The sequence below is a fragment of the Temnothorax longispinosus genome, chromosome 5 (genome assembly GCF_030848805.1).
Source record: "Temnothorax longispinosus isolate EJ_2023e chromosome 5, Tlon_JGU_v1, whole genome shotgun sequence".
NCBI lineage: Eukaryota > Metazoa > Arthropoda > Insecta > Hymenoptera > Formicidae > Temnothorax > Temnothorax longispinosus.
The window spans coordinates 9464951-9537039 of record NC_092362.1 but is presented as its reverse complement, the minus strand read 5'-3'; the positions used below and the strand labels follow the sequence as shown (position 1 = coordinate 9537039).

General features: G+C 35.7%; 6 protein-coding genes and 1 pseudogene across 6 annotated transcripts; 4 read left to right on the top strand and 3 right to left on the bottom strand.

The window, feature by feature from the left end:
* Positions 1-18081: 18081 nt before the first annotated feature.
* Positions 18082-20649, top strand: LOC139812946 (putative nuclease HARBI1; annotated as a pseudogene).
* Positions 20650-23387: 2738 nt separating this feature from the next.
* Positions 23388-26271, bottom strand: LOC139813275 (mitochondrial-processing peptidase subunit alpha-like). Its single transcript, XM_071778665.1, has 5 exons — positions 26033-26271; positions 25504-25847; positions 25222-25354; positions 25004-25138; positions 23388-24291 (listed from the first exon to the last, which is right to left on the bottom strand). Exons 2-5 carry the CDS (start codon positions 25567-25569, stop codon positions 24287-24289), a joined length of 339 nt encoding a protein of 112 aa, XP_071634766.1. The 5' UTR covers positions 25570-25847; positions 26033-26271; the 3' UTR covers positions 23388-24286.
* A 2244-nt stretch (positions 26272-28515) lies between these two features.
* Positions 28516-32394, top strand: LOC139813611 (general vesicular transport factor p115-like). The gene is made up of 5 exons (XM_071779192.1): positions 28516-28762; positions 28828-29084; positions 29171-29369; positions 29453-29604; positions 29690-32394. The coding sequence occupies exons 1-5, from the start codon at positions 28582-28584 to the stop codon at positions 29861-29863; spliced, it is 963 nt and encodes a 320-aa protein (XP_071635293.1). The 5' UTR covers positions 28516-28581; the 3' UTR covers positions 29864-32394.
* Positions 32395-32958: 564 nt separating this feature from the next.
* On the top strand, positions 32959-47647 carry LOC139813604 (uncharacterized). The gene is made up of 14 exons (XM_071779185.1): positions 32959-33737; positions 34893-34985; positions 35073-35264; positions 35352-35768; positions 35856-36113; positions 36201-36458; positions 36546-36707; positions 36795-36956; positions 39309-39371; positions 40202-40315; positions 42287-44278; positions 46178-46270; positions 46797-47063; positions 47380-47647. The coding sequence occupies exons 1-14, from the start codon at positions 33602-33604 to the stop codon at positions 47397-47399; spliced, it is 4227 nt and encodes a 1408-aa protein (XP_071635286.1). The 5' UTR covers positions 32959-33601; the 3' UTR covers positions 47400-47647.
* A 2187-nt stretch (positions 47648-49834) lies between these two features.
* On the bottom strand, positions 49835-55186 carry LOC139813301 (uncharacterized). Its single transcript, XM_071778692.1, has 4 exons — positions 52958-55186; positions 52544-52738; positions 51948-52169; positions 49835-51603 (listed from the first exon to the last, which is right to left on the bottom strand). The coding sequence occupies exons 1-4, from the start codon at positions 52959-52961 to the stop codon at positions 51584-51586; spliced, it is 441 nt and encodes a 146-aa protein (XP_071634793.1). The 5' UTR covers positions 52962-55186; the 3' UTR covers positions 49835-51583.
* A 166-nt stretch (positions 55187-55352) lies between these two features.
* Positions 55353-59028, bottom strand: LOC139813300 (general vesicular transport factor p115-like). The gene is made up of 5 exons (XM_071778691.1): positions 58910-59028; positions 58588-58844; positions 58303-58501; positions 58068-58219; positions 55353-57982 (listed from the first exon to the last, which is right to left on the bottom strand). The coding sequence occupies exons 1-5, from the start codon at positions 59019-59021 to the stop codon at positions 57809-57811; spliced, it is 894 nt and encodes a 297-aa protein (XP_071634792.1). The 5' UTR covers positions 59022-59028; the 3' UTR covers positions 55353-57808.
* Positions 59029-61550: 2522 nt separating this feature from the next.
* Positions 61551-66396, top strand: LOC139812945 (uncharacterized). The gene is made up of 5 exons (XM_071778142.1): positions 61551-61587; positions 61734-62077; positions 62222-62354; positions 62437-62730; positions 62972-66396. Exons 1-4 carry the CDS (start codon positions 61551-61553, stop codon positions 62694-62696), a joined length of 774 nt encoding a protein of 257 aa, XP_071634243.1. The 3' UTR covers positions 62697-62730; positions 62972-66396.
* The last annotated feature ends 5693 nt before the right edge of the window (positions 66397-72089 follow it).

Genomic DNA, 72089 nt, shown 5'->3' with positions numbered 1-72089 from the left:
TAGTCTAACAGCGATTTGTATTGAGAGCGATACCTTCTTTCATTATGAAATTTCAATATGACTTTTATTATAAAGGAAAATAAGAAATCTTTAATATTTTAATTTTAAAATGTGCAAATATATGTTAAATATTATTTAAGTTTCTTCAGACATACTTTACATACAATAGAATAATTCAATAGTACAATTAAAGTCATTATTAGTATGTCTAAAGTATAAAAGATATTGCTCTCTTCGTCTAACAGTTAATATGGTATATCTGACTCTCTCTTTCTCTCTTTCAGATCGTACAATACTCGCATCTCGCTCGGATTCGCGTTCCTTATGCTACGCATATACAATTCTATCTTTTCAGGTTCGTGGGTGACGTTTCGACGCTTGACGTTCGAGATTTATATTAATTTTAGTAAGTATATATATTTTTTGTTAATAATAATATTGATAAAAATGATGTTAGCGGCGGTAATAATGATTCTAATTTCATGTTAATAATATACCGTGCAGGTAGAAATGGTCAGCATTCTCATTAGTACAGTAGGAAATCAATGAAATTAAATTGTTTATATATATATATATATATTAAGATTTTTATTATTTTTATATCTCGCGAATGGTTAGGAATTTGATAGGAGTGTATAGGAAATATATTGTAGGACTTTCACTAAAGTATAATATAGTATTGGAAAATTTTATTGTTGATATATGTATTTGTTAATAACAAATTATTAATTAAATAAATTGGTACTCTTTAATTCGAGTATTGATATTGTTATGTTCTCTTTATTTAAAAGGTTTTGAATTTCTAATATCATCTCGTTTATGAGCATTCGTTATTTTATTGTTATAAATATTTCGTAAATAAACAATTGCAGAAATAAAAGTTATTATCATTTTTCGTAGGTGTACTGATGCAGAGTTTACATGCGCGGTCAAAATTCGTATTTACCCGGACGAGTTTTCATCCACATAATTGCCAATTATATGGACGAATGCAGACGGAGGTATGTATTTTGTTAATTAATTAGGTGTAGCGAGTTGTTAAAAATTATGTTTTTTATACGGGCTTGAAGAGGAAGGTTCAAACTTAATTTACATGCAAACGGGGTATTTTTAGCAGGCGTAGTTTAAGAGATATTAAGGATCGAAGTTTGATCCAGTCGAATTTTCGATATTTAGGGCGTATAATATTAATTATATGGCACAACTCCCATGCTAAACCGTTATACCGGGTGTCTTTCCCTTTGGAATTTTTTGTAGCCTCAACCAGAGGAGTGACGAGGTTTTGACTTATACAAAAGTTATTATGCATAACCTGGGGCACATGTTAACGGCTATTATTAGTGTGGTTAATTATTTATTTATAATTGTTTATAAAAATAAGTTGCAAAATTGAACAATCTTGTAGTAAGTATTTTTTCATTAAGTCGATCGGTTTTTCGAGATGATTTTGATGACGTAGTTAGTAAAATGGTATTGATATAATTTTAATTGTTTATAACAATTGTTTTGAAAAATATTAATAAGATAATAGTTATTTCAATGTAGTGTTTTTCCATAAATATAAGAGAATGTATTTCTATAATTGTTTTATCTCCGTCTATTTGTTTTCATTTTTATTTTAATTTATTAAGAGTCTATAGGGCTATCCTTGTCTTACTCTCTGTGAACTGGTATTAAACTATCCTCGTCTTTTATGGGGCGAATATTCAATTTTTAATCTCGTTTATTAGTTTAATTAATTTAAATAGAAAATCGGCGTTAACGTTACTGGTGTTTTGGAGTATGAGAGATTCCATTTTTGTCATAATAATTAAGTGTCAAAATTTTCGTTCAGAAATGAAATTTTTCGGTCTTAAAATGTATAAAAGACTAAAATATTAATGTAAAAGTGATTTGGTCTTTGTAAGTCTAAAGGGTAGGAAATTCAAAATGGCGGATGTGAAACTTTAATAATTTATAACTCGAGAACGGTAAGAGATAAAAAGATGGGGTTTCTTTTGTTGTATTCAGACAATTAAGGGCATTATTTTAGGTTGTTTAAAATTTCTGTGTTTTATGGATTTCCGTAATTTTTAATTATATCTCGGAATTAAGAAGAGATATGATGTGGGGGTTTTTGTGAGGTTACTTGACATGCTCTGCTGAGTGTCTGCAGTGATTTTATTCATCATCTTTAATAATATTTTTATGATAAATTTTATTGTTAATTAGTTTATTTTGAGAGATCCAACAATGATTTATAACCAAAAGTTGTTTGACTTTTTGTGATAGTTCCAGTAGTCACATTAGCTAGGTTTGTTAATAATATAATTAAATTGTTTATAACAATCATGTTTATGAAATGTTAGTAAGATAATTATTATTTTAGCGTGATAATATTCTTTAGGCACAAAAGGTTATGTTCTTATGAATAATCTACTTTTAATTTATTTATTTATATTTTATTTTAATTTTCTGAGTTTATTCTTATGGAACATGTATTTATTCGTGTGTTAAACTGAATTTATATTGCATAAAGGTTCTCATAAAGCCTGTAATATCGATCAATTGTAGTGATGCTGGGGAATTTTAACAAGCAATTGTCCAAAAGTTTATAGTGTGATTCATGAAAATGGGGCTTAAACTTGAAAAGGTGTCTTTAGGCAGTCATGTTCTCTAGGCTTGTGTCTACTACTTTAAGAACGCGTGCTCGCATCAGCTGAGTGATTGTTATGACAGTTAAGTTAAGGTGTGATTATTTATTCTTATATTGTTTTCAGGTGCTGTGCAATATGGATGAAAATTGAAAAATTTATGCGGTTGGAATATAGCGGTGATTATACCGTCAGACGTGACAAATGTCACTTGAGGCATCAGCATTTCGACCGTCTTCTCAGTCGTATTTAATATGCTTGCTGGACATAGAAAATTTTCTGGGAGCATTAGGCAGTTTCCAATAAATACGCCTGGCATTGTTTCTTCAACCTGTATTATTCCTAATGAATTTTTATCGGTCGCGATTTGTATTATTGTCTTGCTTCGTGGTTTCAACGTCATTTTCTTATATGGATATAATTTTAATGTACTATGACCTATTCGTATCGAGTTCGATTTACAGCTGTATGACGCTTGATGCTTTTTTATGAAATCTATTCCTAGTATCCCGTCACATTCAATCGGGAAATCATCCTTTACTACGTACATCGTGTGATTGATTTTTCTATCTTTTAAATCAATAGTAGCTCTAATTTTCCAATGGTGTGAGCCTTATGCCCTTTTACTCCTGTAAAAGCTATTTTATACTCTTCTATTAATGTTTCGCCTTTTAAATGCTTCACTTTAATTATAGATACGGCCGCACCTGTATCGAACAGCAAATTCATATTTTTGCGCTTCGCTTCTCGCATGGGCAGAGTGATTAGGTCCAGCCCTGCATGCTTTGGCGGGTTATTCGTCATGTGTGACACTTGATACTCTATAGCAGGTCGGCGCTGCTTTGTTTCCTCTTTGTCTTCCTCATCGCTATTCCGTGCAAAATTAATATTCTTTTTTCTCGGACTGTTCGTTTTTGGATGATAATTTTTATTTTGTCCTCGAAAATTATTAGATTTATCGTGATTTGATCTTTCTTTATTTGGTCGACCATTTAATAGCCAACATTCCTCGCGTATGTGTTCTGTTTTCTTACAATATTTGCAAAATTTATTTATCGCATTTACGCGGGGAGTCTTATCCGGTTTCGACAAACAAAAACGGTTCGCATATCTGCTTGTACGACATTCTGTTCCGTGATGTCCGTATTTTCCTCATTTTTGACATTGGATTATCGTTCGGTTATCACGCGATTGCGGCGAGTACACATAAGTACTTTTGGAACGCGGTGGGTTTCCGCTCGGTCCGTTTACCTTCTTTTCCGCGCTCGCTCCGGCAATCGCTTCTTGCAAGGTTGCAAAATGCTGAGCTCGGACGAGTAACTTGATCTCGTCTCTCAATCCTAATTAGAAATTCTGTAATGCCTGCTGTTGAATCGTTTCTAATATAGTTCGCTTGCTTTCTATTGTGTGATTCCTTCCTTCTATCATGGAATTATATAATTCCATAGCTAATTTATCTGCTCTTAATCAAAATGCTCTTGCGCTTTCTCCGGATTTTTGCTTGAGTGTATTGAATTCTAATTGCAAGTGTGTTGTGCTTTTTCGGCTAAGACAACAAACTGTTAACTCTTTCTTTAACTGTGCGAAATCTCGTATCTCTCGCGTTTGGAAATCTATCATTGCTCTTCCTTTTAATTTTGTACTGTGACGTTGCAGTTTCGCTGCAGCGTTGCAGCGCCCTGCCGCCGTCACAAAGCGCGGGTTTCGCAACCTTTTGTCGCGCTCGAGGACGGTTCAATGAATCGATGTGAGATCTCCAGGGGCATATTAAGTTTCCGTACATTATTCTGATTCCTTTATTTTTATTTCTGTATCATTGCGTGGCGCCTCACCGATCCGAGCCCGGAGTTCCTGAGGAGAAGCAGAGGATCGCGGAAAACGGAGTCGCCGGGAGGAACAGAGACGAGAAACCGAATGGCGGATTTCAGCGATGCTTGCGGGCCGCCAAGGGCAGGGAAGCGCGAAAGAACACGCACAAGGCGCGTGACACAGCGGCGGGCGGATCCGTAATGGCAGGGCCCCGGGACGCCGGGGCAAAATCAGCTCACCTGCCCTCCTCACACTACTGACCGGATTCCGGGATAGATGGCCACCATTCCCGGACCGAAAAGGAGGAACACGTAGGCAATCATGTCCCGTCCGCTGCCGGGAAGAATCCCGGAAAATCGCCGCGCGAACGAAGGGCCGTTGAGCGCCCTGTGAAAAGCCGTGATTAACGGCCCTGCGCGAGGATACACCGCGAGCCTGCGAGCTCATCCCCTATTGGTCCGCGCTATAGCGTCGCGGGGCCGCGTACGCCCGGGGCGGGGTACGCTATCGATTCCGCCATCGAGCAAAATTTCGGGAGCATTCTTGGATCGTCCTCGACAGCCGACACACGCAATCTTTAAGTCGTGGTATTTTGCGCTTCGCACTAAGTCTTTTATACGGTGGAGCTTTGTCGAACTCTTGGCCGCTACTCTTTTCGATCCTTGGGACGACGGCGAGGATCCTCGGGAGAGAATCGACCTACGGTGAGGTTGCCTCGCGTAACAATTATCATGTAAAGCCACGACACCGCTCCCAGGGTCGCGCTCTCGCTCGGGAATATTCGCGATAATTAGCGTATTCGCCGACAAGGCGTATTTGGCGATCGACAGCAAAAGCGAGGGGCACCGAAATGGTCTCATGGCCGTGGGATCGCGACCGAAATCTACGAACTCCTGGAGATCGCGGTTGGCGCATCAATGACGACGTTCGATATCGCGAGTACGCCATTTCTCACGCCCTTCGCGTTCACGACCGCGCGTCTCGTTGTGCGTAGCAATTCGCCCGGCCGAGTATTAATCGCGCAATAGTATTAATTGCGTCAGACGATTATTCGCGTCGGTTTAATTGCGTTACTCGCGATTTGCGTCCGGACACTTAGCCTATCTACGTGATATTGGTTGTGCCGAGATATTATTCACGTGATTGCGTCCTGATGTTACCGGCCTTACCGTGTTGTTCGCGCCTGAGTCTGGCGTTCGAACATTTGCGTAGGATAATAACTGCGTGAGAATGTTGTCCGCGCCGACATATTATTTTCGTGAGAATATTGTTCGTGCCGATTGACTTCTGGCGTTGGGATGTTATTCGCGTTATTAATGACGGTAAAATACGGTTCACCCCGACTGATTAGTTACGTTGTGACCGAACTCGTGGTCTAAATATTAAATAATCTTACTTTTAGTTAATTAAACGGTCGCCACTACGTTTAACGCTTGAACATAGAACGGATATGTGCCCACGATGTTATCGAAAGGCAAAGTTTCGTCCTTCCTTCCTGTTTGTCTCCAAGCTTTGAAATGTACGCTCTTCGATGAACAGTGCGACGTGAAAACAATGTCCTTGGCCAATGCCACGCACCTTCACTCGGTCCACGAACAATTTCGCAAGGATAGGATAAGGATCGTTAAATAATTTTCACTTCCCGTTTTGATTTAACAAAAACAAGAATATATATTTTCACATTCACACGAATACGCTAATACACATGGATTATTATAGTCCAACTGTTCACGAGTGTGGCCCGGGTACGATCTCGAACCTTCGCGATATACACTCTTTGTAAATTATCGAAATCACGAATACTGCGGCGAGACTCTGTACAAGCAATCGCAATTAAATACGATAAACTAAGTCTTCTCTGAGTACGCAAAACGCTTCTACGATAAACGAGAATATCCGCTTCTATAATATTTCCCAAATCGGTTCGTCGAGGAAAGACCGTCGCGAAAGACGTCCGCACTCTTAGACGGTTCCCCAGAGAAAGACCTCGATCTCTTCTCGAGACATCCCTACTTAGGGTACGCGCTTGTCTCTGATTGGCTCGCGGCAGGAGCGCCTCTTCGGCAGCCGTAGAGCTCTTCCACTCTATCATACAGCTGTCTCGCTCTATCTCAGGCAACGGAAAAATTCCTTCCGACATAAACAACTCTCGCCTCGACTTCCAGGAAATTTCTTGCGTCGTTGAAAATTACGCAATAGGCGAAATGTTATTTCGAATAATAAAATATTGAAATTGAGCATGACAACTGTATGATCATCCATAATAATCCATTTACATTACAGATAATCTTAAAACTACTCGGTTTCTGTGATTCGCGATCCGTCTCGGTACATCGTGCAATAGCGTGCCTCAATTAAAAAGAAATTATGAGAATTTAAGCGAATGCGTTAAACTAATCAAATCTCTCGTGATACAATCATTTCGAGTTAATCCCTACTCATTACAAGTTTTATAACTCATCGCGCAACAGCAATAATAAATATTCACGTTCGGAACAAATATCTCAATTTTTATGCACAGGCAATTTTTATGCACGCGAATATGCTACTGGATCAATCACAGAATATGTCTCTTCGCATAGACAAACTAATATTTACCGCGCTTTCCCGCGGAAAGAAAATCAATAAAAAAGTATAAAATTCCCTCTTGGGATTTTCGCAGTGATGCATTTGAAAATGACACCAACGCTCGTAAAACAAGGCCAATAACTTTTAACAAGTATTAAATTACCGGTTGAATCCGTTTTTACGCAAAATTCTGCAAAATGACCTATCTCAATAGAATTCTTCAGAAATGAATTATTCGCAATTTTTACCGTGGAATATTAAATTTTACTCTACTTTATTGCATTTTATGCGTTTTAATTCATAAAATTATCGAAATATAAAATTTACCTGTTCGAAGTCGAATATTTAATTAACAGCCCGTTTCGTCTCGAAATAAGCTTATTGGCTTTATTTTGTTATGAGAAACAAGAATATATTGTTGTAATAACGTAAAATTAATAATTCGACAAAATCCTCTGACCTACCTCAAGAATGTGTTTTCTGGAAATAACGCTAAATTCGCGTTTCTTGCTACGTGAAATCTTTAATTAGGAACATTTAAACATAAATGTGTTATAAAAACGGTCAATAGTCGATTAATTAATTATCCTGCAAAAACACATATTTTCGATAAAATACTCACATTTCTCGCTTAATCTAGATATAATACGCTTATATAAGCTTGACTGTCACGTTTATAACGCATAGACATCGATAGTTAATAATAATATGAAAATTCGTAATATCGCAAAAATCATAATAAAAACTACGTGGTATTTGTTATTTTACCACTCTGAACACGGATATCACGATAAAAAGTCGATTTTGCCCGTATTTCAAATATCGCATTTTTGGGCATAAAAACTATGTAAACGCGTTCCATTGGTTCTCCCGAACACGAATCTACGCATTACAAGTCAATCGCATCGTTATTTCAAGTGTTAATTTGAAGTTGTACAAAATAAAAAAATTAAAATATTAATCATATAGGTTTGTCTAATTTGACTCCCCAAACACGAATGTATCGTCAAAAGTCTCATACGAAGCTTAATTAAAAGTTCGACTTGACAATGTTGGAATATTTAAATAAATGAATTTTCGTCTTATAAACCATACGTATTCGTTTCTTGGATCACTAGAAACAATTCTGGACCGTTCGCAATCCGCTCGGGTCACTTTCAGCAAAGTCGATATGAAAATGGAAGATTCGCTAAATAATCAATTTTCCGCTATTCTTAGTGCAGATTCTCGTCAAACGAGTCAAACCAAGTATGTTTAGATGATAAACCACTCAAATATAACGAAATCTCAAAATTCGGCTCAAGATTTAATTAAGCCTCGGATCAATAAATATTGGGTATTTTCACGCTTGTCAGTCATTATTAAACCCATTTCCATCGTAATAACTCACAAAATATCGATATTTCACTATACGACTCGCCATGGTGTATAATCATTCTATTCGCTCGAAAATCATACGAATTACATATTTTCGTGTCAATTAACTCAAAACTAATGAGAAAAACATAATTATATAAAAAACTCACTTTAATTATCAATACCGTAATTATCGGCATTATCGCATAATAAACGATATTTGTACTTAATATTGAGCAATACTAATCACATATCACCCGTTTTTAATGAATTTAACTCAAAATTATAAAATCTTAATGAAATGATAAAAATTAAAAATAATCAGTATTATCGCCACTACGACGATCGTCACCCCCATCGCTACAATTATTATGTCAAATAACATGCTCTTGCACGAACAATAGAAATGGATAGTGTCTTTGAAAAATGTCTTTATTTATGGATCGGGGAAAAGGTAATCAAACCTTTAATCCGGCGTGTTGGTTATCGGTGGCTGCGTGCACTGGATGATCTCGTCCAGCGGCACTTCCTTGTTGTCATCTATATACGTCAGAGACGTGTCCGCCCCCGCCTCGCTCGCTCGGCTGTCCGGACTCGGCGTAGCCTGCCTCGCTGGTGCAACAGGTGTCGATGTCGCCCGCTGCTTCATCTGTCCCTTCGAAATTATTGATTCTGCCGATCTGCTCGGCGTTATCTCTTTGGTGGAATGGCTGGTCTCGTGGCTCGTCATACTGCTCGAAAAGGACGTTTTTGCAGTTGAAGGCAGATTTGCCTTCGGTTGCAACGTCAGGAGGTAAATGTTTACAATTAGGGCCCCACCTCCGATGACCTTGACCTTGACATATGTTGTCAAGGTCATCCTCCTGAGTGACCTTCAGAAGGTTTTAGTCGGGGGTCGCTTCTTATTAAAAAGTTATAAACAAAAAAAGTTTCGAAAATATAGCCGTTATTTTAAGTACTGAGAGGCATAAACGACTAATATTACGTTTTTCTTTAAAGCAGAGAATACTTTATTTCGCGAGAAAGTCGCTGCTTTACCAAAACACAACATTTAAAATAGTAAATTGTTGATAAATTGAAGTCTTTTTGTTAAAGCAGAGAATACTTACATGGGTTAGATGACGCGCTTTAAACAGTTGAATACTTTTAAAGCGCGTCATCTAACCCATGTGGCATCTCGCATATTAACTTTCCACGCATGAAAAGTTCACGCATACACTTTCCACGCAAACCGAGGTTTACCCACACCCCCCCTGCTTTCGGGGGAGGTGCGGTAGCCCCGAAAGCAGGGGGGGGGTGTTTGCGTGAACCTCGGTACGCGTGAAAAGTGTATGCGTGAATTATTTCGGAGCTACCGCACCTCCCCCGAAAGCAGGGGGGGTGTGCGTGAACCTCGGTTCGCGTGAAAAGTGTATGCGTGAACTATTTCGGGACTACCGCACCTCCCCCGAAAGCAGGGGGGGTGTGCGTGAACCTCGGTTCGCGTGAAAAGTGTATGCGTGAACTATTTCGGGACTACCGCACCTCCCCCGAAAGCAGGGGGAGGTGTGCGTAAACCTCGGTTCGCGTGAAAAGTGTATGCGTGAACTATTTCGACATATATATTAGTCATTTATGCCTTCCAATACTCAAAATAGCTGCTATATTTTCCAAACTTTTTTTGTTTATAACTTTTTAATAAGAAGCGACCTCCGACTAAAACCTTTTGAAGGTCACTCAGGAGGGTGACCTTGACAACATATGTCAAGGTCAAGGTCATCGGAGGTGGGGCCCTAATTGTAAACATTTACCCGTCAGGATATTATTCACGTTATATTAAGAAGATTATTCGCGTTAGATTAAGATTATTATTCGCGCTAGATTAAGATTATGATTCGCGTTAGACTAAGATTATTCCTTGCGGTAGATTAAGATTATTTAGCGACAAAATCTCTGCACGGCTTGGGACCTTGCGTTCACGCGCTCCGAGCGTGACGCGCTATCATTTAGCGACATTTCACGCTATTATTTCGCGTTTACTCCGATTATGTTTTTGCCGATGTTCTACACTATTCGTCAGCTCTATTAATTCGAAGCATTCGTGAATTTAGTTTTCTTTTAGTATTATCTTGCGTAATAATGGCGCCTTCCGCGCGTTTATTAAATTAGCGTAATTTTCCGTGTTTTTCTGGCGTCCGCGTAATCATTTTTGTGTTATTCAAAAATTGACGCCCACGTTATCAACCATCTACTTGCTTTATTAATGGAAGCCAAATTGGCCCTTATTACTTTTTCTAAAATAATTACACAATAAATGTTACTCTTTATTTATTAGCTGATTGAATTTATGATTTACGTGTCACCCCGCCGGGTATCGCGCTGCTCTTCATTAATCCCGCCCTGTTATTAGATTGAGCTAGCCATTCCCTCGCGCACCAACTTATTTCGTTTTGCGTCTCTTTTTAGTTCTTCGCGATTTCGCGGACGCGAATTTACGCGTCTGGCGGCCAACAAATAAATTCGCTTCGTGTAGCGTCGGAGGTGCGAGAGAATCGTCGGAGAGGCTTATTATCCTGCTCTCCTCTCCCCTTTTGATCCGGCACACGACCCGGACCGTTCCGGGAGTGAAAAAGTCGTGACAGTACATAACACTGCTTCTAGTAATGTTCCTTTTTCTATTGGATTTAAATTTTTTATTGCGTATGACGCGGCGCTCAAAATTTCCTGTAATTTACTCGAGGTTCCGTCGAACTCGAGTATCATGTCTCGTGCCTCTTTCAGACGTAAATATCTGATCGCGCGTTCCGCTTGATTCCAGATATTGTACGACATTCGTCCGTACGTAACTTTAAACGGGAGGTTACTTTGTTCGCGTCTCGCATGAAATTCGCGGCGTTCAGGATTCGCCGTTTCTAAATGATTTACGCGAAACTACGCGAATTACGCAACTTGTAAGTTGCGGATTCCATGTAATATCTCGTTAAGAATGGAATCTCTATCGTCCGGCTGCAATCCGGCCTGCTCGGGCATTTGGTTACGGTTATTCGCCGGGGTTCCCCTTTGAGATAACACTCTATTAAGACGGTTTATTTCTTCGTCTATTTCGTCGGGGGTTACCGGTAAATCTTTATTGTTCGCGTCGCGATTGTTAATTGATGTTTCCGCCATTTTCATTATATCTTTTTCACAAAATTATATTATCTAACTTAACTCAAGTGACATGTATTTCAAAAAAATGTGAAATCTTTAATTTCTTCTTCACAAAATTATATTACTTAACTTAACTCAAGTGACATGTATCTAACCTAAGTGGTAGCTTTATATCTTTTTTACAAAATTATATTACCTAACTTAACTCAAGTGACATGTATTTTTTCTAAAAAAAGGCATGTTAAGTCGATACTCGCATATCTCGAAGTTTTTTGTTGCCCTTTTTCCGCGATGCCAATTGGTTCTTTCGCTGCGCTTACTTCATTTGCAGCTGTCATCGTATATTTTGACAGTTGTGTGTATCAAGAAGTTAATAGTGTAATAGTAATTGCATAATGTTAAAGCTAAATAGCGCGCGCGAAGCGCGCGTCTGTGGTGTCTAGTATTTAAAAAAAAAGATGTGAAATCTTTATATTCTTCTTTACAAAATTATATTACCTAACTTAACTCAAGTGACATGTATTTCAAAAAAAAAAGTGAAATCTTCAAATTAAATTTTTTTTGTTTTTTTTTTGTTTCCGTGTGGAGAGGAAAAATGCCTCGCGCATTCCTGACCCCGACTGTCAAGATATGTGGGGCTGCACCCACTAAAAAACCTCTTCCCTAAACAAAGCACATAGGACACAAGTCACGTGACATGGAACACCAGAGGTACACTTCACATCACGTAACAGTCCTCACGCAGAGGCGACAATAAGAACGTAAACCAAACGAAGACCAACGAGAGGATTACCGTTACGGGAAACGCGAACCCCAGAGGAGGGGATCTCTAGTCGAGTGAAATTGACACAAGTGTCATCATTTGACCGCCTTGGAGAAACCGCATGATAGTAGATGCGGGCAGCCATATTATTGTGGGATTTCTTCATCGGCTACGAGACCCTTACTCCAGGGAAACGCGCTCCCATAGCAAGGAGGACGAAGGACCAAACTAACAGAAATTCCCCATCGGATGAAGAATTTCACATCACAAATATACACGAATCAATATTGATCCGTCCGCGAAAAACAGTCAACCCACCACCGAATTCACGAATCAAACTCCTAAGAGATTTGATCCGCCCGCGCAAAGGGACCACCAGGTCCCCCAACTCTGGCCGAATAATGCCGCAGTGCCCGGCGATAACAGAGGCGCTCACCCTCATCGATCCAAAGAATCGGTGAAGGGAACGAAAAGAACGCAACGGGACAACCCCGTCCCAGGCCAAGCGACCCTCCAAGGGACGACCAACCGCGCCCCGACACCACAAAAGGCTCGTGGAACCTATTGCCGAGCAATGAGGCCAGAGCCAAAAAGCCTCAGGTAGCGGACCCACGACCAGCCAACCCCAGGAGGACCAATGACCAAAGGGGCGGGCGACCCGGTACAAAATACAAGTGATTCGCAGGAAAGACGTATAGTCTGGGAAGGCATCCCAGAGGCAGCGAGCGCCGGCCGCCCCGAGGCCAATATCCCCCCAGAGATCTGGGAACGTCGCCGAAGGAGACGCACCGGACCCCGAGAGGGAAGCGGCCCAAAGAACGACCGGCGCACGCCCGCCAAAAGACCCCCAGAAGAGCCCGCGAATGACCCACGCCGCATAACACCAAAAGTAATAATAAGATTCACAATATGCAGAACGCCAGTTACAATAAAATCTCGCAAGTAAAATACAGTCAAGGCGGAAGATCGGGATCATCGTCTTCCGCCGCATCATTTTGGTGTTGTCGTTGTCTCTCCCTGAGCCTCTCGTCCTCCTCCTTGCGGCTCATCACCCTCTCCGCGAAGGTCGAAAAGGCCCTCCAACATTCGCGCGAACCACAAATCTCCATAATGACGGTCGCCAGGGACAGGTTCTGACCGAAGGCCACCGTCATCTCGCCGCGCTTTAAACCCCATCGGTCACACTCCGACAGGGTGTGTTCGGAGGTATCAGGTACGTTGTTATCGCAGTAGCGGCAGATCGGGGACTTTTCCTTCCCAATCCTGTGGAGGAAGGCCCCGAAACAACCGTGTCCCGTTAACAGTTGGGTGACTCGAAAGGTCAGGAACCCGAATCGTCTATCAAGCCAAGCCTCCAGGCTAGGTAGGATCGCACCTCTAGTTCTTCTGCCAGACAGTGAATCATTTTCCAGGTGGACGTAAGACGAATCGCCCGTTGCAGGATACGTTGCTTATTGCCGGAAGCCCGGAGTTCATTGCCCATTCCCTCCTGAGAACGGCTTCCTCCTCTGTGCGTATATCCGACGGGGAATCCACTGTGAATGCACCAGTCCGTTTGAGCTCCCTGAGACAATAGTACACTCGACCTATAAACGAAGCATAAAGATGGATGGGCGGAATCCTCGCGAGTAAGGTCGCCGCCTCGTACGAAACCGTCCTGTAGGCCATTACGGTTCTCTGGGACGTAAGACGAATCGCCCGTTGCAGGATACGTTGCTTATTGCCGGAAGCCCGGAGTTCATTGGCCCAGATAGGGGCGGCGTATAAGATGATCGAAGTTATCACGCTATAATACAAGCGATGCTTACTTTCGATGGGTCCCCTGAGATTTGGGAGGATCCCGCACAACGCTCTCCCAACTCTGCCGACCTTTTCCGCCACGTAATTAAAATGGGTGTTAAAAGCCCACCTGTTATCGATGTACACACCCAGGTACTTCATAGAGTTTTTAACCCTTATCCTGACTCCCTCAAAATTGAAAGAGTCGCGCGGAGCCCGGCCAAAGAACATGGCCTCAGATTTGGACCAGGATGCATGAAGGCCCAAAAAGCGGATGTTGATAAGGAGCCTCTCCAGACACTCGACGACCAATTCGTAGGCGTTGTCGAAATCATCGGCGACCACCACAAGCAGAGTGTCATCAGCAAACGAAATAAGGTGTCCTCAGAACGTAATCGTACGCCAAGTTCCACAATAGAGGGCCCAGTACGGATCCCTGTGGGACACCTCTATTGACGCGACGGAAACATCGCCCTCTACTGGTATTAAACCTGACTTTTCTGTCAGTCAGGAAGTCATCTATTATGCGGGGTATGTAAACCGGGAAGTTCTTGATCCGTAAAGCCCTTCTTATTCCCGGTAATTTAAGGGAATTGAACGCATTTTCAATATCTAAAGAAAAGGCAAGGGCGACCCTACCGTTTTCACGAGCCTCGGTAACGATTTCCTTGAATAGATGTAGCGCGTCGGTCGTTGAACGCGCCTTCCGGAAACCGATTTGGTTATCTGCCAAATCGGATGGAGGATTTTCTTCCATGAAGGCATTCATTCTGCTGGCGATGATCCGTTCGAAGGTTTTGCCCACTTCGTTGAGTAGGCAAATTGGCCGCGCCTTCGGAACCTGTCCCAAGGGAGGTGAATCTCCCTTTGGGATCAGCACAAGATCGGCTGTTTTCCACGCAGGTGGGTATACGCCGTGTTTGAGGTATAGAGTGTAACACTGGCCAAGTCTCAGCCTGATGGCCGGAGGCAGCTTTTTCAAAGCAGCGGCCTTTAGATCGTCGGGTCCCGGAGCCGTGCTCGAGTTCTTCTTGGCGTCTATTGCCTCCGTAACCTCGCCGAGAGTAACTTTCGGTATAACCTCCCCAGTACCGCCCAGGTGCACCGCTCTTAGGCCGTTGCCAGGAGGAAACAAATTGTCCAAGAGCTGTTTTAGTATATCTGGCTCCAAGGTGAAAGTGAGTCCGGGTGTTGATCTACGCAGGCGGTTCAGCACAATCGTATAGGGGAGACCCCACGTTGTCGTCCAGGGTCGCGATAAGCTCTTGCCAAGACTTGGTTTTGGCCTTACGAATCTCAGTTTTTAGTTCTTGCCTAGCCAGGTAAAACGCCGCACGTTTTCGTGCAACCTTGTCGGGCGGGTCTCTATTTCGAGCTCTCGACCAGGCCCGTTTCGCCGTGATCGCAGATCTCCTAAGGCACGCGATTTCGTTGCTCCACCAATATGTCCTACTCTTGCGGTTTTGCGCACGCGGGACCGCCACCTCGCAAGCGCCGACAATACCCTGGTGAATCCATTTATCCGGTTTTAACCGGATCATATACTCATCATTGAGCGGAGTGACCGCGCAATTCCACTCAAGCACTTCTTTGTATAACTCGACATCCATGTTACGGAAACTCCAACATGGAGCCTGATTTACTGTCGGATTTCTCGGTGGTAGATCAGAGATGCCAAATGTGATGTAAATATGGTCGGAAAGAGATTCCAAGTCACCGCGGACCGTCCAATGGTGGATCCTCCTCATCAGGTTTGGAGAAGCCCAGGTAAGATCAATTATAGAGCTGCCTTGGGCAGACATGAAAGTGGGTGAACTCCCGGTATTTACGAGGCGAACGTCGGCCTGAGCTGTCCAATCTTCAAGTAGGTCGCCCTTGAAATCCTGGAAACATGAGCCCCAGAGTTTCGCGTGCGCATTAAAGTCGCCACAGACAAGTAAATGGCTATTCAAGATGCCGGAACACAAGGTGGTTAACTCATCGATAAAATTGGCGTATCCATTGTAGTCCACGTTAGGGGAGACATAGCAAGATGCCATATAAATGTTTCCGTATTTGATGACAACGGAGAAATGGCCCTTCGCGATCAGAACTGCGGGATAAGTTGCCGCTCGATTATTAACAAAGAAGGCGGCTAATCCGCTACCGCTACAGAACCCATGCTGAGAGCTCGGCGTGCGGGCGGGCTCCAACATTACACACACCGCAGCCCCCAGCTTCTCAGCTTGGTGTATAAGGAGGTCCTGCGCCTCACGACTTCTATTCAAATTAATCTGAATTATTAATGACTCCGTGTTAGCCATTGTTTCGACGCGTATTTAAGTTTTCATCCTTTCCGAAACAGATAGGGGACGAGCCCATGCGGTGACTCGACTGTCTTCCAGCCTCGGCACAAACAACGCAATGGGGAGCCGCGTTGCATTGGCCGATCTGGTGGTCCCTGGCCGAACATCTACAGCAGGACCCCGTTTGATCCTCCGGGAAGCCGCATGTACTCTTAACATGACCATATCGCCAGCACTTAAAACACTGGACTGGTCTTTTTTCCAGTAATTCTGTGCGAGCGACTGTCCATCCAATTTTTATTCGTTCTAAGTCAGAGATCTTGAGCGCGACGGTCAGAGGGCACTTAATCCAGACTGAATTAAGTCCGTTCCGCAACGGTCTTATGTTGCCGATTTTTATATCGGTCTCGTCGCAGTCCCCGATGACTAGGATCTTATCGAGAATATCTAATTTTGATATCAAATCGTCAAAATTCCAAAGGCGAATCTCGCCCGTCATTGTTGGTCTGTTGATCCGCACAGTATTGTTATCCAAGACCTCTCTGAGTTTCTTGGGGAGCGCATCAGCCTTGGAGGCACTGTTTTCACCGGGGATCTCAATGATAAGACCACTGTTGATGCCGCGACGTATCTTCAATTTCCAGAGACACAAATTCTATCCTTTCGCGTGCTTGTTTTAGGATTCCCGCATATGAGACCTTTTCCGGATCCACACTAGTTATCGTCACAGCTGCAGATTAGGCGGTCTGCGGCGAGGAGTTTTGCGGGAAACCTTAGCTACCGCGTTAGTGGCGTTTTTAGGACCACGACGCTGCGCTGCGCTGGAGGTAGTCTCCAGAGACTTCCTTGTGAGGGGTCTTGGGGGTCCGAACTTGTTGAGCGTTCGCATCCTCGAGCAAACCGCTCGGTTTCGTTGTCGAATTGGAGCGTAATTGACGTTTACGATCAGCTAGTTGTGACATTTGCTTATTAATCTGACTGATTTCTATGTTCACATCATACTCCTCTACTTCCTCGCTGGGCGTATCGTTGTGAGAATCAATGAGAGATATACTCGGTTTCCGAGTAACTCGGGATTTAGGATCTTGTTTATCGCCCTTAGTTTCGATATTCCTGGGATGGTCAATCTTTCGTTCCTTAGTTGGAACTTTTAGGCAATTTGAGCCAGTTAGTAATTTACTGTCTATTATCGTTGCTGGCCTCTTCGTAGTCCTCTGCGGTAGAGGAGGGAATTCCAATTGAGCTCGACGTCGGACAGAAACATCGGCGTCGAGTCCCGTCTGAGATGCAGGCGAAGGCTAATCAACCGAAGGCGAGGGTGGGGTAATCTTAGATTTCCCCCTCAATTTTCCGTCACTCTCGTCCATTCTAGTGATATGTGTCGACATCGTACTCTCCATCTTGCTCAAACGGTCGTGGAGCATCTCTAACTCTTGCTTGAGCAGAACATTCTCATTCTTAATTGAAGAAAGTTCCCTCTTTGTCTTCTCATCTTCGCGTTTTAGTTCGCGAAGCTGGGAAGAGAGTTCGCTGTTTTGGACTCTTAGGGAGGAGATATCACCGGACTCCTCCAGTCTCCCACTAAGCACCGAGAATATCTCCGCGATATTAATGAGCCCGCGTCTCATTGACCCACTCAGCGTTCGCTGAAAGCTGTTGCTTTCCTTCCTAATCGCTTCGATCTTCTTAGGGTGCGTTCGGGGAGCTCGCTATCACGCTACCAACGCTAACACTACAAATTGCGTTCGCAGAGCAAAGATAGCGTTTTCGAATGCAAGCTCTATGAACAGCAATAGCGTCGCGTTTGATCTAACCTAACTTCAAATATTAACCTAAAAATTGAAATCATGGAGCAAGCTATGGAGCAAGAGGAGCAAATCATCACGCATTATAACAATCGCGAACTTTTAACGACTGCCGTTGTTATAATACGTGAAATAATAGATTCTTCTTCTGATTCATCATCAGAAAGCGATGATGAAGAATTAAAAATAATGAGAGATTGTAGAAATGTAAGAAGACGTGTTCCAAGAATTTTAAATTACGTGTAACATATAATACCAAATTTAACTAAAGAAGAATTCAAAGCCCATTTCAGGTATGGTTTATTAATATTAATAATTTTTGTTTTAAAAAATTACATTTTACGTCTTTCATATTTCATGTCTTTGCCATTTAGGATGTTACCTGAAACTTTTGATTATATCTTATCTTGTATCGAGCAAAGATTAAAAAAAGTAATACCTGGAACGCCTATGATTGATCCGTGCACACAATTTCAGTTGGCATTATGGAGACTAGCTACTCCAGATTCTTTTAGATAATAGAATTATTGTTAAATATTTAATATATTTAATGATTTAAGTTTTAAAATCTTATATAGCTTTTTATTTCTTTATGCTTAGGTCAATTTGTGAACGATTTAATGTTGGAAGAAGCACTGCTTTATATGTAACAAAGAGAGTGGTAAAGGCACTCAATGAGCTTGCGCCTGTTGTTATTAAGTGGTCTACAGGTGACCGAGTAAACGAAGTGTGGGCAGGATTTGAAAATGCAAGTGGATTTTCTAAAATTATTGGAGCTATAGACGGAACACATATAAACATTCCAGCCCCAAAAAACAATCCCGAATGTTATATAAATCGCAAAGGTCACCATTCCATTCAACTTCAGGTGTGTTTATTGTTTTACTTAAAATTTTATTTCGTAGTCCGTTTTTATTTCAAGACTGTCTTAATATCTAAGGATACGTTTTCAGTGAGCGCGTCACGCGTCGCGACACGCATTGTGAGTTTAAGCAATCAAAACCTCCCCACATAATTACATCAATTGCGAACGAGGGGACAAAAATGGGAAGTTTTGAGTTTACATATGATTATATTTGTGGGGTTGTTGGTTAGGATTAAGGTGCGTCGGTTCCCACAATAACCAGTCATTCAATTAGGTAGAATCTCGCTAGGTTTATTCATGCTCTATGTACAGGTATTATTTATATCCTCTATGTGAATGTGTAGATGGTCGTGTGTGTTGGTGTAGGTTATCTTTGTGTAGTGTTAACGCGGTGTGTTGCGTATTATCCGTTCCGAATAGTTGGAATCGCTGAGGCCGAGCTTGGAGAGGAGTCTTGACGTTCTTGTAGACGAGGCCGGTGAGTGCGTCACCACAGAGTGCTCCGGTTGGAGTTAGATGCGTGGTACTCGAGTTGGCCGGTCGATGAGGTGTGGCTTTCACGGGAGGAAAGTATCCACCTTGGAGATCAGGAACAGACCCTTCGTCGTGGCCCCAGGTGCAGGAATCGGAGTCGGAATCGGAGTTGGAGAAGGCAGCGTCTTGGTCTCGGTGTTGTCCGGTGAGCTGGGTCGTAAACGACCCAGGAACCTTTCTGTGGCAGAGTGTCTGTTGGCTCTTACCACAGGAAGTTAATGCCCTGCAAAGCAGGTATAAACGAAGGCCAGGTATGAGCACGCTCCGTATCTAACGGAGGCCCTGAAGAGCACGCTCCGTCTCCAAAAGAGTTAAGTCAGGGGCCTTGGTAATAGCACACCCTGACTGGTGAGCTGATCGCTGCAGAGGTCCCGCTGAGCTGCCCTTTATATAAGGATCGATGTCGAACCTTACTTACGAGAGAATCGACCGGCGATGCGCCGCGTAGCGGGCGCGCGTTGAACTGCCCGGCCGATCGATACCGTGCCGCTGCTCGCACCGCGCGCCTCCCGTCTTACTGCCGTCGTCGCGTGCGCACCGTCGCGCGTTGTGGCGGACAGCTGACCGCCACAATATTTTTCTTCTTATTTAGGCTATTTGTGACCATAAATGCCAATTTATTCATTGTTATGCTGGACATGTTGGATCTGTCCACGATCAACGGGTATTTCGTCAATCAGAAGTTCAACATTATTTGGGAGATGTTACAAAATTCCCACAAGATAGCCATTTGGTTGGTGACTCGGCTTATAAATTACATGAAAATTTATTGGTACCATACCGTGACAATGGCCATTTAACAGAACGACAGCGAAATTATAACTTCTGCCATTCTTCAGCAAGAATTGTCATTGAGAGAGCGTTTGGCCTTTTAAAAGGAAGATTTCGTTGCCTTTTAACTACACTTGCCATAGATCGAACAGATTTAATTCCTATGCATATTCTTTCTTGTTGCGTATTACATAACATTTGTTTAATGAGAGGTGATGAACTTAATTTTGAAACAAATGACGTAGAACTTACTGATATAGCAGACAATGTTGAAAATGTTTCTGCCGTTTCTATTGCGGGTGTTGCTAAAAGAGATTTGATATGTGAAAGATTAAGAATGAGACATGTGTGACTGATTAAGGTGTGCGTGTGTGTTTTGATAATTATTTAACCCAATCTTGTACATTATTTTTACTATTTCCTTTTATTATAAAAACATAAAAAAATATCTTTACATGTAGTAAATAGATGTCTTTTTTAAAATAAATGCTTCTTAACTCTTATAATATACTTATATATATATATATATATATATATATGTGTCAATCAGCTATTTTGACGACAGTTTTTAGCAAGCATTGGCTCTTTTGACGACATCTGGCTATTTTGACGACGGTCGTCAAAGTTTTTACAGTTCTATTGTATATTTTGACGACTGTCGTCAAACAGACCGTAATGATCAATCGGATAATTCAACGACACTGTATAGATTGACGACATAGTGTAGATCATTCACATGTAGCATAAAAAATTTTTGACATTACGTGAGGTTAGAAAATCTGTTATCGTATTATTTACAGTTACATACATAATACATGACTAATTTTCTGAAAGACAGTGTAAAAGCAATAATAAAGCATTAAAATGGAATAAGCGTGAGGTTAAAAAATATCAATCGATCATCGATCAGTCACATCAATCAGTTTCATACTAAATGTTATTGGAATATAATAGGTACATATTTGTGTAATCACTATATTAATGTGATTATACATAAAGGGTAAGGAATGTTAAACAAATATAAGTGAATCATTATGCATATCATGCGTGAAACGGAACGCACCTCAAGATGTGACATATTTTCTAACCTCACAACATTTTAATGCCTTATTATTGCTTTTAAACAACGTGGTATTGAATGAGCGTATTTTCGTCAAAATATGAGATAAGTTACATATATTAGTAATTTAAAGGAAAATTCTTCTCTCTTTACATAATAAGATACATTACTGTTATTTGCAAGTGTTGTTTATTGTATTTAATACTTATTAATAATCTAACATTGCAGATAGTAATGTTTTTGGCAATGTTCCAATAACTAATTAGCTTTTTTCGCTTTTAGTATTACAACGATTTATTATATTATTTAAATGGCACATCACTGTGTATACGCAATACACATCAATACATATAATAAAAGACATGAAATTACACAGTGTAAGACTAAATTTTAATCTCAACGTTATTTGTTGTTTACTAAACTTTTGAAGCATGCTTATTAGTGGTACGTAATGCTAACATTTCTGCTATAATTGTCCTATGTGTGAAATTCTAATTTATAATACTCTTAATTTAGATTATTAAATGTCAATTTTACTTTTACAGGAGCTGAGAGCGGAATATCCTGTGCATCCATACTAACAAAGAAAGTCTCTCTTTAGCTGTTATCAAACATCAAGAGAAAATCCATTTACAAAACATGAGATTCTGTTGAGCGAGAGTTCAATATTAGTGTCTCCGCTTTCAGAATCTTGTGAAATGTTATGGAATTATCATCATTGCTGTGATTAGTTTAGTTACTTTGTATTAAAAAATAAATGTGCTTCTATAGTCCTAACACATATTTGCAGAATGCACAAAAACATTTATATTTTTACCCAGCTAGTTTGCGTGCATGTGCCGTGTGCGTGTGTGTGTGAGTGTGTATGTTTATTTCAAATAAATCTTTGTAAAGCAACCACGAAACGTATTGTAATATATTATTTACATCGCGTTACTTAAATAATGTATGTGTAACTTAAACCAAAATCCATAGCCTGCTTTACGTACAAATGTATTTATAAAGATGATACAGCAGATAGGAATAATATAATATTAGACTTTTTAAATAAATGATTTGCAATGCAGGTAATGTACTATGCAGCATTTTGAGTATTAATGTAAAAATATTATTTTCTACCTCTTACATACATAAACTGAATAGCAACATAAAGATTTAATCAATCTTCTAACATATACGTTGACAGTACAAAATTGTTTTTTTTCAATAAGAACAAAAATTTAATAAATGAACATTGATGATCTTATCACAGCATAGATTTCAATAGCAGAGACAATACCATTGAAGACTATGTGTTGGAATCATCAAAGCCCATTTATTAAATATGTTTATTATGGAAAAAATAATACTGCACTATCAACATATATGTTAGAAGATTGAATATTTACATTGCTTTTCAGTTAATGTATGTATAAGAAAATAATATTTTAACATTAAGAAAGCAAAGAGAAAAAATGGGAACAGGAAAATCTTTCATGGAGGTAAAAAAGTGACACTGTTTGTATTTAAAATTACATATATATTCTAAAACTTGAAACGAAAAAAAGGAAAAAAGATAAAACAAAAGAACAGAGAAAGCGCAACTATATAGAACACACATGAGAACAAGCATTTACGTAATTATCATTCATATTATAATTACGTACGCTATTTAGAAGAAAAGCGGGTTAAAACTTTTAATACACAACAATCTTATTCGTATTATGCTTAGCTTTCTTTGGCAAAAGTAACACTGATTTCTATACAATTGTTTAACAGATGACGGGCAGAAGAAACTGAATGCATTCTTATCGAAGAATTTTAAAATTATGAAAGAGTTAATAAAAACATGTACAGCGATCTTTACAAGTCATTATCAAAAGAACACAAACAGATTGCTAACAGTATATCAGATTCTGTATAAGAGGTAAATTAGGACGTATTTGAATGCATTAATTTGATTTTAAAATATCGAAAGAAATCTAACGCACCCGAAAAAAATCCTTACGTTTTCGGATTGCCTGGGTATAACAAACAAAGGTACAAATATCTCAGAGCTTGCATTTTAATGCGTAAATTCTCAAGCGAATGTAATGCAATTCAGTCTAATACTTTACGTGGTACATTGTTGCGAAAGCATGTTGCAACATACTGTATACAACTAAATCTTAATAACATGGAAGTATCGGATATTGCCACATTTATGGGGCATTCCGAAAAGATTCACAAGGATCATTATGTGTACAATATGTTGCAACATGCTAATAATCGAAGTAAAGGCTTCATTGGCTAACAGCCGTTAGCAACCAGAGATATATTGCAAATTTCCCAATACCTGGTAGCTGTTCAAGGAAATGACCAACATGCAAGTAGCGAATCTTCAACGGAAAGTAATATAGACGACGAATTATATGACGACCAAGCACAAAAAGATTGCTGACAAATATATTAGATTTTCGAATATAAAATAAACGGCCTAATTAAGAGCCAAGCGCGATAAATGCTTTGTAAATGTTAATTCTAATTTTTTACATATTTCCTACCTTAGTAAATTGCGCGCCGACTAAATTATCAGACTTGCAACACAGCTCCAGTTGGAGTAGTAAAATTCTCTCCCTCCTTACTACTCCAACCGGAGATGTTGCAAGTCTGACAATTTAGTCGGAGCGCAGTTTACTAAGGTTGAAAATGTGTAAAAATTTAAAAATAACATTTACCGCGCCTGACTCTTAATTAGTCTGTTTTTCTTATATTCGTCCATTTCCAATGAAGCCTTTACTTCGATTATTAGCATGTTGCAACATATTGTACACAACTACATTTTATCGAGGTGTCGGATCTTGACGTTTTGTCGCTTATGACGTTATAAACCAAAGATGTCCTGAAACATCAGAAGCCTTATAAGATTATTAGTCTTTGGTTAACATCGGGGATCCAATATCGAACACTCTCAACCTGCAAAAAGATTGTTCGTTAATTTTAGATTGTAACGTAGTAATATAATATAATTTTATACATATTAAAAATTGTAATATTAGAAGGAATAGTATTAATGTCAAAGATTTGAATATATAACATACAATATGCAAAACGCTCTTTATGTATGTATTATTATCTAGATTTTGATAATGTACATTAATTTGAATTGTGTTATTTTGTTTACTATACAAGCTGCGTTCCGATATTCACTACCAGTACTGAAAATCTATAGTATATGCCACGTACACTATAGATTTTCAGTACTGGCAGTGAATATTGGAACGCTGCCTGTATAGTAACCAAAATAATACAATTCAAATTAATGTACATTATCAAAATCTAGATAATACATACATAAAGAGCGTTTTGCATATTGCATGTTACATATTCAAATCTTCGACATTAATACTATTCCTTCTAATATTACAATTTTTAATAGCCCCGTTATAATGTTAGAAAATTCAGTTTTTTTAGTGATCAGAATTTTTGTTCGACAGCGGAAACACGATGCATCTCGTATCATATTTTCAAGGTTCAACTTAATTTGAGATGAAACGTTCGGTGTTACATTAATGTATAACTAGATGTGGATAACTGATATTTATTTAGGATGAGAAGATTGTTCGAATATCTTAGATAAGTTTTTAACGAAGAAGTGACAGTCTGCTGCGAGAACCGGGTAACCGACCTTGCGCATCAAGCAAGCCGTTTTGAATGCCCGCCATGGAAGGTACAGTCTTTACTTCGCCACGTGCTGTTAAGCAAGGTGGTGACTTTGATAAACGTTGCGCTACTCGGTTGATGTCATCTTTAGATATTCCATCTGCAAGCATCGTGTTTTTTTATGAATGTTACGTAAGAACCGGATTTTTGTGTTATTAAATTGCAAAGAGCTTTGCAGCTTACTAATAGCTTGCATGAAGTATTCAGGCCGTTTTCTGGTGCCAGACGCCAGGACCTGTCTACAAATGTCTTCGAATACAACGGGTCGTTGTTCCAGATTCATAAGCAGCATCGACAGCAATTTCTTCTTTGCTCTCTATACGAAGAATAAGATTTTAAAGGATGTAATCATCGATTAAGACAATGATTTAGTAAAAATCAGATCTTAAAGTGTATATAATAATTGTATATATATATATATATAAACACGCTGTAATAACTGGTTCAGAAATGTAAAAATCATACCGCTAATTCGTTATCCGAAAATCCGCTCGTCATGGCGACCATCTCGTGCACAATTACTTCTACCATTTCCTTCACATGGGACGGTGTGTATGAGGCGTGAATACAAAATAAACCTCTACGTAAGCTATTTTCAGACGCGACTTTCAAGCCATTTGGTAAGACTGTGATCAGCGTCGTTTGATGCTCCTCTTTCGCAGTCGAATAAACAACTTTCGGCAAATTCGGAATGGGTTCTGACAGCGGTGGAAATAATGTAACGGTCTTCTTCTGATTCTCCTTCAAATTAGGGGGTATCCTCTGGGAGATTACACTTTTGCCAGGTATTGAAACATTGCAAGCGGGAACTGAAAGATAAAAAAAACAACGACGTGTAAAATGTATTGAATTCTTTTCCTTTCTTCTCCTTTAGAAGAAATAAGATAAAGGTTATACAAGTCTACGACTTATTGTTATTTTCGCGTTACCGCAGTCACCTTTTCTTCTTAATTTTAACGATTAAGAAAAGGTGACTGCGATAACGTAGTCGTACACGTTTCGGCTTTTGCAACATCCTCGAAAACATTTTGTCAACTCGGGAAGATTTGTAGCATACAGATGTAGAATTCCAGCCGAACCGCCGCCGCCGGAGGCTGTAGAGATGCACTCGAGATGTACTTTACAATCTACAACGCCGAAATGTCGAGGAAAAAATGATAGCAAATCTCAATCGAGTCTGCGTTTTTTATACAACAGATTCGCAAGTGAGAATGCTTAAGCACGGTAACGATACATCTCATAATATGTATATATATATATATCTAAAATTTCAAATTTTAACTTGCGAAATAATAGGTTAGATTACGCATGCAATTTATAGATACGCCCCGACTTGTTCCTTCCAGCTGTTGGTGCATGAAAACAATGGCCTAGTTTCATTGGCTTAAGCCTTGTGTACACAATATTAGAAGTCGATCCGAGTTTTGGTTTAAGCCAATCAACTAGCAGCTCTTACAGAAAAGCAGTAGTTTCATTGGGTGCGTTCAGCCGATACTCCGCTAGCCTAGCAATCGTCAGCAGTCGCTCGTTTTCTCTCCTTTTAATCCATTGGGTCAAAGGAGAGGAAACGAGCGAAAACGAGCGACTGCTCACGATTGCTAGGCTAGCGAAGTATCGGCTGAACGCACCCATTGGCTTAAACCGAAACTCGGACCGATTTCTAGTATCATGTACACAAGGCTTTAAACCGAAACTCGGACACAAGTTCTAGCATCGTGGACACAAGGCCAAGTTTACACCGATCTCTTGATACGCGTATCGAATAGTATATTTGAGCTGATCAGCCAATAATCAAACTAAGGCTGTGGTCAGCCGAACCTCTGCTTAGCAAAGCAAAAGGTAGCAATTAAGTGTAATTGGTTGGATCCAAAGGTAAGAACCAATCACATTCAATTGCTACCTTTCGCTTCGCTAAACAGAGGTTCGGCTGGACACGGCCTAAGTTACTAGTTATTTACTATTTAATACGCATATCAAATGATCGGTGTAAACTAGGCCAATTGAACCGGCTTTATTTGCAATGTATAAATTACAAACGTAAAAAAATTACAAATATATAAATATAAAATAATAATTTATTACTGTGAATGTGCTATATTAGTAACAATGTAAAAATGATTACATTATAACATTAAATTAAAACATAAATAATAATAATAATTTATTACACTGTAAACGTATAAAGCGTCGTCTACAATGGCAGCAGAAGTATGCAGTAAGACGTAAGTATCAAAACTCGGACGCAGTTCTAGCATCGTGGACACAAGGCTTTAGGGTGCGTTTCCACTATACGCGTCGCGCGTCGCGTCATTTCCGACAAGAGATCTTGTCGGAAATGACGTCATAAAATGAAACGTTTTGATTGGATAACTCATGACGCGGCGTCGTGACGCGACGCGTATAGTGGGAACGCAGCATTAGGCCGAGTTTCCACTGAGCGCGTCACGCGTCATTCGAGTTAACCAATCAAAACGTCCCATTTTGATCCCGTCACAAGTAATGTAATAAAATGGGATGTGTTGATTGGTTAACTTGTGATGACGCGACGCATGACGCGCTCAGTGGAAACTCAGCCTTACTGTATACTCCTGCTGCCATTGTAGACGACGCTTATGCTAGGTCTACAATGCGAGTCGTAAAGTCGTGAGTCGTAAGAATTGACCAATTACTATCGATTTTGAGGAGAATAATCGACTGTGATTGGTCAATTCTTACGACTCACGACTTTACGACTTGCATTGTAGACTTAGCATTATTGGTCAATTCTTACGACTCACGACTTTACGACTCGCATTGTAGACCTAGCATTAAGGTCAATCCAGACAAACTTGCATAGCGCATAAACATAAGCATAAGAGATTTGATTAGTCCATATGCATGTGCATAAAGGTCTATCCAGACAAACTTGCATAGGTGCATAACCATATGCATAAAGAAACGGATTGGTCTATTTCCTTATGCACATGCGTATGGACCAATCAATTCTCTTATGCTTATGTTTATGCGTTATGCAAGTTTGTCTGGATTAAGCTTTACTGTTACGAAAAAGTGTGTGTCCGAGGCTTAATATGCTGTATTTAATTGCGATGTAAATTATCTGATATTAGATCAGCTTCGCGTTGTATTTTCTGGATCTAAAACGAGCCAAGTAAACAATTAGATAATTGGAGATTGGAGATTAAAATATTATAGGTATATAATTGGATGGAAAAAAAGCAAGATCCGAAATGCAAAAGATTTCGACTGTGAAAGAACAAACTTATGGCTTCTGCACACAGGACGCGGAAACGCTTGCCGCGCGGCAAGAAGCGACGCCGTAGTCAATCAACGTGTTGTTTTTCCGTAAGAACCAAAAGTTGATTGGCTACCGCGTCGCTTCTTACCGCGCGGCAAGCGTTTCCGCGTCCTGTGTGCAGAAGCCATTATCAACGGCCAATCACACACACTTCGTTCGAGACGTCGAGTCAACATGGCGAACTCAATCAGGTTCATCGCTTCGTTCTTTCCGCTTCAGCTACATCGTGCCTTTTTCCGACGGAAGAGATGCCTGCCGTGCGCTCAAGGCGTTATCAGGCACGTATCGCGTGGAGTTGGGTGCTCAGGAATCAGGAAATAGACGCGCTCAGGCAGGTGCTGGAGATAAACAGGACGGATTGCGAGATAATCGGCCTGGCTTTGGATACTCTGTGCAATACAACGAATCCTGAAACATTCGACAAAGAAGGTATAAGACTGCGTTATTTCTTTGGCACAATCAATTTTATGTCTGATCGCCTCGCGTTATTTTAGTCGATAAACACGGCTCCAAGAACCAAATAGGAGAACAGTTTATAGAAATATTCATTAAGCACTCGGACAGTGTTGGTTTGTTGCTGACATTTCTCGAGGAGTTTGACTTCCGTGTCAGGTGGCCAGCTCTGAAGCTACTGACGCATTTGCTGGCGAATAGATCTAAAGATATTCAGGAAATAATTCTGGTCAGCCCTATGGGTGTCTCTAAACTGATGGATTTGCTGAGTGACAGCAGAAAAGTTACACGCAATGATGTATGTTAAATTTATTATTTTTGAACAAACGCTCCTGGTATAGTAAGAGCTTTGCTTGTAATATGTTATTTATACTTGCTATATAGGTCTTGTTGCTGCTCATTCAATTGACGAAAGGCAATGCTAACATACAAAAGATAGTGGCGTTTGAAAGTGCGTTTGATCGCATATTTGATGTTATTGAGCAAGAGGGCAACGCGGATGGTGGTATTGTTGTGGAAGATTGCCCCCTGCTGATATTAAATCTCAGGGGAAACGTCAGTGACCAAAACTTCTTTAAGGAAGGTAATATATTTGTCATTGGATTTCTCTACCAACTTGTATAATTTTCGCCGTTCTGTAATAATTTTTATATTCCAACGGTACAGGTAGCTATATTCAAAAATTGACGTCGATATTCCAAATTCTCAATGAAACAGAGGATAACAATCTTGGTGAATGGAGCCCACAGAAGGTGTCCAATGTTTACTGCATGGTGCGAGTTGTACGAGCGCTAGTAGCACCGAGTCCTCCTGCTCAGGTAGCTCAAAAATATTAGCGCTGTATGGAATTTACATTATTTGTCTGTTGTTACCTTTAGTTAATAACAATTGTTTCGTGTGAAGGTAGTCGCAGCTTGTCAACGAACTATGAGAGCGTGCGGATTATTGCAAGCACTGTGCGATATATTGATGGCTATCGGAGTTGTAAACTGCCAACTCCCGACTTTACCCCCTCCATGGCAAAAACTTGAAGAATACTTGGTCTATTTATATATGTCGTTGCTATTTCCGATATAATTTATAACGTTAGCTAAACTTATTACAAGATGTATTTAATGTCGTTAGTCGTCTTCTCATTATTACAGTCTTTGGTTTGCATCACGGATTCTGTGTCGTTCTCATTGTTGTTCGTATCTATAGTTTAGCGTATTAATATTTGGTATAAAGAAAGACTCTTGGATGATTGGATGAGACTGATTGGATGAAAATCTTCGATAAGAATGCGTTCAATTTCTCCTGCCCGTCGTCTGTTAAACATTTGTATAGAGATCAGTGTTACTTTTGCCAAAGAAAGCCAAGTGCAATACAAAAAAGATTGTTGTAATGCATTAAAAGTTTTAACCCGTTTTTTCTTTAAATAACTATATAATTTTTTGATGTCTTCCACTGAATTGACTTTTTTGTGTCTCCTTTGATTTGATTGCGTTTCAATGACGGTTCTATTAACACTTGTTATATTAACAGTTAATAATTTTAAAAAATCTTTAACTTGTTTCTTTTTTTCCATGTCTTCCTTCTTTATACATTCGTCACTTAAACACAGTGTTTAACAGACCACGGGCAGGAGAAATTGAACGCATTCTTATCGAAGATTTTCATCCAATCATCCAAGTGTCTTTCCTTATACCAAATATTAAAACATTAAACTATAGATACGAACAACAACGAGAAGTAATAAGCAGATTTCCGATATATTTAATTAAAGTTGATAAATTTGCCGCAACTGCAGGAGCTTCATATATTTTTTCTTCATTGTTATATCTTGCGACTTTATTGATTACTGTGATACAATCGTCATACATCTCTTGGATGATAGACTGATGTAAAGTTTTCCACATTTTTGTTTATTTCTCTTAATGCCAAGAGAAAGCGACTAAGGATACGTAATTTGGCACGAATCATATCGTGTTGGTGTTGCGATTTGTATTTCATGCACAGTTTATTTGCATACAAAATGAGTAGTTCGTCAAATCTGATAGCACGTGTAACATCGTCTTCCCTCATAACAGGAAATACTACTGTTCTTAATACATCACTTGCCTCATTATTAGAGTCTTTGGTTAGCATCACAGATTTACTGTTGTTCTCGTTGTTCTTATCTATATAGCTTATCGTATTAATATCTGTCATAAGTAAAAAGTATATTATTAGCTTTGCATTTTGCACAAACAGTATAATTTGTAGCGATCTTGTTATATTTTTATTAGGACGTCCGCTGATGGGTGTAATCGACACGTAACTCGTCTACCCATAATCATAAGTCATAACGCAACGATTCTTTGTAATTTTTTTTTTCAAAACGTCGAGAGTGGTAACGTTGATTTTCAAAACTTAAGAAGTCATACTAATCTCTATACAATAAAAAAAATACCGACTATTGTATGCGGACGTCCTAATAAAAATATAACAGGATCGCTGCAGATTATACTGTTTGTGCAAAATGTAAAGCTAATAATATACTTTTTACTTATGACAGATATTAATACGATAAGCTATATAAATAAGAAGAACGAGAACAACAGTAAATCTGTGATGCTAACCAAAGACTCTAATAATGAGGAGACGACTGATGACGCATTAAATACATGTTATGATAAGTTTAGCTAATATTATGAACCATATCTGTAATAGTTATTTTATCGTATGTATGAAATAATAATATACTTTTTACTTATGTCAGATATTCATACGGATATTAATACAAAATGAATTTGAATCATCTAATCTAAATTGTATTGTTGATTTTACAAAGTGAGCTTTGCATTTTGCACAAGCAATATAATCTGTAGCGAACCTGTTATATTTTTCATTAAGATGTCTGCACACAATAAGTTGTCCGTTATTTACTTTAGAGTTCGTATTAAATTTGAAATTGCCATTTTTCCGCAAAATATCGATATTTTTCTTTCTTTCTTGATTCTTCTTGGATAAGATAGCAAATTTTTTTTACATCTGATTCATTTTTATGTACCATTTCCAAATGTCATACTAATTGAGTTTGCAATTTGCTACAGAAAATGCAATAGTTTCGTTTCACACTTTTTAGATTAGATGATTCAATATACATAACTTCGTCGTTGCATACTGGTACATTGTTGTTAATTTGCGAGGCATCTAAACTTGATGCTGACGATGCAGTTATATTTAACGCTGATTTGTGTTTTATTCGCAATTTATTATTCAATACATTTTGTTCATCTTTTGATCCACTTTCTTCATGTGGTAATTCATTATCTGATATACTTTGTTCATCTTCTGAAGGAAGATATTCTGAATCGCTACTGTCTTAAGCGTTGACAACGTCTAAAAAGACGGTAGAATAGAAAATTACAGGAATTAGGACGTCTGCATACAATAGTCGGTATTTATTTGATTGTATAGAGATTAGTGTGACTTCTTAAGTTTTGAAAATCTATCGTACTTGCCGTATATCTGTGTATTCTTTCTAACTGCACCTTCTTTACTATTTGCTATGTTTCTTATCAAATTTTTTCTTAACTTTTCTTGTGTCAAGTGTTAAAATACATATATATTTTTAGTACAAATAATGTTACTTTCTTTATCTTAATGTAAATTTTTCCTTTACCCACTTTTTCTCTTTGTCTTATTAATGTTAAAGTATTATTTTCTATATATACATTAACTGAATAGCAACGTAAATATTTATTCAATTTTCTAACATACACGTTGACAGTATAGTATTGTTGTTTCCTCATGAAACAAAAATTTAATAAATGAGCATTGATAGATACATCACATAATGTTCAACGTTATTGAAATCTATAATGTTCTCCGTTATTGAAATCTATGATGTGATATAATTATCAACGTTTATTTAATAAATTTTCGTTTTTATTGAAAAAACAATGATTGTGTACTGTCAACGTGTATGTTAGAAGATTAATTAAATCTTTATGTTGCTTTTCAGTTTAATAATATATGTATAAAATTCCTATCATTTGTATCATTTTTACAAATATATTAATTTGTATATAAAGCAGACTATGGATGTGGATGTAGGCTTATAACTTTATTTATTATTTAGGAATTTTTTCTATAAATCCATTTTTCATTTTTTAGGTTGCGTTCACTTTGGACGCTTTCGTGCTGAAAGCATTAATTTATCTTTATTGCTCATTATATGTTGAAGAAAAATAGAATAATATTTTTATTACGAAAGCGTTCAAAGTGAACGCAGCCTTAATATATTTTAAAATATGAGTTCGAATTGATTGGTAATATAGAAACTGTTAATTTTCTATCCTGAAATTAAATTCCTGCTTCTATCAAAGTAAATGATTAATTTCATAGCAAATAAACACCGTTGACTTTTATTAAAATGTTTTTCTCCCAAGCAAATGCTTGCCGCGCAGCAAGGAGCGACGCGGTAGCCAATAAACTCCTCGATCTTACGAAAAGTCTCATATTGATTGGCTACCACATCGCTTCTTGCTGCGCGGCGTGCATTTCGCGCAAGTGTCATTGGCTCTTGAGCCAATAGTGAAACCGCTTCCCTTTCTTCTTCTGTTTCTTCACGCGATCTTCACGTAACGTTCACGCAGCTCGTGCCTGACCATTAGCTCCAGTCCTTGTCCGCCATGAGCAAGAGGTAGTGAGGTGTTCGTGAGTGCGCGTTAGTTTTAGTCTAGTTTTAGAAATATATTTATATAAGTATATATATATATAGAGAGAGAGAGAGAAAGAGAGAGAGAGAGAGAGCGAGTATTATATAAATTATATAAATTTATTATAAATATGTTCGCGTTAATAAAGTTTTATGATAATTTTTATTACGTGTGCAAATCTAATCGAATTAAAAAAATGAAAAATGGTACAAAAGCTAAGTATAGCGATGGACGAAACTACGCAGCAATTATTATAGCAAAAAATGGTAAGTGGAATATTTTAATATTAGTTTCATAATATTGCTATTACTTTATATTATTAGAGTCATTTCGTCACCGTCGGATAACTGTGGCTACGGTTAACACTACAAATGCTTTGGAGCGTTCTTCTTCTCTTTCTTTCTTCATTGAAAGAAAAGAGAAGAGGAATGCTTCGAAGCATTTGTAGCGTCACGTTGACCGTAGCCTGTATCCTTCGGTTAACCTCACTCTTCATCTTTTTCTAACTGCCCCTTCAGAAAGAGATGAAGAGTGAGGTTAACCGAAAAATCGGTTACGGTGTTAGAGCCTTCGCACAAAACTTTCGTATGGTAAGGGTCCGGACACACATTTTTTCTTATTAACACATTTTTAATAGTAACAGTAAAGTTTCGACCAATCGCGTTGCTCGATTCGGGAACGTACGGCCGTATGGCGGGAACGTACGCGATTGGTCTAAACTTTACTGTTACTGTTACGAAAAAGTGCGTGTCCGGGCCCTAAAGTAACGTACCGTAGATCAACGCACAAGAAACGTATTGACGTATAATGCCGTAACCGATAACGTTTTTTTTGCGTTGACCCACGTTTCGTTACACTACGTTATCATACGAAAGTCTTGTGCGGAGGCTCTTATACGTTTCTTGTGCGTTGATCTACGTTACATTACGTTACCATACAAGAGTTTTTTGCGGAGGCTCTAACATGGCCGTTATTTTTGTTATTTTTTTGGTAATAAATTACGAAAGTAACAGCATTTAAATTAGAGGTTGTGCACAATAAAAGGAATAAAAAATAAAGAACAGAAAATTGAGGGTTGACCATATCTTAAAATAAGGTAAAAATTACAAAAATAAACAGATTTACATCTATTTATTTTTTAGCTTGTTTTAAGATACGTGATGAATCGACCTTGAGTTATATGTTCTGTATTCCTATTTCTTATTCCTTTTCTTGTGCACAGCTCCTTTGCTGTAAGTATTTATATATTTACATCATATTTATTTTATAACCTCACGAATTATTATTAAGACAAAATTACAAAGAAGTAACATTTTATTAGTTTTTGAATAAAGTTTAATAACGATAACAATGTGATTGTCCACGATATATTGAACTAGGAAACTAAATACAATTAATCACACATTTTTTTGACATTACAGATGACAAAGATATATTGAATAAAATAAAGAAGAATATCTTAACAAATAAACCACATATACTATGTGAAAGAAGTGATTTTCCAAAGATTTGTGGTAAGTTTAGCTAATATTATAACCCATATCTGCAATAGTTATTTTATCGTATGTTTGAAATAATAATATACTTTTTATTTATGTCAGGTATTAATACGATAAGCTATATAGATAAGAACAATGAGAACAACAGTGAATCTGTGATGCTAATCAAAGACTCTAATAATGAGGAGACGACTGTTGACGAATTAAATACATGTTATGGTAAAGAATCTGTGATGCTAACCAAAGACTCTAATAATGAGGAGACGACTGATAATGCATTAAATACATGTTATGGTAAGTTTAGCTAATATTATGAACCATATATGTAATACTTATTTTATCGTATGTATGAAATAATAATATACTTTTTATTTATGTAAGGTATTAATACAAAAAGCTATATAGATAAGAACAACGAGAACAACAGTGAATCTGTTATGCTAACCAAAGACTCTAATAATGAGGAGACGACTGTTGACGCATTAAATACATGTTATGATAAGGAATCTGTGATGCTAACCAAAGGCTGTAATAATGAGGAGACGACTATTGACGCATTAAATACATGTTATGATAAGGAATCTGTGATGATAACCAATGACTCTAATAATGAGGAGACGACTGTTGATGCATTAAATACATGTTATGATAAGGAATCTGTGATTCTAACCAAAGGCTGTAATAATGAGGAGACGACTATTGACGCATTAAATACATGTTATGATAAGGAATCTGTGATGCTAACCAATGATTCTAACAATGAGCAGACGACTGATGACGCATTAAATACATGTTATGGTAAGTTTAGCTAATATTATGAACCATATATGTAATAGTTATTTTATCGTATGTATGAAATAATAATATACTTTTTATTTATGTCAGATATTAATACGATAAGCTATAAGAATAACGAGAACAGTGATTCTGTGATGCTAACCAAAGATTCTAATAATGAGGAAAAGACTGTTGATGCATTAAATACATGTTATAATAAGGAATCTGCGATTCTAACCAAAGGCTGTAATAATGAGGAGACGACTATTGACGCATTAAATACATGTTATGATAAGGAATCTGTGATGCTAACCAATGATTCTAACAATGAGCAGACGACTGATGACGCATTAAATACATGTTATGGTAAGTTTAGCTAATATTATGAACCATATATGTAATAGTTATTTTATCGTATGTATGAAATAATAATATACTTTTTATTTATGTCAGATATTAATACGATAAGCTATAAGAATAACGAGAACAGTGATTCTGTGATGCTAACCAAAGATTCTAATAATGAGGAAAAGACTGTTGATGCATTAAATACATGTTATGATAAGAAATCTGTGATGCTAACCAATGGCTGTAATAATGAGGAGACGACTATTGACGCATTAAATACATGTTATGATAAGGAATCTGTAATGCTAACCAATGACTTTAACAATGAGCAGACGACTGATGACGCATTAAATACATGTTATGGTAAGTTTAGCTAATATTATGAACCATATCTGTAATAGTTATTTTATCGTATGTATGAAATAATAATATACTTTTTATTTATGTCAGGTATTAATACAAAAAGCTATATAGATAAGAACAACGAGAACAACAGTGAGACGACTGTTGACGCATTAAATACATGTTATGATAAGGAATCTGTGATGCTAACCAATGACTCTAATAATGAGGAGACGACTAATGACGTATTAAATACATGTTATGGTTATGGTAAGTTTAACTAATATTATAAACCATATCTGTAATAGTTATTTTATTGTATGTATGAAATAATAATATACTTTTTACTTATGTCAGATATTAGCACATTAGATGTGATCTTTGTGGATAAATATGGGAAGACAATGAATATTATGAATAAGGACTGCGATATTGAAGGAAAGTCTGATGCTACAGATACATGTAATACAGTTGAAAATGATGATATCGCAGGCAAAGATGTAAATGTTTCTCTCTCTGGTATGTAACATTAATTATATTATAATTCACATGTCGCCGAGTAGAATACTGTCAACTCAAGTTTCGATTTTGAGTTAAGCTTATAAAACATCTGTATGAACGTAGCATTTCCACCACTAAAAAGAAGTTTGGGACTGTGGCATAATTAAGTATGGCATAATTATTAATTTGGAGCTCATTTATTGCTCTAATCCCGAATTTTGTGCTCCTACCAATTTGCAGGAAATAAGTAGTAAGAGTGGAGGTGTTGGTTTTACATTAAGCTAGCACCCCCACTCCTCGAAAACAAGTTTAGAGTACTGTAAACAAAGAAATTGATATGCCAGAATTTTATGTTAATTTTGTGTTTTCAAAATATCCAAACCAGGAGAATTTGGTTCTCGTTGTTTAACATAAGAAAATCCATAAAGAATATGGTCACGACAGAAGTAAAGTGTATGAAACAAATTAGTTGCCGGGTCAAATTTGGTCTTAAAATAACACTAAAGTTATGTGCTTTTAAAATATGCAATTCCGAAATTTGGTGATTGTTGTTTAAACTAAATGACGCTAGCACGGTCACAATCTTTATTGATTTGTTTAAATGAAACAATCAGCACCAATTTTCAGATTTATATATTTTAAAAGCACATCATTTTAGTGTTATTCTAAGACCAAATTTGACCCGGCAACTAATTTGTTTAATATGCTTTATTTCTGTCGTGATCATATTCTTTATATATTTTCTCGTTAAACAACAAGCACCAAATTCCGGGTTGGGATATTTTGAAAGTACAAAATTAGCATAAAATTCTAGTATATCAATTTTTTTGTTCACAGTACTCTATACTTATTTTTAAGAAGTAGGGATGTTAACTTAACGTGAAGCCAGCACTCTCACTTTTGCTATTTATTCCTGCAAATTGGTAGAAGCTCAAAATTCGGGACTAGAGCAACAAATTGGCACAAAATTAGCACTTAATAATGCCATAGATTTAAACTTTTTCTAGTGGTAGGGGTGCTCGGTTTACAGAGGTTTATAAAAAGTATATTTAAAGTATTACCTATGTGCTATAATAACCTTACAAGTCTACGTGACGATTCCGTCGTACAGGAGCAGAAGTATCGTTATTCTTTTAAACCGATTATGTTGCGATTGCTAGATGAATAGTGTCATAAGTTAATTGACAAGTGACTAGATCTCTTCAAAAAACAGTATAAGTTTTATCATAACAAAATATCGTAATTATAATTGTGTTAGTTATTTCACAGTTCAAAAAATTGATTTAAATTTGTTTTTCTTTGGAAATTGTTAAGTTTTGAATTGTAACAGTCTATGTATTCTACTTGGTATAGTTTCATATTGTGTATGTACACTATAAGTATGTAGGTAGGGGAGACCGGGGCAAACTTGTCATTAGACTTTTTGCTAATTTAAATCTATCGTAGAAACTTACCTTTCCTACTGTAAATGCGTCTTTATGTGCTAGTATTATCAACGGGATTTGATGACATTCTGAGTTATGGTGTAATTTTTAGCGCGACATAAGCGTTTTTGATGGTGAAAAGTAATTTTTCTGATCTCTCGAAAATTTCTATTCTTTCATCGAGCTTTACTTTTGCAAACCTATATGTAAGTGATTTTCATGGGAAATTTGATGCTCTATATGAATCCGATAATTGTTTTTGGATATTTTCAAAATTTTCATGTTTTTGAAGTGACAAAAGTGAAAAACGACGTTCGGGGCAAAGTCAACACCACGCCGTTTCGTCGGCTCCCAGTAACAAACGATGCTTGTCATGTAGCCGTATGGCTCATGATAAATGTATGCGCACGTCCGATCGCGAGTTTACCTGCATTAATTGTTTTTCAGACATGAGTTTAGATGAAGATAATTGAAAGTTCAACAATTTTTTTTCCCATTATTTTAAATGATTGTTCTAGCTACTTTATTCAGAATTTTTGTACTTTTTAAATACACAATAAACAATGTATTTTCATTTTCAAACAGTAAAAAATAAGTTCCAGATCAAATTATGTCGATCAGACAAAGTGTTGAGTTTGCCCTAGCAGGGTTTCAAGTTTACCCCGGCATTTTTCAATTCGAAAGTTTGTCTTCGCGTCACTTTTCCTTTCCTGGCGGCAAAACAAAGCGACGTACAGCAAAACTTTCTGAATCAATTTTGTACCTGAAGGAACACTCTTTAAATATATACCATTGAAATATATACCATTGCCTAAAAATTTTAATTAAATATTAAAAATTGCCTTTGAAAAAATAGTGTCGAGTTAGCCCCCCCGCGGCCCCGTCTCCCCTACACTATAAGTGTACTTTATTGTTTGTTTTAATTTTATTTTAATCTTATCCGCAGATTTACTTAGTGGATCTTTTTGTACGGATGTAGAGGATTGTGTTAGGAGATTAAGTTTTAACGGTATGTAAAGATTGAATTATTTTTAATGATATTTTAATAATATTTGAGGGATATTTAAAGTAAAGTTGCTTATTTGTAAAGATAGAATAAAATGTTGCAAGAGTGATTTATTGTCAGAATATATAATTATAATTTAAATTTTATATTGTGCTTTAAATTACTTTAAATCAAATGGATACTTGTTATAATATGTATCAACTTTTGTATACTCTTGTAAAATAAGATGCTATTGATGGCTGATTATTTAATTATTTTCATGTTGTTTTCATACTTAAATTGCTGAGATAATAAAGTTCAGGTGTAAAAACATATAAATGCTATTAGGAGCATGATGCAAAATATAAACTGAATAATGAGAACCATTTTAAATTATTTAATTAGTTGCAATGGATGAATATTGGACGTTTTAGAAAATACAAAAGTTTATTTGTTATAGCAAATATCTTATTTTTGATGATAATAAATTATATTGGCAACCTGGAGGTTGATTTGAGTGTATCTCAAAACTTAGTGAAAATCACAAAAATTAGCGAATGCACTAGGTGTTGTTGACCAATGAAATTATAAATATTCTAGTTCATTCGCACATTTTTATCATTTTCATCAAGTTATGTGATACATAATCGACCCCCTGAAATTGATTGACTTGAATTATATTATAATATTTTGATGATAATAAAATGTTACAGTATAATTTTTTATGATAAAATATTTTTGTAATATTAGATTGGTTGTTTTTGTAACAAAACGGGTTTTCTAAGATATTTCTTACATTTTATAATTAGCTTATAAAGTTTTAGTTTTGATGTCATAATTATATCTATGTTTAGAAGAATCAACGATTTCAACAGACGTTTCCTTCTCTAATGAAAGTACCCAAGTGTTTAACAAAGAAGAATTAGATGATCCAGTACCATCTGAAATACCAATACCATCAGTACTTGGTATGTAGATAAAAACAATTTTCTATTTTGTAAATGTTTGTATCATAATTTCGATCCCATGTTACAGATCTTATGTTTTTGACTTGATGACCAAAATAAAAAGATATCTTTATAAAATAACAATTGCGATTGAGCAGCTTTGTAAAATATGTCAAAAACTTTTATTTTGCTTGAATAAGTAATCAATAATTATAACATTAAGTTAATGTTTTTTTTTTAGAAAGTTTTTTCAAGTTTACATTAAATGTTACGGCTAGTCATTATATTTATTAAAGTAAACAGGAAGTTTTCAAAGCATTTGCTAAATCAATTATAGGTGTTATTTTATAAAGATATCTTTTTATTTTAACATACTTTACAGAAATGCTTAGCATGTTTTCTCAATTAGGATGTCATAAACCTAAGATCTGCAGCGAAAAGTCAGAAGCCTTAATAAAGTTTTATTGTGTAATATATATACATAGTAAATACAATAACATACACAGATCCTATGATATTAATTTAATATTAATCTTATTGATGCATATTGTAGAAATAACAATTTTTATTTGATATTTGCTTATATTTTAATTTAAGTAGTTTATTGTTTTATGACTTACTGATATATACCGCGCATATCTTAATTTCTTGAACGGTCAATTATCTCAAAAAGTATTAGTTTGTTGAAAAAATGTTTCAGATAAAAGTTAAAGAATTCAAAAGGGGTCAATATAGACGATCTTATTAGATTTTGGATTAGGAGTCTGTATTAGGCCCAGTAAGGTCCAAGTTAAATTTTTCAAATGAAAACTCCTATTTTTTATTGTATCATTCTTTTCTCTTAATAATTTGAACAACTTTGGCTGACATTTTTTTATTTGCCTAATAATTTGCCTAATACTTTTTGAGATATTCAAGGAAAACTTGGTAACTTTTTCAATATTTAGCTTATGATGTCTCAATAACTGTTTGTCGAAGAGAAAAGTAATACAGAACTTTTTGAATTGATTTGATCTCAAGAATATTCTGTTGCAATAGTACCCTAACTTTTTTAAATACTTGTGCAGACAGCTTCTTAAAGCTTTTATGTATACATAAATATTTAAAAAAGTTAGGGTACTATATTGCAACAGAATATTCTTGAGACCATATTAATTCAAAAAGTCCTGTATCACTTTTTTCTCCGACAAATAGTTATTGAGACATTGTAAGCTAAATATTGAAAAAGTTATCAAGTTTTCCGTGAATATCTCAAAAAGTATTGGCAAATAAAAAAATTTTTCAGACAAAAGTTGTTCAAATTTATTAGAAAAAAAGGATGATACAAAAAAATAGGAGTTTCCATTTTAAAAATTTTACTTGGGCCTTACTGGGGCCCCTGATCCAAAATCTAATAAGATCGTCTATTGGCCCTTTTTGGACCCTCCAACTTTTATCTAAAACATTTTTCCAATAAATCAACCTTTCTAAGATAATTGACCGTTCCAAAACTTTTGGTACGTACGGTATATAATACATTCTACAAGTACAGGTAAAGGATTGTAGACAAAATAATAGTACAGATATGTAATTTTCAATATTACACAATATCTTAAAAATCATACAAGGCAGCTGACGAAACATAAATATATTAGTATTTTTATATTTATAACACGTTTCAAGGCAAACCTTTCTGGACTCATCCTGTTTTCTATGTAGACTCATCCATGGTCTGTAAGACTGATTTTTATAGATAAAAATAGAATATTAAAAATTTAATCTTGATGAACATGAACTTTGGATTTTTATTAAAGTTGGGGATATCTTTTAATATAAGAACAAAAAATTAAGATTAGAAAACTATCCCAAACGCTTGGGCGCTACAACGTGTATACAAAGGAAGAAAACATCAATTTTGTGTTTTGTCAGTCTGAGAGACTATAGGATGAGTCCAGAAAGATTAAGTCTATTGGTGTTGTATTCCTGTAATTTTCTATTCTACCGTCTTTTTAGAAGTTGACAACGCTAAAGACAGTAGCGATTCAGAATATCTTCCTTCAGAAGATGAACAGAGTATATCAGATAATGAATTGCCACATGAAGAAAGTGGATCAAAAGATGAACAAAATGTATTGAATAATAAATTGCGAATAAAACACAAATCAGCGTTAAATATAACTGCATCGTCAGCATCAAGTTTAGATGCCTCGCAAATTAACAATAATGTACCAGTATGCAACGACGAAGTTATGTATGTTGAATCATCTAATGTAAAAAGTGTGAAACGGAACTATTGCATTTTCTGTAGCAAATTGCAAACTCAATTAGTACGACATTTTGAAATGGTACATAAAAATGAACCAGATGTAAAAAAATTTGCTATTTTACCTAAGAAGAATCAAGAAAGAAGGAAAATTATCGAAATTTTGCGGAAAAATGGCAATTTCAAATTTAATACAAACTCTGAAGTAAATAACGGACAACTTATTGTGTGTAGACGTCCTAATGACAAATATAACAAGATTGCTACAGATTATACTGCTTGTGCAAAATGTAAAGCTCACTTTGCAAAATCAACTATACGTCACCACTCTAGACGTTGTTTTGAAAAAAAATTTACAAAGAATCGGTGCGTTATGATTATGGGTAGACGAGTTACGTGTCGATTACACCCATCGGCAAGTGATGTATTAAGAACAGTAGTATTTCCTGTTATGAGGGAAGACGATGTTACACGTGCTATCAGATTTGACGAACTACTCATTTTGTATGCAAATAAACTGTGCCTGAAATACAAATCTCAACACCAACACGACATGATTCGTGCCAAATTACGTATCCTTGGTCGCTTTCTCTTGGCATTAAGAGAAATAAACAAAAATGTGGAAAACTTTACATCAGTTTATCATCCAAGAGTGTATGACGATTGTATCACAGCAATCAATAAAGTCGCAAGATATAACAATGAAGAAAAAATATATGAAGCTCCTGCAGTTGCGGCAAATTTATCAACTTTAATTAAATATATCGGGAATCTACTTATAACTGAGTGTATAAAGAAGGAAGATATGGAAAAAAAGAAACAAGTTAAAGATTTCTTGAAATTATTAACTGTTGATATAACAACAAGTGTTAATAGAACCGTCATTGAAACGCAATCGATTCAAAGGAGACACAAAAAAGTCAATTTGCCATCAGTGGAAGACATCAAAAAATTATATAGTCATTTACAGGAAAAACGGGTTGAAGCTTTTAATGCATTACAAAAATCTTTTTCGTATTACACTTGGCTTTCTTTGGCAGAAGTAACACTGATCTCTATACAAGTGTTTAACAGACGACGGGCAGGAGAAATTGAACGCATTCTTATCGAAGATTTTAAAAATTATGAAAGAGTTAATAAAAACATGTACAGCGATCTTTACAAGTCATTATCAAAAGAACACAAAAAGATTGCTAACAAATATATCAGATTCTGTATAAGAGGTAAATTAGGCCGTACGGTGCCCGTTTTGTTATCAAACGATTTATTTGAATCTATTAATTTGATTTTAAAATATCGAAAAGAATCTAACGTACCCGAAAAAAACCCTTACGTTTTCGGATTGCCTGGGTATAACAAACAAAGATACAAATATCTCAGAGCTTGCATTTTAATGCGTAAATTTTCAAGCGAATGTAATGCAATGCAGTCTAATACTTTACGTGGTACAGTGTTGCGAAAGCATGTTGCAACATACTGTATACAACTAAATCTTAATGATATGGAAGTATCGGATCTTGCCACATTTATGGGGCATTCCGAAAAGATTCACAAGGATCATTATCGACAGCCGTTAGCAACCAGAGATATATTGCAAATTTCCCAATACCTGGAAGCTGTTCAAGGAAATGACCAACATGCAGGTAGCGAATCTTCAACGGAAAGTAATATAGACGACGAATTATATGACGACCAAGCAAAAGACAGTGATAGAGATGAAGAAAAGGAAAATGCATGTTTAGGTAATGATATCTATATTTTTATGTATATATAAATACATAGTTATTTGAATAGTTACTTGTGTATATACATACTGGATGATTCTGAAATTATGTATTGCATATATGTACACAGAGTGTTTTATTTTAACTTTCGCACTGTAATATCTCTGATGATTTTATTGAAAAATATTTTAGATAAAAGTTGTAGGATTTGGAATGGGCCATCAGATAAGCTAACTAATTTTTGGGTTTGACGTTCACTTTGGACCTAATAAGATCCAACTTGATTTTTTAAATAAAAACTAAATTTTTATTATACCATCTTTTTCTATTAATTAATTTGAACAACTTTTGTTTGAAACATTTTTTTATTTGCCTAATACTTTTTGAGATATTCAAGGAAAACTTGGTAATTTTTTCAATATTCAGCTTACGATATCTTTTATTCAACTTATGATAAGTGTTTGTCCACAGGAAAAAGTGGTACAGGACTTTTTGATTTGATTTTGGCTACGGTCGTGACGCTACAAATGCTTCGAAGCATTCCTTTTCTCTTTTTTTTCAATGAAGAAAGAAAGAGAAGAAGAACGCTCCAAAGCATTTGTAGCGTCACGTTGATTGTAGCCTTCGTCTTAAGAATATGCTATTGCAATAGTACTCGAATTTTTTTTAAATATTTGTACATGCATTAAAGTTCCGAGGAGATACGTACATAAATATTTAAAAAAATTAAAACACTATTCCAATGGCATATTCTTGAGACAAAATCAAATTGAAAAGTTTTGTACCACTTTTTCCTCCGACAAACAATTGAGATATCATAAGCTAAATATTGAAAAAGTTACTAATGTACAAAAGTTTAAAAGCTAAAAATTAAAAATTTATAAGGAGATACAATTTAAAAAATTATTGTAGTTTTAATTATTATAAAATTACAATTTACCATAAATTAAACTTTTAATCTGATTTAAATTTATTGTAACTTTATTATAATTAAAACTTTATAATGGTTTTTAAAAATGTTTTTCTTTATAAATTTCCAACTGCTTCCAAACTTTTGAACGACAGTAATATAACATAGACAGGGTGAGTGTATATATACATATATGTATAGTTATTTGCATTTAAAATATTTAAATACAACTCGATCACCTATAGTTTTTAACATGTAAATATTTTTACTATTGTGAAGAATTGTATTTATCACAGTGTATTGTATCACTTCTAAATGCGCAAACTTTAATTTTTTTTTACTTGATATGTTTACTTGATGTTTTGTATTTTAAAACTATAATATAGCTCTGACATTGTATGTTTGGATTTTTATCTATTAAAGCTTAGGAACCTTTTATTTTAATAAAAGCTGCGAAAACTGCATATACTACAATGTTTGAAAATTTATAGCATAAAGCTCGTGTGCATATAAGATGGATCAAACTAAACAAGGAATTTGTATACCATTTTTTGCAAACAAAAATTATGTCTTGAATTATTAAATGCTCTGTATTTTAATATTGTAATTTTAATATAGTACGTGCAATTTTTGCAGCTTTTATTGAAATAAAAGGTTCTTAAGCTTTAATAGAGATAAAAATCCAAACATACAATGTCAGAGCTATATTATAGTGCTATATATATATATAATATTTTAATATTTAATATTATTGAGTAATATTATTGAAATATTTTTTAATTTTATATTTTAATTTTATATTCTTTTTTCCTCTTACATTTTATATTCTGTATGTGTACAGTTTATATTTGTTATATACAGGGTGTACTAGACTTACCGTATCACCCGTTAATGGCAGATTTCTGAGATCACTTGGAGACAAAAATCCCAATGTCAACATGTCGAGACTATTCTGTATATATTTACACTTACTTTTTTTAAATATTAATATAAATTATTTATTTCAGGTATAAATATACAATATAAATTAGATGAGACACAAGATACATTACATCATACGGTTGAACATACAGATTCCAATAAAAAACGGAAACGATCCAGTAAATATTTTACTTCAACTTATTAGATATGTGAAAACTTATGTATGCCAGCCAGAAATAATTAGTCAAATCGACATTAACTCAATGTTGATGCGTTGATAAATGGTTGATGTCGAATATTGATTGATATTTTTGTCACTTTTAATTTCATTATTTTTTTTTACTAATCGAGCATAATTAATATTTCTGTAAGATTTTTATGTCCTTTGGTCAATTCTATATTGATTACATACTATATATATGTATACATCGAATATTTTATTCTTTTTCACTTTGTATTGATTTGATATAGAGTTAGTCAAAAGAAAAATAGAAAAATTAAAATTTTATAGAAATATTTGTAATTGTTTAATTAACATTATATATAATTGTATAAAAACAATTATGATGAGAAATAAAGAAATTTAACAACCAATATTCGACTATTTATCGACGTATCGACGTCGAATTGATGTCGACTTGACTAATCATTTCTGATTGGGATACTTTAAACCTCCATATTAATAACACATTGCTTTCTTTGTAGCATCTCCTTACGGAAAAACAAAGAGAATCCGCTGGTCTGAGGAAGAGCAAGAAGCAGCACTTGAGGGATTTGCCAAATATATGGAAGAAAGAACATTACCATCGCTGAAAGATATACAAGAAATAAGAAAAAGATATAAATGTTTAAGTAAACGTACATCGCCACAAATTAAGACATGGCTTCATAACAAACAAAACCCAAAACCCAAAAAACGAAAAGCTGCAGAACAAAAAGCTGCAAAACAAAAAGCTGCAAAACGAATATTATGTAAGTATTTATTTCTGCTAATATTACAAATATATTTTAGATATACACATATGTTAATAGTTACAAAACTTTTAAAATTAACTTTTTCTTTAATTTGGATGATTATCACACAAAAATACTAAAATTTGGACATTTTTCAATTAAAATAATGAAGTCTGACAGAACTTATATACAAATATATACAAATACAAATAAGAAGATATAGACAAATATATCCCGTCTCCTAAAACAAATGTGTTAAGATTACAATATTTAAAGGATACATAAAATGTTGTCTTTTGATAGTTTGTGTCTTTAAATCTTTAATTTTTTTCAGCATTACACAATTCCAATTAATCTAGTAACTGAGGAAAACGACGCGGACAGTGTAAGTTTGGTTTATCACGAGCCGCGCAAAGTCATTCCCGCGATGCTGCTCGAGTCGCTGAAGAAGTACGATCGGGTCGATCGATTCAAACAGACGGTCAAGGAATTCGTGAACGGATTCAACTTTGCATTGGCAAAGTGATACTACAGCTAGAATTATATCGCATAGAATTATTATTATTTTTTTTTTATGGATTACGTTATTAGAAGTACAAAAATATACAGTACAAGTTAATTTTTCGAATTATACAATAAGGAATTATTAGATTTACCATTATTTAATAATAATGCATATGAAATAAGGTTTTATGAGGTTAACTTTTCAAATTATATTATATTTATATAATAAAATGTTAACACACACGCGCGCACGCACAGAGCCAGTTGTCCAACTTGTTGGTAAACTAACTAATAGTTAAATCATATATATGTCTTTGTTTATCTTTTACATTAGACAAAGATATACATATGATTTAACTATTAGTTAGCTTATCAATAGGTTGAACAAGTGGCCCACACGCGCACGCACACACACACACACACACACACACACACACAAATGAAATATTTTTTGTATTAGCTTATTTTGAATAAGTTTTTGACTATATATATCTTTAATACTTTGTATGAGAAAAAATGTTTAAGAAGTGATTTCTTTAATTTAAATAATCCATCATACCTATCTGCGGTATATGTCTATATTTGAGGTCTGTACTATTTTTATAGTTACTCTTTCTCATTTAATCGTTTTCTTTGTTTATCTCTTGCAAGAAGTGTTAAAACACATGTACTTTAAATAGAAACAGTATTTGTACCTTTTTTATTTCTAAATTTTACTTTTTCCTACTTTTTCCTACTTTTTCTTTTTCATCTTTCAAATATATAAAAATGTTTAAGTACTTTAAGTGTAACATAGTGAATTCAATAGTAAACTGACAAATTTCAATATAAAATATCAGAATAATATCAATATTATATTTATATAATATTTAAAATTTTATAGTATTGATGTTAAGGACTAGAGGTACATAACAATCAGTACATATAATCGTGTAAAACTACAACTACTAAAATTAATTTTAATATTTCATATTTCATATCGTACAATGCATCTTATTGAAAATGTAACAAAACTAGAAGTATATTAAAATATTTATGAAGCTTGATGTACGTGCGTGCGCGTATGTGTGAGATTGATCAATTACTTAAGTTTTTCACAAGGTAAAGAAGAGGATTATTAAAATATTGTGAAAATGGATAAAGTAAAGCAGCACTAAAGGAAAGAAGTGTATGCATGTACAAATTATATGACTTTAAATCACTATTACACACACGATTGTATCTATAATTAATAATTATTTAATATTTTGCAAATATAAATGGTACAAATTCCGGTGTTTTATTGTTATTTAAAGATCGTCTCTCAATTTGGTAGGAATGCTATGTATGTAAATGTATTTATTGTTCCCACAGATATTTGTGTCATTTATGTTTTATCTTTTCCATTTATTTACAAAACTATAATTTTTTTCTAAAAAGGTAGAACAAGTCAATTTTTTAATTAAAAAAAAAAAAAAAACATTTTATATGGATTGTTATAACGAACTTAAAGCTTGTAATTCCCAACACGTGTGTGCACACGTGTATATACAATCCTCTATTTTTAGAATCTAACTTAAAAAATTCGATATTCCAAATCTGATAATTTTTATCACGATAACGTGACCGCTGCATGCAGTTTTTACATAAGACATTCAGAAAAACAGTATACACTCATTGAATATCGCGCGTCGCATTATTGCATATGTTAGAACTGGAAACCCTATAATAAGGCTGAGTTTCTACTGAGAGCGTCACGCGTCACGTCATCCGAGTTAACCAAATCAAAACATTCCATTTTGACGCCGTTACAAGTAATGTAATAAAATCGGATGTTTTTTGATTGGTTAACTCGTAATGACGCGACGCGTGACGCGCTCAATGAAAACTCAGCCTTATGGCTTCTGCATACAGGACGCGGAAACGCTTGCCGCGCGGCAAGAAGCGACGCGGTAGCCAATCAACGTGTTGTTTTTCCGTAAGAACCAAAAGTTTATTGGCTACCGCGTCGCTTCTTGCCGCGCGGCAAGCGTTTCCGCGTCCTGTGTGCAGAAGCCATGAGAGACTGGCTATAAAGCCTTGTGTACACGATACTAGAAATCGGTCCGAGTTTCGGTTTAAGCCAATGAAACTGCTGCTTTTCTGTAAGAGCTGTAAGTTGATTGGCTTAAACCGAAACTCGGACCGATTTCTAGTATCGTGTACACAAGGCTTAACATATGCAATAATGCGACGCGCGATATTCAATGAGTGTATACTGTTTTTCTGAATGTCTTATGTAAAAACTGCATGCAGCGGTCGCGTTATCGTGATAAAAATTATCAGATTTGGAATATCGAATTTTTTAAGTTAGATTCTAAAAATAGAGGATTGTATATACACGTGTGCACACACGTGTTGGGAATTACAAGCTTTAAGTTCGTTATAACAATCCATATAAAATGTTTTTTTTTTTTTTTTTTTAATTAAAAAATTGACTTGTTCTACCTTTTTAGAAAAAAATTATAGTTTTGTAAATAAATGGAAAAGATAAAACATAAATGACACAAATATCTGTGGGAACAATAAATACATTTACATACATAGCATTCCTACCAAATTGAGAGACGATCTTTAAATAACAATAAAACACCGGAATTTGTACCATTTATATTTGCAAAATATTAAATAATTATTAATTATAGATACAATCGTGTGTGTAATAGTGATTTAAAGTCATATAATTTGTACATGCATACACTTCTTTCCTTTAGTGCTGCTTTACTTTATCCATTTTCACAATATTTTAATAATCCTCTTCTTTACCTTGTGAAAAACTTAAGTAATTGATCAATCTCACACATACGCGCACGCACGTACATCAAGCTTCATAAATATTTTAATATACTTCTAGTTTTGTTACATTTTCAATAAGATGCATTGTACGATATGAAATATGAAATATTAAAATTAATTTTAGTAGTTGTAGTTTTACACGAATTATATGTACTGATTGTTATGTACCTCTAGTCCTTAACATCAATACTATAAAATTTTAATATTATATAAATATAATATTGATATTATTCTGATATTTTATATTGAAATTTGTCAGTTTACTATTGAATTCACTATGTTACACTTAAAGTACTTAAACATTTTTATATATTTGAAAGATGAAAAAGAAAAAGTAGGAAAAAGTAGGAAAAAGTAAAATTTAGAAATAAAAAAGGTACAAATACTGTTTCTATTTAAAGTACATGTGTTTTAACACTTCTTGCAAGAGATAAACAAAGAAAACGATTAAATGAGAAAGAGTAACTATAAAAATAGTACAGACCGCAAATATAGACATATACCGCAGATAGGTATGATGGATTATTTAAATTAAAGAAATCACTTCTTAAACATTTTTTCTCATACAAAGTATTAAAGATATATATAGTCAAAAACTTATTCAAAATAAGCTAATACAAAAAATATTTCATTTGTGTGTGTGTGTGTGTGTGTGTGTGTGCGTGCGCGTGTGGGCCACTTGTTCAACCTATTGATAAGCTAACTAATAGTTAAATCATATGTATATCTTTGTCTAATGTAAAAGATAAACAAAGACATATATATGATTTAACTATTAGTTAGTTTACCAACAAGTTGGACAACTGGCTCTGTGCGTGCGCGCGTGTGTGTTAACATTTTATTATATAAATATAATATAATTTGAAAAGTTAACCTCATAAAACCTTATTTCATATGCATTATTATTAAATAATGGTAAATCTAATAATTCCTTATTGTATAATTCGAAAAATTAACTTGTACTGTATATTTTTGTACTTCTAATAACGTAATCCATCAAAAAAAAAAAATAATAATAATTCTATGCGATATAATTCTAGCTGTAGTATCACTTTGCCAATGCAAAGTTGAATCCGTTCGCGAATCCCTTGACCGTCTGTTTGAATCGATCGACCAGATCGTACTTCTTCAGCGACTCGAGCAGCATCGCGGGAATGACTTTGCGCGGCTCGTGATAAACAAAACTTACACTGTCCGCGGCGTTTTCCTCAGTTACTGGATTAATTGGAATTGTGTAATGCTGAAAAAAATTAAAGATTTAAGACACAAACTATATTAAAAATTAAAGACACAGACTATCAAAAGACAACATTTTATGTATCCTTTAAATATTGTAATCTTAACACATTTGTTTTAGGAGACGAGATATATTTGTCTATATCTTCTTATTTGTATTTGTATATATTTGTATATAAATTCTGTCAGACTTTTTATTTTAATTGAAAAATGTCCAAATTTTAGTATTTTTTTAGTATAATCATCCAAAGCGAATATATTAGAGAAAAAATTAATTTTAAAAGTTTTGTAACTATTAACACATATATCTAAAATATATTTGTAATATTAACAGAAATAAATACCTACCTAATTTTCGTACAGCTTTTTGTTTGTTATAGAGCCACGTCTTAATTTGTGCCGATGAACGTTTACTTAAACATTTATATTCTTGTCTTACTTCTTGTATATCTCTCAGTGATGGTAATTTTCCTTCTTCCATATATTCGGCAAATCCCTGAAGTGCTGCTTCTTGCTCTTCCTCAGTCCAGCGGATTCTCTTTGTTTTTCTGTAAGGAGATGGCGGAGATGCTACAAAGAAAGCAATGTGTTATTAATATAGGTTTAAAGTATCTCAATCAGAAATGATTAGTCGAGTCGACATCAATTCGACGTCGATACGTCGATAAATAGTCGAATATTGGTTGTTAAATTTTTTTGTTTCTCATCATAATTGTTTTTATACAATTATATATAATGTTAATTAAACAATTACAACCTTTTTATTTTAATCTTACCTTTAATCTAACCTTTATTTTACAGACTTTTTATTTTAATTAAAAAATGTCCAAATTTTAGTATTTTTTGAGTGATAATCATCCAAAGCGAATATATTAAAGAAAAAATTAATTTTAAACGTTTTGTAACTATATGTATTTGTAATATTAACAGAAATAAATACCTACCTAATTTTCGTACAGCTTTTTGTTTGTAATGGACCCATGACTTAATTTGTAGCGATGAATGTTTACTTAAACATTCATATTTTTCTCTTATTTCTTGTATATCTCTCAGTGATGGTAATTTTCCTCCTTCCATATATTCGGCAAATCCCTGAAGTGCTGCTTCTTGCTCTTCCTTAGTCCAGCGGATTGGCCGATCTACAAAGAAAGCAATGGGTGCGTTCAGCCGATACTCCGCTAGCCTAGCAATCGTGAGCAGTCGCTCGTTTCCTCTCCTTTGACCCAATGGATTAAAAAGAGAGGAAACGAGCGACTGCTCACGATTGCTAGGCTAGCGGAGTATCGGCTGAACGCAGTCAAATGTGTTATTAATATGGAGGTTTAAAATATCTCAATCAGAAATGATTAGTCGAGTACTCATGCTTATGGCGGACAAAGACTATTGACTGCAGCTAATGGTCAGGCTTCTTCTTCTTCTTCTTAAGAGTATGACCTTCGAGCAGTATGTACTGCTCCCCAAATATGGCCAGGACGATCCTTTTGTCGTATTAATGAACAGGCGCGAGCTGCGTGAACGTTACATGGACTGCGTGAAGAAACAGAAGAAGAAAGGGAAGCGGTTTCATATTGTTTCTTGACACTTGCGCGAAATTCTCGCCGCGCAGCAAGAAGCGACGTGGTAGCCAATCAGTATGACACTTTTCGTAAGACGAAGAGTTTATTGGCTACCGCGTCGCTTCTTGCTGCGCGGCAAGCATTTGCTTGGGAGAAAAACATTTTAATAAAGGTCAACGGTGTTTATTTGCTATGAAATTAATCATTGACTTTGATAGAAACAGGAGTTTAATTTCAGGATAGATAATTATCAGTTTCTATGTTACCAATCAATTCGAACTCATATTTTATAATACACATTAAGGCTGCGTTCACTTTGAACACTTTCGTATTAAAAATATTATTCTATTTTTCTTCAACATATAATGAGCAATAATGATAAATTAATGCTTTCAGCACGAAAGCGTCCAAAGTGAACGCAACCTAAAAAATGAAAAATAAATTTATAGAAAAACTTCTTAAATAATAAATTAAGTTATAAGCCTACATCAAACTTCATAAATATTTTAATACTTATCAATTTCTTATTAACATTTTCAATAAGATGCATCTTATATTTGTATCGAACATTAAATATTAGTTGCTTTCCATTTCCATCAAAACTCAGATAATTATTCTCACTTATGTGATGTCATTCTGTCTTTATTATTCAGTAATTGCCAAAAAGGATAGAACGACTTCACAAGTGAGAATTATCTGAGTTTTGATGTAAATGGAAAGCACCTATTGTCGTCAAGAACTTATTTCAAATAACTAATTCTAAATTTTTCCTCTATATTTATTATGTGACACTTTTCAGTATATAAAAATATTTCTTGAAAAGTTGAGAAGGTCGTCCAGCATATTTAAAAGCGTGATTATATATAGACTACGTTTTTACACAGCTGCTTATAATCCGGTTGAATAATTACTGTTAAAATACTATCTGATCCAAAATTTGTCTTTTTTTGATTATAACGATCATTTAAATATGAACCTATTTTGATATTCTAAACATTTAAATAAACTTTTGATTAAATTTATATACTATACTAAAAATTAAAGTTGTAGTTTCAAAAAAAGCTCACATCTAAATGATCATTATGAACAAAAAAGAAAAATTTTGGATTGGATATGGTATACGATAGTTATTAAACTAGGCTATAAGCCACCGTGTAAACGTAGTCATATAATAAACTTTACAAGTTAGAAATCAGTCAAGCTCTGCTTTGCAAGAATATCAGGATGTATCATTTATATATAATATGTAATCACTCTTTATGTAACATAATGTTGGACGACCCATCTCAACTTTTTAAATCATATTTTTGACCTGAAAAATGTCACATAATTATATAAAAAATGTTTAGAATTAGTTATTTTAAATAAGCTTTTGATGACACTTTATGCTCATCTTTCACACTTTGATATGAGAAATCTTTTTAAATTATCAATTTTTAATATAAATTTTATTTTTACAGGAGCTCAGAGCAAACTATCTTGTGCATCCATGGTAATTGACAAAGGATTTTAGATGTCTTTATCTGTCGTCAAGTATCCAGAGAAAATCCATTTACGAAGCATGAGATTCGTTAAGCGAGAGTTTTACTATTATTGTCTCCGCTTTTAGAATCTTGTGAAATGTTATGGTATCATCATCAGTGCTGTGACTAATCTAGTTGCTTTGTGTATTGAAAAATCAATGTACGTCTAAGGCTGCGTTCGTCTTGACGCTTTCAACGCTGAAAGCATCGCTCTATCTTCGTTTGATGTTCGATGTGCAACAAAGATGAAATGATGCTTACAGCGCTGAAAGCGTCAAGACGAACCCAGCCTAAGTATCAATACATGTTTGCAGAATGCATAAAACATTTATATTTCTAGCTAGCTAATTTGTGTATGTATTTTAAAATAATCTTTGTAAATTTACTACAGAATGCATCGTAATATATTATTTATATCGCGTTATTTAAATAATGTATGTGTAATTTAAACCAAAAATCCATAGTCTGCTTTATATACAAATTAATATATTTGTAAAGATGATACAGATGATAGGAATTTTATACATATATTATTAAACTGAATAGCAACATAAAGATTTAATCAATCTTCTAACATACAGGTTGACAGTACACAATCAGTTTTTTCAATAAAAACGAAAATTTATTAAGTAAACGTTGATAATTATATCACATCATAGATTTCAATAACGGAGAACATTATAGATTTCAATAACGTTGAACATTATGTGATGGATCTATCAACGCTCATTTATTAAATTTATGTTTAATGAGGAAACAACAATACTATACTGTCAACGTATATGTTAGAAAATTGAATAAATATTTACGTTGCTATTCAGTTAATGTATGTATAGAAAATAATACTTTAACATTAACAAGACAAAAAGAAAAGTGGGTAAAGGAAAAATTTACATTGAGATAAAGATTTAAAGTAACATTGTTTGTATTTAAAGTATATATGTATTTTAACACTTGACACAAGAAAAAGTTGAGAAAAAATTTGATAAGAAACATAGCAAATAATAAAGAAGGTGCAGTTAGAAAGAATACAGATATACGGCAAGTACAATAGATTTTCAAAACTTAAGAAGTCACACTAATCTCTATACAATCAAATAAGCACCGACTATTGTATGCAGACGTCCTAATAAAAATATAAGTTATGTATGTTGAATCATCTAATCTAAAAAGTGTGAAACGAAACTATTGTATTTTCTGTAGCAAATTGCAAACTCAATTAGTACAACATTTGAAAATGGTACATAAAAATGAACCGGAGGTAAAAAAATTTGCTATCTTATTCAAGAAGAATCAAGAAAGAAGGAAAATTATCGATATTTTGCGGAAAAATGGCAATTTCAAATTTAATACAAACTCTGAAGTAAAAAACGGACAACTTATTGTGTGCAGACGTCTTAATGAAAAATATAACAGGTTCGCTACAGATTATACTGCTTGTGCAAAATGCAAAGCTCACTTTGCAAAATCAACAATACAATTTAGATTAGATGATTCAAATTCATTTTGTATTAATATCCGTATTAATATCTGACATAAGTAAAAAGTATATATTATTATTTCATACATACGATAAAATAAACTATTAGGGTTCGTTTATAATAACCGTAACCGTTGATTTAAACCGTAATCTTTAAGAAATTGACCAATCACAGTCAATTATTCTTCTCACATTCGACTGTGATTGGTCAATTTCTTAAAGATTACGGCTTAAATTAACGGTTACGGCTATTATAAACCAACCCTTACAGATATGGATCATAATATTAGCTAAACTTATCATAACATGCATTTAATGCGTCATCAGTCGTTTCCTCATTATTAGAGTCTTAGGTTAGCATCACAGATTTACTGTTGTTCTCGTTGTTCTTATCTATATAGCTTATCGTATTAATATCTGTCACAAGTAAAAAGTATATTATTAACTTTGCATTTTGCAAGCAGTATAATCTGTAGCGATCCTGTTATATTTTTATTAGGACGTCCGCATATAATAGTCGGTATTTTATTTGATTGTATATAAATTAGTGTGACTTCTCAAGTTTTGAAAATCAACGTCACCACTCTAGACGTTGTTTTAAAAAAAAATTTACAAAGAATCGGTGCGTTATGATTATGGGTAGACGAGTTACGTGTTACACCCATCGGCAAGTGATGTATTAAGAACAGTAGTATTTCCTGTTATGTTATGAGGGAAGACGATGTTACACGCGCTATCAGATTTGACGAACTACTCATTTTGTATGCAAATAAACTGTGCCTGAAATACAAATCTCAACACCAACACGATATGATTCGTGCCAAATTACGTATCCTTAGTCGCTTTCTCTTGGCATTAAGAGAAATAAACAAAAATGTGGAAAACTTTACATCAGTCTATCATCCAAGAGATGTATGACGATTGTATCACAGTAATCAATAAAGTCGCAAGATATAACAATGAAGAAAAAATATATGAAGCTCCTGCAGTTGCGGCAAATTTATCAACTTTAATTAAATATATCGGAAATCTGCTTATTACTTCTCGTTGTTGTTCGTATCTATAGTTTAATGTTTTAATATTTGGTATAAGGAAAGACACTTGGATGATTGGATGAGACTGATTGGATGAACATCTTCGATAAGAATGCGTTCAATTTCTCCTGCCCGTCGTCTGTTAAACATGTTAAAGATTCTTGAAATTATTAACTGTTGATATAACAACAAGTGTTAATAGAACCGTCATTGAAACGCAATCAATTCAAAGGAGACACAAAAAAGTCAATTTGCCATCAGTGGAAGACTTAAAAAAATTATAGTTATTTAAAGAAAAAACGGGTTGAATGCATTACAATCTTTTTCGTATTGCACTTGGCTTTTTTGACAAAAATAACACTGATCTTTATACAAATGTTTAACAGACGACAGGCAGGAGAAATTGAACGCATTCTTATCGAAGATTTTCATCCAATCAGTCTCATCCAATCATCCAAGAGTCTTTCTTTATACGAAATATTAATACGCTAAACTATAGATACGAACAACAATGAGAACGACACAGAATCCGTGATGCAAACCAAAGACTGTAATAATGAGAAGACGACTAACGACATTAAATACATCTTGTAATAAGTTTAGCTAACGTTATAAATTATATCGGAAATAGCAACGACATATATAAATAGACCAAGTATTCTTCATGTTTTTGCCATGGAGGGGGTAAAGTCGGGAGTTGGCAGTTTACAACTCCGATAGCCATCAATATATCGCACAGTGCTTGCAATAATCCGCACGCTCTCATAGTTCGTTGACAAGCTGCGACTACCTTCACACGAAACAATTGTTATTAACTAAAGGTAACAACAGACAAATAATGTAAATTCCATACAGCGCTAATATTTTTGAGCTACCTGAGCAGGAGGACTCGGTGCTACTAGCGCTCGTACAACTTGCACCATGCAGTAAACATTGGACACCTTCTGTGGGCTCCATTCACCAAGATTGTTATCCTCCGTTTCATTGAGAATTTGGAATATCGACGTCAATTTTTGAATATAGCTACCTGTACCGTTGGAATATAAAAATTATTACAGAACGGCGAAAATTATACAAGTTGGTAGAGAAATCCAATGACAAATATATTACCTTCCTTAAAGAAGTTTTGGTCACTGACGTTTCCCCTGAGATTTAATATCAGCAGGGGGCAATCTTCCACAACAATACCACCATCCGCGTTGCCCTCTTGCTCAATAACATCAAATATGCGATCAAACGCACTTTCAAACGCCACTATCTTTTGTATGTTAGCATTGCCTTTCGTCAATTGAATGAGCAGCAACAAGACCTATATAGCAAGTATAAATAACATATTACAAGCAAAGCTCTTACTATACCAGGAGCGTTTGTTCAAAAATAATAAATTTAACATACATCATTGCGTGTAACTTTTCTGCTGTCACTCAGCAAATCCATCAGTTTAGAGACACCCATAGGGCTGACCAGAATTATTTCCTGAATATCTTTAGATCTATTCGCCAGCAAATGCGTCAGTAGCTTCAGAGCTGGCCACCTGACACGGAAATCAAACTCCTCGAGAAATGTCAGCAACAAACCAACACTGTCCGAGTGCTTAATGAATATTTCTATAAACTGTTCTCCTATTTGGTTCTTGGAGCCGTGTTTATCGACTGAAATAACGCGAGGCGATCAGACATAAAATTGATTGTGCCAAAGAAATAACGCAGTCTTATACCTTCTTTGTCGAATGTTTCAGGATTCGTTGTATTGCACAGAGTATCCAAAGCCAGGCCGATTATCTCGCAATCCGTCCTGTTTATCTCCAGCACCTGCCTGAGCGCGTCCATTTCCTGAGCACCCAACTCACTAACTGAAGCGGAAAGAACGAAGCGATGAACCTGATTGGGTTCTCCATGTTGACTCGACGTCTCGAACGAAGTGTGTGTGATTGGCCGTTGATAATGGCTTCTGCACACAGGACGCGGAAACGCTTGCCGCGCGGTAAGAAGCGACGCGGTAGCCAATCAACTTTTGGTTCTTACGGAAAAACAATACGTTGATTGGCTATGGCGTCGCTTCTTGCCGCGCGGCAAGCGTTTCCGCGTCCTGTGTGCAGAAGCCATAAGTTTGTTCTTTCACAGTCGAAATCTTTTGCATTTCGGATCTCGCTTCTTTTTCCATCCAATTATATACCTATAATATTTTAATCTCCAATCTACAATTATCTAATTGTTTACTTGGCTCGTTTTAGACCCAGAAAATACAACGCGAAGCTGATCTAATATCAGATAATTTACATCGCAATTAAATACAGCATATTAAGCCTCGGACACACACTTTTTCGTAACAGTAAAGCTTAATCCAGACAAACTTGCATAACGCATAAACATAAGCATAAGAGAATTGATTGGTCCATACGCATGTGCATAAGGAAATAGACCAATCCGTTTCTTTATGCATATGGTTATGCACCTATGCAAGTTTGTCTGGATAGACCTTTATGCACATGCATATGAACCAATCAAATCTCTTATGCTTATGTTTATGCGCTATGCAAGTTTGTCTGGATTGACCTTAATGCTAGGTCTACAATGCGAGTCGTAAAGTCGTGAGTCGTAAGAATTGACCAATAATGCTAAGTCTACAATGCAAGTCGTAAAGTCGTGAGTCGTAAGAATTGACCAATAACAGTCGATTATGCTCCTCAAATTCGATTGTGATTGGTCAATTCTTACGACTCACGACTTTACGACTCGCATTGTAAACCTAGCATAAGCATCGTCTACAATGGCAGCAGGAGTATACAGTAAGGCTGAGTTTCCACTGAGCGCGTCACGCGTCGCGTCATCACAAGTTAACCAATCAACACATCCCATTTTATTACATTACTTGTGACGGGATCAAAATGGGACGTTTTGATTGGTTAACTCGAATGACGCGTGACGCGCTCAGTGGAAACTCGGCCTAGTGCTGCGTTCCCACTATACGCGTCGCGCGTCGCGTCACGACGCCGCGTCATGAGTTATCCAATCAAAACGTTTCATTTTATGACGTCATTTCCGACAAGATCTCTTGTCGGAAATGACGCGACGCGCGACGCGTATAGTGGAAACGCACCCTAAAGCCTTGTGTCCACGATGCTAGAACTGCGTCCGAGTTTTGATACTTACGTCTTACTGCATACTTCTGCTGCCATTGTAGACGACGCTTTATACGTTTACAGTGTAATAAATTATTATTATTTATGTTTTAATTTAATGTTATAATGTAATCATTTTTACATTGTTACTAATATAGCACATTCACAGTAATAAATTATTATTTTATATTTATATATTTGTAATTTTTTTACGTTTGTAATTTATACATTGCAAATAAAGCCGGTTCAATTGGCCTAGTTTACACCGATCACTTGATACGCGTATTAAATAGTAAATAACTAGTAACTTAGGCCGTGTCCAGCCGAACCTCTGCTTAGCGAAGCGAAAGGTAGCAATTGAATGTGATTGGTTCTTACCTTTGGATCCAACCAATTACACTTAATTGCTACCTTTCGCTTTGCTAAGCAGAGGTTCGGCTGACCACAGCCTTAGTTTGATTATTGGCTGATCAGCTCAAATATACTATTCGATACACGTATCAAGAGATCGGTGTAAACTTGGCCTTGTGTCCACGATGCTAGAACTTGTGTCCGAGTTTCGGTTTAAAGCCTTGTGTATGTACATGATACTAGAAATCGGTCCGAGTTTCGGTTTAAACCAATGGGTGCGTTCAGCCGATACTCCGCTAGCCTAGCAATCGTGAGCAGTCGCTCGTTTTCGCTCGTTTCCTCTCCTTTGACCCAATGGATTAAAAGGAGAGAAAACGAGCGACTGCTGACGATTGCTAGGCTAGCGGAGTATCGGCTGAACGCACCCAATGAAACTACTGCTTTTCTGTAAGAGCTGCAAGTTGATTGGCTTAAACCAAAACTCGGATCGACTTCTAGTATCGTGTACACAAGGCTTAAGCCAATGAAACTAGGCCATTGTTTTCATGCACCAACAGCTGGAAGGAACAAGTCGGGGCGTATCTATAAATTGCATGCGTAATCTAACCTATTATTTCGCAAGTTAAAATTTGAAATTTTAGATATATATATATACATATTATGAGATGTATCGTTACCGTGCTCAAGCATTCTCACTTGCGAATCCGTTGTATAAAAAACGCAGACTCGATTGAGATTCGCTATCATTTTTTCCTCGACATTTCGGCGTTGTAGATTGTAAAGCACATCTCGAGTGCATCTCTACAGCCTCCGGCGTCGGCGGTTCGGCTGGAATTCTACATCTGTATGCTACAAATCTTCCCGAGTTGACAAAATGTTTTCGAGGATGTTGCGAAAGTCGAAACGTGTACGACTACGTTATCGTAACGATTAAGAAAAGGTGACTGCGACAGCGCGAAACTAACAATAAGTCGTAGACTTGTATAACTTTCATCTTATTTCTTCTAAAGGAGGAGAAAGGAAAGGAATTTAATACATTTTACATGTCGTTGTTTTTTTAATGTTTCAGTTTCCGCTTGCAATGTTTCAATACCTGGAAAAAGTGTAACCTCCCAGAGGATACCCCCTGTTTTGAAAGAGAATCAGAAGAAGACCGTTACATCATTTCCACCGCTGTCAGAATCCATTCCGAATTTGCCGAAAGCTGTTTATTCGACTGAGAAAGAGGAGCATCAAACGACGCTGATCACAGTCTTACCAAATGGCTTGAAAGTCGCGTCTGAAAATAGCTTACGTAGAGGTTTATTTTGTATTCACGGCTCATACGCACCATCCCATGTGAAGGAAATGGTAGAAGTAATTGTGCACGAGATGGTCGCCATGACGAGCGGATTTTCGGATAACAAATTAGCGGTATGATTTTTACATTTCTGAACCAGTTATAACAGCGTGTTTATATAATATATATACAATTATTATATACAATTTAAAATCTGATTTTTACTAAATCTGTCTTAATCGATGATTACATCTTGGAAAATCTTTTTCTTTGTATAGAGAGCAAAGAAGGAATTACTGTCGATGCTGCTTATGAATCTGGAACAACGACCCGTTGTATTCGGAGACATTGGTAGACAGTTCCTGGCGACTGGCACCAGAAAACGGCCTGAATACTTCATGCAAGCTATTAGTAAGCTGCAAAACTCTTTGCAATTTAATAACACAACAATCCGGTTCTTCCATAACATTCATAAAAAAACACGAGCTTGCAGATGGAATATCTAAAGATGACATCAACCGAGTAGCGCAACGTTTATTAAAATCACCACCTTGCTTAACAGCACGTGGCGAAGTAACACCGAACGTTCGATCTCAAATTCAGTTGAACCTCGAAAATATGATACGAGATGCATCGTGTTTCCGCTGTCGAACGAAAATTCTGATCATTAAAATAACTGAATTTTCTAACATTATAACGGGGCTATTAAAAATTGTAATATTAGAAGGAATAGTATTAATGTCGAAGATTTGAATATATAACATACAATATGCAAAATGCTCTTTATGTATGTATTATCTAGATTTTGATAATGTACATTAATGTGAATTGTATTATTTTGGTTACTATACAGGCAGCGTTCCAATATTCACTGCCAGTACTGAAAATTTATAGTGTACGTGGCATAGCCTATAGATTTTCAGTACTGGTAGTGAATATCGGAACGCAGCCTGTATAGTAAACAAAATAACACAATACAGATATATTACTACGTTACAATCTAAAATTAACGGACAATCTTTTTGCAGGTTGAAAGTGTTCGATATTGGATCCCCGATGTTAACCAAAGAGTAATATTATTATAAGGCTTCTGATCTTTCACGTCTTTGGTTTATAACGTCATAAGCGACAAAACGTCAAGATCCGACACCTCGATAAAATGTAGTTGTGTACAATATGTTGCAACATGCTAATAAAAGTATAGGCTTTATCGGAAATGCACGAATATAAGAAAAACAGGCTAATTAAGAGCCAGGCGCGGTAAACGTTTCGCGAATGTTATTTTTAAATTTTTATACATTTTCAACCTTATTAAACTGCGTTCCGACTAAATTGTCAGACTTGCAACACAGCTCCGGTTAGAGTAATAAGGAGGGAGGGGATTTTACTGCTTCAACTGGAGCTGTGTTGCAAGTCTAATAATTTAGTCGGCGCACAGTTTACTAAAATAGGAAATATGTAAAGAGTTAAAAATAACATTTACCGCGTCTGGCTCTTAATTAGCCTATTTTTTTATATTTGAGAATCTAATATATTTGTCAGCAATCTTTTTGTGCTCTTTTGATAATTACTTATACAGATCGCTGTATGTGTGTACATGTTTTTATTAACTCTTATAATTTTAAAAATCTCTGATAAGAATGCGTTCAATTTCTCCTGCCCGTCGTTTGTTAAACATTTGTACAGAGATCAGTGCTCCTGCCAAAGAAAGCACAGCGTAATACGAAAAAGATTGTTGTAGTGTATTAACAGTTTCAATATTATTATATTTAATATTGCAATATATCTCTGGTTGCTAACGGCCGTCGATAATGATCCTTGTGAGTCTTTTCGGAATGCCCCATGAGTGTGGCAAGATCCGATACTTCCATATCATTAAGATTTAGTTGTATACAGTATGTTGCAATATGTTTTCGCAACACTGTACCACGTAAAGTATTAAGCGTAAAGTATTAAGCACACACTTTTGCACAACGCATAATGCGTAAGCATAAGGTCTATTTTCTTATGCACATGTGTATGGTCCAGTCAATTTTCTTATGCTTACGCATTATGCGTTGTGCAGAAGTGTGTGTCCGGGCCCTTAGACTGAATTGCATTACATTCGCTTGAGAATTTACGCATTAAAATGCAACCTCTGAGATATTTGTACCTTTGTTTGTTATACCCAGGCAATCCGAAAACAAGGATTTTTTCGGGTACGTTAGATTCCTTTCGATATTTTAAAATCAAATTAATGGATTCAAATAAATCGTTTGATAACAAAACGGGCACCGTACGTCCTAATTTACCTTTTACACAGAATCTGATATATTTGTTAGCAATCTTTTTGTATTCTTTTGATAATGTACATGTTTTTATTAACTCTTTCATAATTTTTAAAATCTTCGATAAAAATGCGTTCAATATCTCCTGCCCGTCGTCTGTTAAATAGTTGTACGGAGATCAGTGCTCCTGCCAAAGAAAGCACAGCGTAATACGAAAAAGATTGTTGTAGTGCATTAAAAGTTTCAACCCGCTTTTCCTCTAAGGCACAATTTCATTAACGTTGATTAACTGTAACCTTCGATTAAACTCACTCTTTGTCTCTTTCTAAGGGGGACAATTAGAAAGAGACGAAGAGTAAGTTTAATCAAAGGTTACAGTTAATCGACGTTTGTGAAACTGGGCCATAGCGTACATATTTATAATATGAATGATAACTACGTGAATGCTTGTTCTCATGAGTGTTCTATATAGTTGCGCTTTTTCTGTTCTCTTGTTTTATCTCTTTCGTTTCTTTTTTTTTACCAAATTTTAGAATACATATGTAATTTTAAATACAAACAGTGTCACTTTTTACCTCCATGAAATCTTTTCCCATTTTTTATGTTTATGTTGCTATTCAGTTAACTTAAATAATATTTTTACATTAATAATCAAAATGCTGCATTACCTAAATTGCAAATCATTTACTTAAAAAGTCTAATAATGTATAATTAAATTCGTATTTGCTCTATTATCTTTATTTATACATTTGTATGTAAAGCAGACTATGGGTTTTGGTTTAAGTTACATATATTTAAGTAACGCGATGTAAATAATATATTACAATAAGTTCCGTGCTTGCTTTACAAAAATTATTTTAAAATAAACAGATATACACACACACACACATACACTAGCAGGGTAGGAATATAAATGTTTAATGTATTCTGCAAATATGTGTTAAGACTAGAAGCACATTAATTTTCTAATACACAAAGTAACTAAACTAATCACAACAATGATGATGATTCCATAACATTTCACAAGATTCTGAAAGCGGAGACACTAATATTGAACTCTCGCTCAACAGAATCTCATGTTTTGTAAATGGATTTTTTCTTGATATATGATAACAGCTAAAGAAATATCTTTGCTATCATGGATGAACAGGATATTTTGCTCTCAGCTTCTGTACAAGTAAAAGTGACATTTAATAATCTAAATTAAAAGCATTATAAATTAGAATTTCACACACAGGAAAATTATAGTAGAAATGTTATCAGCACTACGTACCACTAATAAGCATGCTTCATTAAAGTTTAGTAAACAACAAATAACGTTGAAATTAAAATTTAATCTTACTGTATAATTTCATGTCTTTTACTGTATTGATGTGTATTGCGCAGACTCAGTGATGTACCATTTGTCAGAGTATTATAATAATCGTTATACTACTGAAATCGGAAAAGGCTAACTATAATTATTGGAAAGAACATTACTATCTGCAATATTAGATTATTAATAATATTAAATGCAGTAAGCACACTTGCAAATAAAAACAGTAATGTATGTAATGTATATTATTACGTAAAAAAAGAAAAAATTTTGCTTCAAATTACTAATACATGTATATGTAATTTACCTCATAATTTGACGAAAGTACGCATTCAATACCACTTTATCTAAAAAACACTTTGCGTAAAAGCAATAATAATAATTAAGGGTTTGAAGTGAGATGACAGCGTGAGATTAGGAAATATGTCATATCAATTAATTTTATACTAGAGGTTATTGAAATATAATGTTTTTTAATACAATTAAAGTAACCTATATCCTAGATTAGAAATCTGTCATTATATTATGTAACTATTAATTATTAACAGATCAAACACTAGTTAATAATTATACATAATTCTATGACAGATTTTCTAACCTTACGCTTTTACCCTCTTGAATTGTAAATTTTCCGACTAATGCCTTCTCATATTACTTTGACGACAGTACATAATTTTGTACTGTCGTCAAAATAGTCGACCTATAGTGAATTGCTTATACATTCTTATTGGTGCGTTTAAATGAAAAATTTTTGGTTATGCATACGTCAGAGAGTTAATGTACTCTAATGTATGCAGTAATATCGGGTATTCGTCGGTGTCGTCAAAATAGCCAATTGACATATATATATATATATATATATATATATATGTATATATATATATACTTCTTTGTAACTTGTTACATAAAAAAATACTTTTTCTTATACAAAAAATAAAATAAATGTAATAAAATAAAATAAATCAATTAATGTTTTATAATTTTTTTAAAATTTCATCAAGTTTTCCTATCAATTTATCTTTCACTTCCATTCTCTCTCTATGTCTCTTCGCTTTTTCTTCCTCAGCAATTTTTCGGCTTTCTACAATTGTTTGTGCAATGTCACTTGTTTTACGTTTACCTGCAAATATACATATTATTTAGATTTTATCAATAACACTATCTTTTACTAGAACTTCAATACAAATAGTAGCAAAAACTAATTCAATTTACAATTTGTAAATTATGTGCTGACTTACGAGATACTTTAATATTTACATCTGAACTTTCATTGCCAGAAGTTTCAGAAAAGGTCGACAAGGAGCTGGTACTTGTTTCATCATTATCAGATTTTAAAGATACTTGTCCAGTAGAGGAAATTGTTGATAAAGGCCTCATTGACGGTTTTTTTCCTAGCAGATTGTCCATCAACTAAACAATTTTTAAAATTAATATTATAAACTTGTATTAAAATAAATAATCATAATGTATTACTTCATACATACTTTACGTCTTATATTAAATAATATTATTAAAGAACATAGTAAATATTTGTTATATGCTAATAATTAAGTTATTTTCAAACCTCTGTAACTTGAAAAAAAAATTATTGCTATTAAATCATAAATAAATTAATAAAGCATTTAAAAATATAAAGTTTCAACTATACGCACTATCAATCGTTTTTCAAAATTTCTTTATTCTTTTGTATTTTAGGAAAAAAGGAAAAAATTCGATGATTTTTTTATTGAGTGGACTTTGAAAATAATTTAATTTGTAGCAAAATATAAAATATTCCGTTTTTATAGTAGTGTATATTATATACTTACTTCAAAATATTTCCAAGATCTTTTGTCATTGCCCGATTTGTTATTATGGTCCTTTATAGATTTGTATGTCCTCTTCATTGTGTTAACTTTTGTTGTACATTGCTTTCCTGTAACCTTGTAACCCTTATTATTCAATTCTTGAGCAATTTGCTCCCATGCTTTTTTTGGGTAATTTTTCCTGATTTCATTTCTTGCTCTCGTTGCCTATATTCTTCAATTAAGAGCAATATTCCTTCATGAGACCATCTAAAACCTATAAATAAAAATCTTGTCATATGTTGTGCTAGATTCATAAAATATTAAGTCTGATGCAGCGTCTACAATGGCAGTAAGTTATAAGGTTGTAAGCAAATCGACTAATTACAGTTAAGTTTTCTTATTAAAGCTTAACTATAATTGGTTGATTTCCTTACGACCTTACAACTTACTGCCATTGTAGACGCTGCATTATGTTTCATGATACTAGAACTTGTTCAACCTCTCGATAGGAATAACGTAATAAAATTATAAATTTGTATAGAAACTGTAAATTGATTGGCTACACATTTTTATTGAATTCTTGTATCATTTGTATGGATATAATAAGACTTTATAATTTAAAAAAAAAATTCAACGTTTGCCGTCTCCTAATTCTTCTTCCGTATTATTAATTGAATTATCCTCCTCTTCAATATTTATAGCTGCTGAACTATCCATAGCTGAAATATCCATTGTAACAGTTGCAAAAATTACTTGTTTGAATATGTAAAACATTATGTTGTAAAGAAAAAATGATAAAATTACAAACCAAGATTTTCATTTTCAGCTGAAGAGCAGCATGCTGTATCATTTTTGGGCAATGTCAGCACTTTGGAGTTACTAGAAAAGAAAAAACTTTACAATAACAGTGAAGTTAATGTATTACATTGTTCGCTTAATATGCGTATTAAATGAAAATAAATTACTCCATTGCCATACATGAAAACTGTTAAAATTTTTGTTAAGTTCAATGGTGCGTGGAGTGGTGAGTTTGGGTGAAATCAATTAAACGATGAGAATTAACGAGTTTATATTCAATACGTTATATACATCTATATACTGTATATGATACGCTGGAGCGCTCGACCGCGTGTCGGCTTCGAGAGAGTCTCGTATCTTTCTGAGTATGCTCGCACCGCGCGTCGCTTGTGTGGTGTCCTTCTTGCGGACGCTATACCTTTTACACATCTATGCTTACGTGCTCGTTGCGTGCTCGTTGCGTGCACCCTCAGTGTCGCTCAGTCGTACATATACATTGTGGGGTTGTAGGTCAGGATTAGGTTAAGGTGCGTCGTTCCCACAAATAACGAAATGTTCAATTGGATAAAGTCTCGCTATGTTTATTCATGCTCTATGTACAAAATAATTATATCCTCTATGTGAATGTGTAGATGGTCGTGTGTGTTGGTGTAGGTTATCTTTGTGTAGTGTAATATACGCATTACGGTTCTTTAAATAGTTGTTTTGTAATGGACTTCTTCTTCTCGAAGAAATTCTCTAGCGGGACCACTAGGTTCCGTCCGGGAGTCCTAGGCTTGCCTATTGGGGTTGACGGAATAGGACTCAGTCGGATCTGCAGGAATCGTGGTCGTGTAGGCGTCTTGAAGAGGTGGTCGGTCTGAGTCGCCACAGAGTTCTCTGGATCAATGGGATGAAGAGGGCGTCGGACACGTGGAGCTCTTGGTGGTAAATCGATGGGATAGAGCTTCCACGGTAAAAAGGTCTCTATCCTGGAGATCGGAATAACGTCCTTCGCCTGGATCTCAGGAGCCGATACGTCTTCGGGAGCCGGAACGGTGATGGGTATTAGCTTCCAAGGTAGAAAGGTTTCTACCTTGGAGGACAAGTTCGAATCTCGTGATGTAGCCTCAGGAACAGGAGCTGGTGTAGGGCTCGGTTGGTCTGGAGTCGGTCTCAAAATGGATGGTGATCTGTTTTCCACCGATTGTAGTGTTGCTGGGTCAGTATGACCCCACTTGGCAATCGGGGTAAATCTCCACTTAGTCTTGGATTTGTTCTGTAGGAGACGTTTCCCAGGTGGTAGAGTTTCTACCTTTGTGATCACGATGCGATCCTTCGTCTTGGATACAGGAACAGGAGTCGGGTCCAAAAGAGCAGGAGTCGGAGTCACAAGAGCCGGAGTACTCGGAGCAGAGGCCGTAGTAGAAGGCAGCGCCTTGGTCTCAGGAGCCGGAGTCAGGTTCGCAGGAGGCAACGTCTTGGACTCAGGAGCCGGATAAGGAGTCGCCCGATAGGCTGGGTCGCAATGACCCCGGAAACCTTTCCGCGGCAGGATGCTGGTTGTCTCTTAACTGTATTAACGCCCTGCCAAGCAGGTGTTTTACGAAGGCCCACTGTAGAGCAACACTTCGTAAAAGAGACTTATGTCAGGGGCCCCCGATAGGTAGCACGCCCTGACTGGCGTTCTCGAAGATCGCTGGTGAGGTCCCGCTGAGCTGCCCTTTATATAAGGATCGATGTCGAACCTTACTTACGAGAGAGATACGCCGCGCAGCGGTGCGCGCCGAACTATTCCGCCGGTCGATCTCATGCCGCGCGCCGATCGATATTACGCTACTATCCGTGCTGCGCGCCGCGCGCCTCCCGTCATACTATTCGTGTAGCGTATGTACGGTCGCGCGCACGTGGCGGCAGACGGACAGCTGACCGCCACATAACCCCCTTGGTTGTTTTAGAGTCCTTGGAAACGGACTGGTGGACGTGAAATACGACCGCTTCTCGTCCGTTGTTGTTGCTGTGGCTCTTCGGGAGTTTGTGTGGTTCCAGTTGATGACTGAGCTGGCTCCGGTTCTTCTTGCTCCAGAATGTAGGCGGGTTTCAATCTATCGATTGACACATTGACAGGTCGACCATTGACGCAGATTTTGAAGGTTTTCTCTCCTCTGTTTAGAACTTTGAATGGTCCATCGTATGGTGGCTGCAAAGCTCCCGTCGGTGCGTCATGACGGAGGAACACTCGTTGTGTTGTAGCTAAGTCTTTATACATAAAGATAGTTTTTTCTCCGTGTCTTTTTAGTTTTGGCTGCAGGTTATAATTTTATTTTATAATTATCTTATAATTTTATTTAATCGTGCTGCGAAATCTTCCGTGTCGTCAAATTTTGCGCAGGTCTCTTCGAGGAATTGTCCGGGTAATCGGATCGATTCTCCGAAGACTATTTCAGCTGGTGTCGCCTGCAGGTTTTCCTTCCATGCTGCTCTAATTCCCATCATGATTACCGGTAGTATTTCTGCCCATTCTTCCGTCTGGTGACTCTTAATGGCTGTTTTCAACTGCCGGTGGAACCTTTCGATCATGCCGTTAGCTTGTAGATGGTACGCCGTGGTGCGAAGGTGTGCTGAACCCGTTAGCTTCGTGTGTTTTTTGAATAGCTCGGATTCAAATTGCCGTCCTTGGTCCGTTGTCACCCGTGCTGGTGTGCCATATCTGGCTATCCAGTTGATGAAAAACTGCCTTGCTACAGTTTCTGCTGTGATGTCGGGGACGGGTATAGCTTCTGGCCACCTTGAGAAACGGTCAATGATAGTTTAAGCAGTATTTGTAGCCCTGGGATGACGGCATGGGTCATCCCACTATGTCCATGTGGATATGCTGAAATCTCTTGGTGGGTCCTGTCGGTGAGGCTGTGTGCTTGTACACCTTGGCTCTCTGACACTGAAGGCATGCTTGAGCCCATTTTCGACAGTCGTTTTGTATGTTTGGCCATATGTACTTCTGTCTGACCAATCTTGCTGTAGCCTTTATCCCTGGGTGTGATAAGCCATGCAGGCTTTGAAAAACCTGCCGTCTATATGGCTCCGTCACGTAGGGGCGTGCGACTGGTGTCGAAGTGTCACAGTACAATTCTGTTGCTGAGCCAGGTATTTGTATTTTTGTTAATTTCAGTGATGACTGGATGCTGCCATCTAATAACTGTTTAAATTCCGGATCTTCCTGCTGTGATTTTGCCAATCCTTCGAAGTCCGGTGCTTTCTCAATTGCTTCGATGCGAGATAGTGTGTCTGCAACAATGTTGTCTTTCCCAGACACGTGTTGAATGTCCGTTGAGAACTGTCCAATGAGATCCAGATGTCTTGCTTGCCGAGGAAAACTGCGCAACAGATCTTGTTGGAAAGCGTATATTAAGGGCTTATGGTCCGTGTAGATAGTAAATTTCCGTCCTTCTAGTAGATGCCGGAAATATTTTACTGCCGCACAGTGGGCTGAACGGTAAAAAAAACGGACGTATTTGTAGAAAATGATGAAGTTCAAAAATTCAAAATTGCATTAATGGTTATAGTTATTAGTTCAAGTAAGGCTTAAAATTAATTTTAATAATTTTTTATTTTAATTTTTTCAAAATCGAAGAAAGTTTTCGTAGTTGAAAATGAACACCTTTTATTTACGTGTTGAAATGTTTTATTTTACCTTCATTTCAAATAAGTGCCATGAACACAATTATTGTCCGATTTCAAAAAACCAAAGCTTGTTTTAAAGAAGTGCATGTACGGAATATGAAAAAAAATAATTCGTATACAGTTTTAATATTTAAACAATATTAATATGTAAATTACTTTTTAAACGGAAAATGTTCAAAAATTCGAACAAAATCTAAATTAGCAATCGAATATATGAATGCCTCCGATTCGATCCAAGAAATTCTGCACAGATACTTGTTCAATAAGTATCTGACTACAAGTGCCTATTAATATTTTATCCAACTTTAACCAATTCTTC

Excerpts from the sequence above, each read along its gene's own strand:
- LOC139813275 (XM_071778665.1), bottom strand. The coding sequence starts at position 25,569 with ATGGTAGAAGTAATTGTGCACGAGATGGTCGCCATGACGAGCGGATTT. Across the intron at positions 25,355-25,503 it reads TTTCGGATAACGAATTAGCG|AGAGCAAAGAAGAAATTGCT; the intron begins GTATGATTTTTA and ends TTCTTCGTATAG. Across the intron at positions 25,139-25,221 it reads ATACTTCATGCAAGCTATTA|ATGGAATATCTAAAGATGAC; the intron begins GTAAGCTGCAAA and ends CGATGCTTGCAG.
- LOC139813611 (XM_071779192.1), top strand. The coding sequence starts at position 28,582 with ATGCCTGCCGTGCGCTCAAGGCGTTATCAGGCACGTATCGCGTGGAGT. Across the intron at positions 29,085-29,170 it reads GAAAAGTTACACGCAATGAT|GTCTTGTTGCTGCTCATTCA; the intron begins GTATGTTAAATT and ends CTTGCTATATAG. Across the intron at positions 29,605-29,689 it reads CACCGAGTCCTCCTGCTCAG|GTAGTCGCAGCTTGTCAACG; the intron begins GTAGCTCAAAAA and ends TTTCGTGTGAAG.
- LOC139813604 (XM_071779185.1), top strand. The coding sequence starts at position 33,602 with ATGTTCGCGTTAATAAAGTTTTATGATAATTTTTATTACGTGTGCAAA. Across the intron at positions 33,738-34,892 it reads AATTATTATAGCAAAAAATG|ATGACAAAGATATATTGAAT; the intron begins GTAAGTGGAATA and ends TTGACATTACAG. Across the intron at positions 36,708-36,794 it reads AAATACATGTTATGGTTATG|ATATTAGCACATTAGATGTG; the intron begins GTAAGTTTAACT and ends TACTTATGTCAG.
- LOC139813301 (XM_071778692.1), bottom strand. Across the intron at positions 52,170-52,543 it reads AAAAGCTGTACGAAAATTAG|CATCTCCGCCATCTCCTTAC; the intron begins GTAGGTATTTAT and ends CTTTCTTTGTAG. Across the intron at positions 51,604-51,947 it reads AAAAGCTGTACGAAAATTAG|CATTACACAATTCCAATTAA; the intron begins GTAGGTATTTAT and ends AATTTTTTTCAG.
- LOC139813300 (XM_071778691.1), bottom strand. The coding sequence starts at position 59,021 with ATGGACGCGCTCAGGCAGGTGCTGGAGATAAACAGGACGGATTGCGAG. Across the intron at positions 58,502-58,587 it reads GAAAAGTTACACGCAATGAT|GTCTTGTTGCTGCTCATTCA; the intron begins GTATGTTAAATT and ends CTTGCTATATAG. Across the intron at positions 58,220-58,302 it reads CCAAAACTTCTTTAAGGAAG|GTAGCTATATTCAAAAATTG; the intron begins GTAATATATTTG and ends CCAACGGTACAG.
- LOC139812945 (XM_071778142.1), top strand. The coding sequence starts at position 61,551 with ATGTTGCGAAAGTCGAAACGTGTACGACTACGTTATC. Across the intron at positions 61,588-61,733 it reads ACGTGTACGACTACGTTATC|TTTCCGCTTGCAATGTTTCA; the intron begins GTAACGATTAAG and ends TTAATGTTTCAG. Across the intron at positions 62,355-62,436 it reads ATACTTCATGCAAGCTATTA|ATGGAATATCTAAAGATGAC; the intron begins GTAAGCTGCAAA and ends ACGAGCTTGCAG.